Source organism: Nestor notabilis, unplaced genomic scaffold (assembly GCF_000696875.1).
Source record: "Nestor notabilis isolate BGI_N333 unplaced genomic scaffold, ASM69687v1 scaffold6907, whole genome shotgun sequence".
NCBI classification, from domain to species: domain Eukaryota; kingdom Metazoa; phylum Chordata; class Aves; order Psittaciformes; family Psittacidae; genus Nestor; species Nestor notabilis.
This window is the reverse complement of record NW_009936836.1, coordinates 9454-81542: the sequence shown is the minus strand read 5'-3', so window position 1 is coordinate 81542 and position 72089 is coordinate 9454. Positions and strand designations below refer to the sequence as shown.

Sequence of the window (72089 nt, the reverse complement as noted above, 5' to 3'; positions counted from 1 at the left end):
CTAGTAGAGCCAATAGTGCTGTATGATAAGTGTTCTACAGAGGCAGGGTGAACATCTTCGACCCAACTGTCTGTCTGGCTATGTAAATAGCTGTGTTTGGATTACTGATCTTCATAGCAGGAAATGGTGTTTTCTTAAATTCAAGCCACAGATTATACTGGGACGTATGTCACCTTGTTATATTGCAGACTTGCCTTCATCTTGTTTTGTTAGAACTCTGCTCTATAACTACTTTAGCTTAAAGACACTGTGATTACTTTGCTCTGTACTACAGAATAGGAATAAATCACTCTTCGGTGTTTCATATCTAAATGGCAATCATTTAGCTGGCGCAGTGGTATAGGTTGGTACCTATGTTGTGGAATGATCTGATACAAATATTTACAAGAGATAAGTCTCAGTAGTAACTTGAAATATATGAAGTCAAACCACTGGAAATGTAGAGAGCTGTGATGCTGCTTTAAATGGTAAGATTTGTTCAACAAATCAAGTTACTATTTACTAGAAAAAAATTGCCTTTTTAATGATTGAGAAGTAAATACGGTTAGTTGTGCTGCAAGAACAGATTATGTACATACCTTTAAGAAAAGAATCATCTCCTTGCAACACTGGTGGTGCAAGTAAAGCATTTACATACTGTGTTTTGCAATAGCACATGCCTTTCTTTTAGAATTACTAGAAGGAAAATAAGTTGGATCTCAACCACAGAGAAGCCACTGACAGGAGCCACTAATGGCAGCCACTTAGAATCGTGTTTTGGTAATTTTATAGCTGGTTTTCAGGGACAGTTTGTTCTTTCCTCTTTCTCCGAATCATTTAAGAACTAACAAGTGGCCATGGTCACAGATAGGGGAATATATAGGTGGCTAAATTGAGCCAGGATGGCAAAACCTGTAACCACAACATGTGGCTGCCTGCCATGCCCACATGCTGTATTCTATTTACACAGAAATTGTTTTATTGAACTGTTATATACTGTGTTTTCACTCAGCAGTTTCTGAGAGAAAACCATGCCTTGTCTTTATAGAACCAACAATGTTTTCTTATAAACAAAAGGAGTGGGAGCAGAATGAAAATGATCCCTTGAGTCTTGTTGATCAAGTTGAAACTGGATTGAGTGCTTATTGATTGCATTTGGAATACATTTGAGGTGGAAGATGTGAAGCGAGATTTCACATGTCACAATTTACAGTGGAGCTGTTTGCTTATGGTATCTTGTTCCCAGGCTCACACAAGACTTGGGTTACTTGGTCTGTACTCTGTGGGTCAGCAGATAATCTGATTTACAAAATCAAACCAGACAAAAACTATGTACTCAATCACATGTGGGAAAACGCTCCATCCCTCGTGCTCCATCCTCAGCTGAGGGTTGTGGATTGCAGCATGCTGTCAGCTCTGTGCAGCAAACTAGCCTTCTCATTCTGTATCTCGATGAGGATTGTTCTGTCTGTCTGTAAGCAGTGAGGAATTAAGGCATGATTAAAGGTCACATTCCCTCCAACATGTGTACATGAGTAATTGCCAAAACCAGAGCTGATACCTTTGTTTTGGATAGTATTATTCCAGTAAAATCTCTATGGTTGGATCCTGCAGAACTTCTTCATAAACTTCTTGATGGAAATTTGTCTGTATATGACAATAGTGGTGGGAATATCACTTTGAAACCAGAATTTTGTTTAACAGTATTCTCCCTCTTTTCAGTTTTCTCCCTTACTGCAGCTGGCTATGTCATTCATGTTTCTGCAGCAGGCAAGTAAATTCACATGATTTTTATATCACGTCTCTTTTTACATGGGAATACAGAACCATAATGATACAAGACAGTATATACAAGAATACACTATAAACATCTCAATACATACGAACGTTTCCCCAGTAGTTTTCAAGATGTGAACTTTGCAACTTCCAGCTTTTAGTTATCAAAAGCACTATAGCTACTTTTGCATTGTTTCATCTATAGAAATTACAATCTTAAGGGCTTGACAGGGGTGGTTTTGTGGGTTTCTTTCTTCTCTTTAAGAAACCTGAATGAGTTTATGTTTCTGACACTATGTCAGGCAGTAGGATGGCAATCTCCATAAATACAACTGCTACAGGAGGAGTAGTATCCCATTTTTATGTAACTGATAGAATAAAGGATTTTTTTCCTTACAAAAGTTAAAGAAGAGGTATCAGATGTGTAAGAATGAAAGCAAGCAGGATAGGAGTACAGGGAGGGCTTCTTTATGATGGTCTTCAACTTTTTTTTAGAATTATTTTGCATGGAAAAAGTAGTTTCAGAAGACCTGAAAAACGCTCATTAATTGAGTGCATAGTTTTTGTCTGGTCTGATTTTGTGAATGAGATTATGTGCTGACCACAGTGAAGTATTTAGCTTTGAACTGAGTTGCATTAAACAATACAGTCATTATATAGCGCTGTGGTGAGCCAAAGAAGTCGCGTGTGGTGCCTATCACCTTTCCCAGTATATATTGACTCCTCACTCCTTGCAGTATATTCTCACAGTTTCATTTATTTTAATGAAAGTAACACAAAAGGCTCACTATGGTAAGTTTATAGGATAAATGATGGCTTTAAACTCTGCACGTATTAACTTCATGAGTTAAAAGAACCTAGGATAAGATATAAACAGCTCAATAAACTATGGCTTTTGACTGTCTTTTTTCTTTCTGTATTACATTCATGATTTCAAGTTTTTCTTCAGAAGGCCTAGAATTCTTTCTCTTCCTTTGTAAACATACCAAAATGTTCAGTTTAGCTACATGATTAGGTGAAGATTGCTGAACATTATATTATTTCTAATAAAAGGTAGAAAATCTAGCATAACCTGATACTTACAACTTCTTTTACAAATTCTTTCACTATCTTTTGAACTTTTGTCCTGCTTGCTCTTAGGAGTCATGTTATGATAACACCTATATGTCCTATTGGAAATAAAGTCTGTACTGTATTAAGGCTTTGTAATCTAAGAGAATGCTCTCTAAAACTGTATATAGTGCTGCCAATTTCAGTGTACTTTTATCCTGACAGTTTTCATCTTTCTCCCTCCCAGCTGCCACAAAGAGCTAAGAATTTATGTACTGTTTGCTTATCTTTGGTGAAACCTGTCTTCCACTTCAACCAAGTGTCTATTCACTTCTCAGCCTGAGGCTTCAAATCAGCAAGGGTCACTTCCAGAAAGAATACCTGAGATGGATTTTTATGGTCTGTGAAGGCTCTTGTTCCTTCTTAGGGAAGTCGTCAGGTGGAAGGCCTCAGAAGTTTGGGCCAGAGCTCAAGACTTGCACATACGTAGAATGTGGAGGGAAAAGAAAAAAGTAAAGAAAAAGTTATGTTCAAGTTTATAGTGTGGAATAATAAAGGCAACATACAAGGTCAGTTCATCAGACACAGATTTACTAGTAAGGAAGTATTTACTGTGAGGGTGGTAAAGCACTGGCACAGATTGCCCAGCAACACTGTGGCTGCCCCATCCCTGGCAGTGTTTAAGGCAAGGCTGAACAGGGCTTGGAGCAACCTCGTCTAGAGGAAGGTGTCCCTGCCTGTGGCAGGGGGGTGAAACTGGGTGAGCTTTAAGGTCCCTTCCAACCCAAACCAGTCTGTGAATCTGTAATTCACTGCTTTCACTGCATGAGAGCCATGTGTCCTGGAAGACATATGACCACAGACCCACTGTGGAAGCACAGCTTGGGTAAGTAGTACACCTCTACAGGGCACGCTGCATTACAGTTCCCTTCAGGCATGTATAGGTTGATGTGGCACAGTGTCCCAGGTTCAGCAACATCAGCCATTTTTCTCTTTCTTAGTAGCTGGTGCAGGGCTGTGGTTTTGACTTTCAGCCTGGGAACAACGCTGATAACACCGATGTTTTTAGTTGTTGCTCAGTAATGTTTACTCTGACCAAGGACTTTCTCAGTCTCATGCTCTGCCAGGGAGGAGGGGAAGGTGGGAGGAAGCAGAGGCAGGACACCTGACCCAAACTGGCCAAAGGGGTATTCCATACCACAGCACGTCATGCCCAGGATAGAAACTGGGGGGAGTTACCTGTGAGGCCCAGATCACTGCTCGGGTCGGGCTGGGTGTCAGTCGGTGGGTGGTGAGCGGTTGTGTCCTCTCCCCTTGTTATTTCCCTTACTATTATTATTATTATTGGTAGCAGTAGTGGTTTTGTATTGTACCTTAGTTACTGGACTGCTCTTATCTGTATCCATGGGATTTACATTCTTTTGATTCTCATCTGCATCCCTTTGGGAGCGGGGGGAGGAAAAAGTTGGGGAGAGTGAGCAATCGACTGCATGGTTCCAAGTTACCGTCTGGGCTTAAACCATGACAAACAGGCTTCAGACGAAGTGGGTTTTGGTTGGTACATCACACTCAGTTGACTCAATGCAAAGTGCTAACAGCTTTTTTTAAAATTTGATTTCATGTTTCTAGGTAAGTCTTAATATGATAAAATGTTAGAATTTACTGTAGGGTAGAAAGTAGTTTTTTTGCTATGTTACTACCCCCTACACCTCCCTTGCCCAACTCTGCTGTAAATCAAAACAGAAGATGTAAACAGTATTTTTCATCTTACTAGAAATATTCTTTAAAAAGAAAATTGACTTAAGGAATATTTTGTCAGCTGCTGCAGAAAAAAAAGTGCTCTCAGTAAGAACGTGAGCAAGACTTTCAACTGACCTGACAGCTGTAGTTGATTTCCTACTGTATTTTGACATTACGGATTGTTTGCCAGTTAATGAAGAAAATGATATTCTTTTATAGCTTCCTTAGTACAGAGAATGTCTCTTTTTTTGTTATCAGTGGCAAAACTGGATAACGTTTCAATTGTTACACATTGTTTCTATGCCTTCGAAAAGGGTAATATTCATGTGGGCTACAAAACTACAAATATGAGTGAATTGTGAGAAGAGAAGTTGAATTTCTGGCATAGTCTTCCCACAATACATTCCAGTGAGTTAAGAACAAAAACCCAATAGAAAATGTTTGTATTTAGATGCAGCTATTGATGATAAACTGCTTCTCGGATGTTTTGGTTGAAACCGATGGCTGAAAGGTGTGATGGTGTTTATCTGTGTTTATCTTTGGTTAAAATTGTGGTAAGATTTAAAAGAAAGTAAGGCATTTTATATTTTGTTTGAGAGGAAAGAGATTTTCAGTAAAAATAAGACATGTATATGCAAATGGGGAAAAAATGTAAAGCAAATTGAATTTCAGCATTTGCTGTGTGGATTCTTGTTTGATTATTTGGGCTTTACAATTACATTACATAAAATGTGTGAATCATGAATATAACTTTGAGAAATGCCAGTAGAATAGCAGAGATCTTAACTTGTAAGACTTGATATTGGCAGCACTAAAAGAAAGTGCAATAAATAACATCCTTTGAGATTATTCTGTATTCAGTCTGAAGCTGATTTGGTTGCTCTGCTTTATTGCCATCCTAGATTTTCCAGCAATTTGTTATGAGAAGCGTTTGTTAGGAGAAAGTTTGTTAGGAGAAACAGAGAGAGAAGCAGAGTTTTACTTAAAGGTAAAGATTTTTTGTTTTTATGGCAAGTTCAAGACCTGAGAAACTGCGCATTTCTGTCAAATGGGCAAGAATTCAACAACCTTTGGCCGTTGGCCTGCTGCAACGTAAAGATCAGGATGCTGTTTTGCAGTTGTCAAGTCAGGCTTCATAGGGTTTATTGTGGAACAACTGCACCGTCGTGGGAAGGTTTTCCTGTACAAAGACGATCTCTCTCAGGAGCTCAGAATCTCTTTGTTTATTCAGGTTAGCTTGTGAAAGGTATTGCTGCTGGGGATGCTTCTTGACATAGGAAGCAAAATTTGAGGCTGCATAAGAAGGAGGAACATAAAATACTCTCTTTGTGGAAAATGAACAGAAAATTCCATTGTTCTGCGTACAAATTATGCTTTTCTGGGAGAGTGAAAGTGATGCCTGTACTTTTCTGCCCCCTCTTCCTCAACCATTTTGTGACTCTGTCTTCTCCAAAATGATGATGCCAGCTTAGAGTTGCTGTCGCTTCTCACTGACACCTGCTCCTTGTGTATGCTTTGAAATTCTCAAAGCGTACATCTGTGGACAGCAGAGTCAGGCTTTACTCATCACACACCCAGAGTGTGGGCAGGACAGCCTGATAGCAAAGTGCCTGGATTGGGGTGACATGGTTGTGGTCACTGAGCCTAAGCAGCACCTGTGACTGAAAGAGTTCTGCTTTGCCCTTTGCAGCTTAAACCACGACAACTGGCAGTTGCTGACTTGCTTCAGAAAGTATTTCAGAAAATAGTATTAATTTAAATGTATGTAATACAAAATGCCCTAGCAAACTGCATTGTTTAGAGAATGAAATTGCACTGCACGGGCCTTAAAGATTCACAGGATCATTAGGGTTGGAAGGGATGCTTGGAGATCATCCAGTCCAACCGCCCTGCCAAGGAAGGATCACCTAGAGCAGGTTACATAGGAATGTGTCCAGGCAGGTTTTGAATGTTTCCAGAGAGGGACACTCTACAGCCTCCCCAGGCAGCCTGTTCCAGTGCTCTGCCACCCTCAATGTAAAGAAGTTCCAATTCATGTTGAGGTGAAGCTTGTGTTCTAGTTTATGGCCATTGCTCCTCATCCTGTCGCTGGGCACCACTGAAAAGAGTCTGGCCTCATCCTCCTGACACCTGCCTTTGAGATACTTATATGCATTAATGACATCCCCCCTCAGTCTTCCTTTCTCTAGACTAAACAGGCCCAGGTCCTGCAACCTCTTCTCGTAAGAGAGAGACTCCAGACCCCTGATCATGCTTGTGGCCCTCCACTGGACCCTCTCCACTAGCTCCTTGTCTATCTTTACCCTGAGTAACAAAACAGAGTATTATCTCAGAAGAGCTAGTGGTGACACTGCTAAAATGCTCATGAGATCCAGGAGTTGTGGAACATCTGGGAAGGTCTTAATTATCAGAAAGGTGCTTCCAAAGGTCAGTGTTAACCAATGCAGTGCCTGAATGCTCTCATCAGATGTAAAGAAAACTCATGCCTAGAGTGAATAAAAAGATTCTTCAACTTTTCTATCATATATCCTTTGGTAAACACACTGTGCAAAAAAAGCATCACAGCTATTTTCTTGGCATCCAGAACTGTCATCACTCCAGGGGAAAAAGAGTTGATACATGGGTATTATCAGTAGATAGATTTCTGACAGTAGTTCTGTAGCTCCTTTTGATGTATTTGCGTTAAGCTCATTTCACCTCTCACACTCAGAGGTTCAATTAAGGTGTTCTTGGTTTTGAGTGGGTAGGATGTTAACAGTAGTCCAGCAAACTCTGTGGCCATGTATAACTAGAAATGTGGGTTCCCCACCTGCCAATACAGTTTGAAGAGTAAGAAATAGATTGTGGTTACTACCTAAGTAATTTCACATTGCTCTCCTGTACAAACCTTGTTGTCAATGAATAGTGGTGGAATGACACGTGTAATTTAAACCCGAGTATTCACAACCAGTTTTTAGGGGAACCAAAATCCAGGCTTTCTCTAAAAGATGTGGAATGTTTCTATCGTATTATCAGAGAATATGAGTAATTGTTGAATTACTTCAGAAGGAAACTTCAACATGTCTGTAGCTGTATGCATGACACTCATTTGGGTGATGAATCGAGTATTATGTTTGAGTGTTTAAAGTACTTCATGTTGCATAAACTGAGAAACCTTTGTTACTAACAAGCTATTGAATGTATCACAGCTAACATGATTTGAGAGATATTAGGAAAAACCTGAAAAGAAAACATGTAAAATAGTTGCAGTTGGGTAAATTGGTGAAAACTGAATATATGCTTAAGTAGGTCTGTGACAGTAAATATTGTAAAATGTGGATTCTCTAAAGCTATTGGTTTTAAAACCTGAAAATTATTTTATGCAAACTGTGAATACATTTCAGCAGTCTCCAGGCAAATTTTGACAACCAATTTTAGGCTCACCACTTCTGTAGTACAATTCACTTCTCACCCTTCATAGAAAATGTTAGGGGATGCGACACTCTTGTCAGTGTGAGGTTTTCATTTGTATATGCAAGGTGGGTTAGCTGATTGAGTTATTTTTGGTTTAGTGTCTAAACAGATTCAAAAGTTAAGGAAATTTCAGGGAATCCTTGTATAAAACCAGGGGCTGACAATGGATAGTTGGAAGTTGAAATAATGTTCCTCATGATAAGGGAAGGATTGTCTTACAGACCAAATCATCTTAATTGTTGCTTGGCCAAGGTGAGGTGCATTGGATTTTTTTCTTTTTTTTTCTTTTTCTCATTGATGAAAATTTGGAGAACTTAAAGGATAGCTATTACAAGAATGCATATAGAAATGTCACAGAAATTTGATGCAAACCTTTCTTAGAGGGTAGGAGATGACTGGGCACAATACACTGGATGTTTGCGTATCTGACTGTACCTCATATACTCAGGTGATTTTGAGACAGAGCAGTCCAGACAGTTGCCTGGTGGTCTTGAATGTCCTAATAGGCTTAGTTATAGTCCCCTCCAAATGGGAGAACACTACTTTTATACTTACAGTCTTCAGGAACAAGTTTGGGAAATGCAAGTTTAATGAAGAACTTGTTTCTGTGTGAGTCATGGTTAGAGAAGCATTGTTTTTAGCTCTGTGGGCATCACGGAGTTCTTGAATGCCATTCCTTGGCCTGCTGAATTTGGTGCAGGTGGCTTTCCTTTTGATAAAATATGAGTATATAGAAGGTGGAAGTCCAGGCGGGAGAACATGATTCTGGTGTTAGAATAACCTTCTCTTGCTTAAAACTAGATTATGTTCACTTTTCTTCCCAAGTTTTTCACAAGATTATGTCCAGGATCCAACCTCTAGGGCTAGGGAGCCACAGAGAAAGGTTGTTAGTGAGCATAGTGGCACCAAAGAGACATTTTTCCTTGTCATGGGATCATTCAGGTTTGATAGGCAGTTTTGGAAACACTGTATGTGTTTTTTTTCAGCAGTCTTTTATTTTACATCAGAATCCTGTAATCTGTGGTGCTGGTGGATGACTGTAGAAGTCTTGTCCTCATCTCACAGAATACTGCAGTTGCTTGAAATTTTGAATGTGTTTTTTTGTTTTGTTGTGGTTTTGTTTGTTTTGGGTTTTTTTGTTGGTTTTTTTTCCTGAAACTGTTTATAGGTAGAAATTACTATATATAACAGAAATGTAACAAGGTCTAGGATGTGCTGACTTCTTATTCTTGCTTCTCTGTCATACGTTGGCTCACTTCAGGGAGAGAAGCTCTGTTTATAGCACTCTTGAGTTGAACTCATTTACAGCAGATCTATATTTGGGTATCTTCACACATATCCTTGTGTCTAAAATGGGCACCATAATTGTTACCTTGTAGAGGAGTTTGAAGATTAGCTGCTGTCTGTAAAGAGCTTTAAAAATGACAAACCCTTTGCCTATTTTCAGAATACAATAAGGAAGCCACCCAATTAATCTGCTTCTTAGAAGTTACTTCAAAATTACTTGCTGTGTAAAAATTGTTTATTGGGCATGATTTGGGGTAGGTATACCTTTTCTTTTTTTTTTTTTTTTTTTAATATGTGTGGTGTTTACTGAGAAACCCAGCTCTGCTTTTGCAGTGCACAGTCTATGCATGCAGTCTTCGAAACAAGCTCATTATATAATTTCATTATTTACCCATTTACTTGTTATTTAAACTGAAGCTGCACATTTTTAGTAGTGAGGGTAATTTAATACCCAGACCAATTAAACATGGGCTCAGGTGGGTTTTTCGTGACTTTTGATGTTCGGATTGATTAGGGAGGGTTTCTGTCTCATCTTCATCCTGTATGTTTGATGCATGAGCTGTCTAGTGAGATTTTTTCTATATTATGTAGGTCATCAGGCTAGAAGGTTATAAATATCCCTTTTGGCCTTTAAAGTCTGATGTTTTAATTAAAATGCAGGGATTTCTTTTCAGGGCAAAACAAATACTCAGATAGTTCCTAGCTGAATTCGTATGGAGGATCTCTGCATCATTTTCAGATTTCAGGCAAGAAAATTGGATATAAGATGCTCCAGCTGTTACTTGGGCAAGGAGGTAAAGGCTGTCAGTACATGGAGAAAGGTTAAGGTTGCTTAAGAATGGTGAAGGAATGAGACAGAGTAATAGAAGGGCAAAACACAAAATGTCTTAGTTCCTGAAAAATATGTAAACCTGCCAGTGATTACACTATTCCCTGTTGTCTCTTTCTATCTATTTTCCCTATCTGTCCTTTCTTTGTCACTTTGAACAGCACAGTTTTTTACTTATGTGGCTGTATTATGCTCAGTTATGTGGTAGGGCTGTAATCTTGATTCTCTTTATCTGTGCCATGCTTGAAGAGGGACCAGAACTTGGTTTAACTTGCCTGGTTTTTCCCACCTCTTTAGCCCCAGTAGAAAGGCAGCTAATGACGCACAGGAGAAGCGGAGGTACAGTCAAGAAGTGAGGAGCTGTGCCCCCATTCTCCATGCCAGAATAGGTCATCTGTAAGAATAATGAGATTTCCGTGCTCCTTTTTCATTGTTTGCACTGCAGACATGGCACTACAGGAGATCATGGTCCCAACATGTACCTGACCAATTGCTGAACATTCCACATAACAGGTTGAATGTGTTGAAAATATCTCAAACTATGATTAAACTTACCTCTTTCAAAGGAAGTGATTTTTCCCTTTGCGGGCATAAGGAATATATCATAAAAAACCTGAACACTTGAAGAGATATGAAGCAACAAGTGGTAGAATAAATTTACAGGTTTTATTGATAAGTTGGATCTGCAGACCAGAGTGCCATGTCCTTTTTCTAGTACTTGGGAAGGTGAGAGTCCTAGGAATGAGATTGAGTACGTACAGTGTTGAGCAGAAGGATACTTACGCCATTATATATTGGGAGCAATTGTCTGTCTCTTGGTTTAGTCAGGTTTGATTTGGTTGTGGTTTATAGAAAATACTTTTCATTTCATAGAAATTTGGTATAGAAAAAGCATCTTCAGGGCACAGCATCAGTCATCTAAGGAAGTTAGATGTAGACATATGTCAGTGTCAAGACCAGAAGAACTTACAAGTGGGATGGGAGGCTAAAGATAAGCAGGAAGGCAGCAGTTCTGAGAACGCTGTGAATGTTTTCTAGTGACTATACTGGCATTGGGATGCAGCCTTTCAGGGTCCTGAAAAGTTAAATGAGAGGCTTCATGGAGTGCTCTGCCAGACTCAAGCATGGTGGTGCAGTGGAAGTCCCAGGTTGGCTTTCATCTGAAGGCCAAAAAGCCTTTAGATCTGTCCTGTATGCAGAATTCCCAGCAAAATGAAACAGTTAAACTAACTGTCCTGAGTTCCAGTCCTGTACTTGCACTATAGCTCTTATTTCTGGAAGGCAGGTGCAGGGACTGTGAGAATGAAGACCTTAGGCCCGCTGTAGGAGAGGATCAGATTTGAGATCATCCTGAGAACTTGAATGTTCAAAAGTCCGTGGGACCTGATGAAATCCATCCGTGGGTCCTGAAGGAGCTGGTGAATGAAGTTGCTAAGCCACTGTCCATCATATCTGAAAAATCCTGGCAGTCAGGTAAAGTTCCTGATGACTGGAAGAAGGGAAATATAACCCCCATTTTCAAGAAGGGGAAAATGGAAGACCCAGGAAATACAGACCAGTCAGTCTCACCTCTGTGCCTGGCAAAATCTTGGAGCAGATTCTCCTGGAAAGCATGATAAGGCACATGAAAGACAAGGAGGTGGTTGGTGACAGCCAACGTGGCTTCACTAAGAGGAAATGCTGTCTGACTAATATGGTGGCCTTCTATGACAGCGCTGCGGAACTGATGGACAGGGGCAGAGCAGCTGACATCTTCTACCTGGACTTGTGCAAAGTGTTTGATAATGTCCCACGTGACATCCTTGTCTCTAAACTGGAGCGACATAAATTTGATGGATGGACCACTTAGTGGATAAAGAGTTGGCTGGATGGCCAAACACTGAGGCTTGTGGTCAACAGCTCAGTGTCCAACTGGAGACAGGCAACAAGTGGTGTCCCTCAGGGGTTGGTGTTGGAACCTGTCTTGTTCACATCTTTGTTGGTGACATGGACAGTGGGATTGATGCACCCTCAGCAAGTTTGCTGATGACACCAAGCTGTGTGGTTCGGTTGATGCGCTGGAGGGAAGAGGTGCCATCCAGAGGGACCTGGACACGCTTGTGAGGTGGGCTGATGCCAACCTCATGAAGTTTAACCAAGCCAAGTGCAAGATCCTGCACCTGGGTTGGGGCAATCCCAGGCACAGCTACAGATTGGGTGAAGTGATTCAGAGCAGCCCTGTGGAGAAGGACTTGAGGGTGTTGGTCGATGAGAAACTGAACATGAGCCGGCTTCAGTGTGCACTTACAGCCCAGAAACCAACCATGTGCTGGGCTGCATCAAAAGAAGCGTGACCAGCAGGTCGAAGGAAGTGATCCTGCCCCTCTACTCTGCTCTCATAAGACCCCACTTGCAGTACTGTGTGCAGTTCTGGTGTCCCCAACATAAAAAGGACATGGAGCTGTTGGAGCAAGTCCAGAGGAGGCCATGAGGATGATCAGGGGGCTGGAGCACCTCCCATATGAAGACAGGCTGAGAAAGTTGGGGTCGTTCATGGAGAAGAGAAGGCTGCGTGGAGACCTCATAGCAGCCTTCCAGTATCTGAAGGGCGCCTAAAAGGGTGCCGGAGAGGGACTCAGAGATTGTAGTTATAGGACTGGGGGTGATGGGTTCAGGTTAGCTATAAGGAAGAAGTTCTTTACTGTGAGGGTGGTGAGGTGCTGGAACAGGTTGCCGAAAGAAGTGGTGCATGCTTCATTCCTGGCGGTGTTCAAGGCCAGGTTGGACGGAGTTGTGGTCAATATGGTCTAGCATGAGGCATCCCTGCCCCTGGGCGGGGGGGGGGGGCTGCCCATGGCAGGGGGTTGGAACTAGATGATCTTAAGGCCTTTCCAACCCTAGCTATTCTGTGATTCTGTTCAATGCAAGGCACTGGCAACAGTGGTAGTAATGAATGCTGTGAGAAGGAAAATGTCCTGCAGCTAGGTAATGTACAGTTTTCTACGCAAGCAGCTTGTGGTTTATGGCAGGAAATTCCCACTGGATAGTGTCGAATACATTTTGAGATGATGGTAACCCATGCTCACTTTATTATTAGTGAATAATTCAGCTGTGTTTACTGTGTTGTATCAGTTCCTGTAGGCTTTACTTTATGAAATTTCCTTTTGTGTGACAGAATTTTTCCCTCTTGATAAACTACTGCTGAAGTACAAATGGTCTGCATTGAAAATATAGCATATGGGGCTGTATTTGCCTCATTTTCTCATCTACAAAAACAAACGCTATGACCATTGTAATTTGGCATAATATTTTTGATGCAAGTCAGCAGAACTGCAGGAGAATTAAGGTCTGCAGTGACCTTTGTGTATTCCTCAATTGCTGTTTTACATGCAAGATGGGTATGGTGGTTTTTATTGATATAGTAAGAGCTTATAAAACAGCATATACTTATTTATAATCTTTCTAACTCCAAACGGCTGATTGCATATTTAAATATAATGACCTCAGAATGCTGTTGTTCTTGGCCCAGACAATACTTGTGGAATGGCTCAGGAAGGTGATTCATTGTCAGATGCCAGAATAGATTTTATGCAGCAGGTTGCATCTTGATTAATCCAATATTGGTTACAGAGAGAAGATATCAAGCCATCCCATCTCTGCAATACCATATAGGGTGTATATATCTATACATATATATGTGTAAAAAAAATAAATACAGTATATGGTTGCCCAGTATTAAACCAAACCCGAATACTACAGCCCATCTCTGACTCCCTTTGATGTGGGAGATGGAGATCTGAAACAATGTCTTCTAATGTGTTTTTGATCAAGTGGCTTGGCAGATTAAAGCCCTATTCTCATTTAAGTCTAGAAGTTTTTTCTCTGTAGTACTGTTCAATACCAGATTTCTGTCTACCACAGGTGGTAAAATAACATTAATAACACGATAAAAAGAACCCCTTAATCCCTAGGTGCCACCACAGGGAAACAGAAAAGGTGAAATACTGCAGTGGATCTCTACCAGTTTATTTTTTTAAAGTATCAAAATCAAAACCAGAATGTGCAAGAAAAAAACCCAGACAATTAGTAAGAGCCAGGAGTTTATTAAAATGCCAGTGTATCTTGTTTATAGAAAAATGTGAAGCTTTTGAAGGATTTAAAAGTGAAGTTTTAATTAGCTCCTGTAAGGCTATGAGAAAGGGTTTATTTGAGTGGACCAAAGGACCAACTAGTCTAATATCTTATCTCATATGGAGGACATGCTGGGGAAGGCATCTGCTGAGGTACATATTTTACTTTTCCTTCCTCTCTTCTCTTAGACAACATTAAGCTTCTAGTTATTTTCAGCTTCGGACTGTTTGAATTCCGAATATGTGAATTCCGTGTGTTAAGTAGCCCATGATTTCTGTACAGTGAACTCTATAGTCTCCCTGCAACCCACTGACACTGCGTTTCCTGCAGGAGGGGCACAGTTTACTACCAATTGCATGAAGAACCACTTTCTTCTGTGTGTTGTGAAGCTGATTTTTATGACATTCAGAGAACAGATTGGAAGAGAAATAGAGCATTGGATTCCTATCCATCCATTTCATATCTCTCATGATTTTGTAGACTCATGTTTTATGCTGAAACTTGTCTCTTTCTTTGTCCTAAAGAGTCTCAGCTTAAATTTTTACTTATATAGGTATGTGATTTGGACATACACAAGTCTTTGTTACCACTTTTATCTTTTTCTGAACCTGTCCCATTTCATGTTGCTTTTTTTGTGATGGGAGGTCCAAAACTACTCAGTATTCAAGATGTGTTGTACTTTAACAGCCTTGTCGACTTTGTTTGTTTCCCAGTTGTCCCTGTGTGAACTGTGGTTTTCTTTTTTTGGCAGCTACTGAGCATTGTCTAGTGTTTTCATGAAACTTACTCCAGGATCTTACTCCTGAGTGGTGCTACTAAGCACTGAGCTTATCTTTTCACATGTGAAGCTTGAAATGTTTTTCCTCACGTATGTCACTTCACATTTGCGGTCAGTGAATTTCAAGTGCCATTTTACTGTCCAGTAACTCAGGCTTGTTGAGTCTGCAGATCTTCATAATAGGTTGTCATCATTACTATCTTGAATAATTAACAAATTTTGTTATTCATTGTAATGTCCATCTCAGTCCTCAACTCAGTTCCCTGAGGAAGTCCTTTGATGATCTTGTTCCATAGTAAGAACAGAGAGATAGCCAAATATTCCAGCTCTGTTTCCTAGCTTGTGATCAGATTTTTTTTTTCTTTTTTATCCAGAGAGGGACGTTTCTTTTGTAAGTCCCAGACAGTTATGTGTTTCCCTAAAAATCTGTCAAAATTATTTGAAAACCATATTGTTGTAATCCAAATGTTTGTTGACCCCTTCAGAGAATGCCGCTGGGTTCAGAGGAGATGACATCCTTTTACAAAAGCCATTCTGTCTCTTCCCAAGTACATCATATTAATTCTGATGTTCACTAATTGTGTACTCATTATTGCTTCTACTAATTGGTGTGATACAACACAAAGCGTATTGGCTTTGTAGATCTCCCTGGAAACTTTTAAAAGCATTGTCACGGTTTTCACCCTCCTATCATTATTCCATTCTCATGTTAATTTATCAGCAACGGGCTATAAATTTCCTGCCAATGCTAGTGACACAGCAAGTCTCAGGACATGGCAAAACCTAACCCTGGCATTTGCCTTCCCTTGACTCAAGGCACAATACTCTCTTCCCGCTAATAGGCTGCTGATCTAGTGATGGGGAGGGGTTATTGTCTTCTCCTCCAAACATTTCCCTCACCTCCATACACTCATCCTCTTGCACTTGTTCCCTTTTAGGGATGCTGTCTGCTTTCAAGAGTGTTCCCTTCTTTTCCTTCCCTTTCCCCAGGATGTAAGAAATACAGAATACACATAATGTTTTGTATTTGAGCAGCTGGGAAAAATACTGTCGGTAGAACACATCTGAAAACTTAATGACTTAGCATGCGCTTGAATAGTACAAGCTGCTTTGATTTAGACTGCAGTTTGCTGCTTTTCCTTCAAGGATTATTGAGGAGTTTTTAGTCGCTGCAGTGATTGTCCTCTGCTGCCTGATAATTTCCTAGTGTTTGAGATTGCATAGAGGTTTCCAGCTTTTGAAATGAAAATGTCTTTAGAAGTCAAGAATAAGAAATACTTTTAGCTTGTCATTTTAAATTCTCTTCCACATTTTTTAGCCTCAAAGGTTTTTTAACATGCCCTTATAAACATCAGGTAGTGAATGTAAGCCTTAGAGGTACAGCAAACGATTAAGCTTTCTCCTGCCTTGCATTGAAGACAGACTTTGTTAAGGCTTTTCATTTTTAGGAGCAATCTTAGTACAGACAAACTTTTTACAGTTGTTTTGCATTTATAGTCCCCATTCTTATCAATATTAATGACTGGAATTTTCTTTTTAAGTTACTGTTAAGGTCCTGGCTTGAATGATTAAACTGAGACTATGCAATAAGTTACTAAAAGTCAGGAAATAACATCTAATAAGGTTACGGCACATTTAAGCTTTAAAAATCGTATTTTTATAGGCTATTATGAAAATAATTAAACTTGTTCTGTTTAGTAAGAAAAGTTTAGGGAAAAGCAATTCGTAAGAAAGTAGCTATTACCCCATGATAGTAATTTACCAGCCCCCAATACAACAAAATGTGCTAGTCTTCTTGGAGTCCTTTGAAACATAATTTAAATGGTTATATGCCGTGCTCATGGAAGGACAAGATAACAAAACCACTGTTGACACATGCATCATTTCTCCAGTATCAGTTTTTCTATTTGGGCATTCAAAGCTGACCAAATTTATGAGGAGCTGAAGGCAGGAACCTGCAGTAGGAGTTGTCAAGCAGCATTATTATCTAGGATGGCATCTTTTCTGCCTGTGACAGGTAGCAGCACCAGTGTGGGAAGATAGGTGCTGATTCTTGGTCCTTCCATGGTTCAGTAACTGAATTGTTGCAAGCATCATCCCTAATTTACAAATGGAAAAGGCATGTCGGGTTACTAGAGCTACTGGGGGATGAAAAGGAGTAACTGATGAAGCAGACACAGTAATATGTTATCAGGGCATAGGGCATCAGAGATGGGACAGGAGATGTCCTTTGTAGTTTCTGTGTGAGGTAGAGAGAAGATAATGAGATGTGGGACCATGCCATTGTGTTGGACGGTGCGATGTCTGTGTTGGTGCTGCTCTCACTTCATAAACAGCACATGTCCTTGTTAGTCACAAAGAGAATGGCATTCTGCTGCTGGGAAGCCTAGTCTTAGGGTATCTGTGTTGGTGAAAGCTTTACCTCACTATGCCTTAAAAACAGTGTTTCTGTTACAGGGCATATATCAGTTTTGCTTCCTCCCCGCCTTTGAAAGCATGTCAGCTTCAGACCTTTTGATGTCTTATTTTGAATACAGGCATTATTCAGGCAGTTTTATCAGGACAAAGTTATGGTGTCAGCTACTGTTGGTGGGGAACCCAGCATAATCCGTGTACTCTGGTACAGGATTTCTTTCACTCAGGGTCTTAACGTTGTTCCAGTTTTGTTTCTGAGGCAGAGGTGCCTGTCAGCTCATTCCTTAGACTTTCCTTTTCACTACAGGAAGAAAATCTGATTAGCACTAGATACAAATCAGAGAAGTGATACACAACAATATTCTTCATGCACCTTGATCCCATTGTTCTTTCCCTGACTGTCAGTCTACATAGTGCTTTCATACCTGTGCAAGGTGTATGAAGATTTCCCTTCTTTTATTCCCAAACTTTACTTGAAGAACTCCCTGCCAAAGATGTTTTTATTAAAATTAAGACTTACCATTTTGCTTGGACATACCTGAATATTAAAAAGACACTTTCGAATTAAATTAATGGTTTTTTTTAATATCAAAATACAGAAGTTTCATTTTATCTTCTTTGAGTATGATGATGTTCAGAACAAACAATAATAAAAAAAAATCCAACTGGACTACAGGCTTAAATTGAAACATGTGTAGTCCAACAGAAATACTGAATAATGATGAGGGTAGTTGGTGTAATATGTCCTGTAGTTCTTAAATATTTAGTGTCATCTCTTAAAGAAACTAATAGTGTGTATACAGAAAAGTGGTTTTTACCTGTACTGTACTGCAGTGATATGGGAGCTAAGCTGTTTAGCAAACTGAATGGCAGTACTAAAATTATGTGTGTCTATATATAAATATATATGCATATAGGCCCACTCACATCATCAACTTGAAAATCTAATAATGGATCACAGATACATGTCTTATTTTCTGGTAGTAGATTAGTTTTGTAAATGAGTAACATTTATTTTAAAAAGAGAATTCAAGGATGACTTAGAGATTCTTTTTAGAGGCATGTTATGATATGATATTTTCTTTGCACTTCACTTACTCTAGAATTGACTGCTTCTGTGTAAATGATGTGATAGCTGACACTGATGCTTGAGTGCAGTATGCATCTTTGAGTGGGGTGGATGTTGTAGCTGATTTTTAAAGCAGCTTCTGAAAACAAATTCTTTGTAAAATTTTGTTGTTCCCCCTCCCTCCCCCCCGCCATTGGGTCCAGTCCTACTGTAGTAGCCCTCTAAGTCTGTTTAAATTTGTGCATTTTCTTGGCCTAGCTAAGTGTTTAGATCATGCTTACCACCAAAGTAACTGCAGACCTCGAAGTCTTGCTCAACAGACATCCAAGTTACTTCATATTAAAAGTAGGGAGGACTATAATATGGTCTCTAACTTGAATCCCTACACAACGGGATTAAATCCAGTGCTTGTTTACACTTGTGTCTTTAATCTAGTTTTATATGTAGCAGCTTTATGAAACAGAAATAACTTGTTACATAAAATGCAGCTCTGAACAGTGTGATTTATCTTTAAATATACTTTTTAAAATAGACTATTGCAGCTGATAAACAGAGTGCATTTGTGTGTAATGTTGATGCACTTCTTACTCTCCTGTAGGTTGTTTTCAGCTGCACTGTATTATTATAGAAATTTTTATCTACCAATGCTATGGAGATTCCTATGGACCTGATTAACTATTTCTTTCTATTCATGGCATTGAGTTTTAAGTGATATGCAGCACTGGGGGGGGGAAAAAACCCAAAAAACCAAAAACCCACAAGGGGTTTTTTTTGTTTGTTTGTTTGTTTGTTTTTTAATCCTTTTAATGGTTTATTGATCTTTGTCTCTGCTCCAAAGTGGTTTTGTGTCTGTAACTTAGTGGATCTGAGCTTATTTGTATACCTGGTTAAATGTGAATGGCGTGTCTTCTTGTCCCTTGTTTCTGTTTTGTTGGTCTGTGGCTAATCCTGCAGTGCTTGTGGTCTTTTGTAAGAAAAGGGCTTTGTATACATGTAACAATGTTTAGCAAATCAATACAATGCTCAAATGGATAGCTTTCTCTTTATGGAATATGAGGAATGTCCTCATATTACCCGAAAAGAAACCAAACGTATGAATGTACTCAAATGCACAGAGGCAGATGGGTTTTGCAAATGTGAGGTCCCAAGGCACAAACCTCAATGCAAATGCAGGTGCACAGACAGTGCTAGAGCCAGTGTGGTGAATCCAGTGCATTTGGGGTGTATTGAACTTGCACTGTGCACATTGTGCAGCCAACTTGTGTGTTGTATGTGCACAGCAGGCTGCCAGATGTTTCAGAAGGGGCCACTAAATGGCTGGAATAATCTTTTTATGTGGACGAAATTCATTGTCAGTGTTGACAATATCTGCAGCCAATTCTCTGTAGGTAAAATTTCATCCCTTCTGTTTCTGTTTATGCTTGTGTTCCTCCTGCCTTGGAAATGGCTTTTAATTCTGAGGTGCTATTTGCTTCATCTCCAGCATGGTGTTTCCCTCAGAGAGGCGTTTTCAGCTGAGCCATGGGTTTGACAAGCAAAGCGGAATGTTTGTTGACATCACTTCAGATTTCTTACCGCTGTGCACAATGGTTAATGGCATGGGAGAATGCAAATTATATACTTCACCTGCTGACTATAACAAGTTTGGAGTTTGCTGTTAGACCCCAGAAAGTAATTGCTGCCACATGTGGTTATACTCGGTTATACCCAGTTAACATCCGTGTTAACTGGGATGAAAGTGAAAGAGGGTTTGAGAAGCTCTAGGTAATGAAGAAAACTGAGTGATCTGGTGCAGAGGTGTTTAGCTGTTAAGAGCTCCTGAATCACATTGGACCTAATAACCAGACGGTTTTATGTATGAGCAGGTTCCTCTGCCTGTGAAACAGCTGGCTTACTAATGGCTGCATTTAATGGAAATTACAGGTGTGCATTTAGGTTCTCACCTATTTTCATCTAAATTGGAAGAATTCTGTTTCCTACCTGGCTCTAAGTTAATAGGTAAGCTATGCAAAGTAAGGTTTTTAATGACTAATTTTGTGAAATGGGTTTTAAGGGGTTTACGCTCCCCACTAGGCATTACTATTATTACTACATTCTGAAAGTAGCAAAATCTTTCTTGAAATTCTGTGTTCTATGGAAATCTGTGAGAAACATCCTTCAGGTAAGAAATGCCATGAAAGAATGTGACACTTGTGTGAACAGCATTTTCAAAGATGTTGCAATGACAATTATGGGTGAGACTTCTTGAAAGAAGGGCAAAAATTTTTCCTGACTGTGATGAATGAGAAGGGACACTTTCCTAGTTCTTTTGGAAAGATGAGAAAATAAGCTAGAGCTAGCTTATTGATCATTTTACATTTTTGTGACGAAATGGTGGCATTTCCAGGTTTGGTATTGTGTGCTGGCATTGTTCTAGAGAAAAATTTTAGGTGAAAAATGAAAGGGAAAAAAAACCTACAGACACCCCACTACAGTCACACTATTGTAGTCAACTGTAGAAGCTGCTTAGGAAATTATATCCTGTTGTCTTCTATATGGGAGCTTAAGAATAGTAAATTATGACAAGTACCGTGAAAGCTATTACCTTGATGCACAGAGAAATATGTTAAGGATATAGTTTCAAGTTCAATCCATGTTTCAGGACTAAGAGCTTAAAACACATCTTCCTAGGCTGGCAATGCTTTGGGCTATGTTTATAAGGTTAGATTTTTTTTAGTTAGTTTTATGTATCTATTTTATTTAAATGTGTTTCTGAACCTTTTTTTTTTTTTTGTCCCCTTGTTCTAATTTGCAGCATTACTTTACTGTTCTTTTTGGCCATGAAGGGCAGAAGCCACTGGAGCTGCGTTGTGATGATGAAGCTGATGGAGATGAATGGGTAGAAGCTATTCACCAAGCTAGGTATGAAACCTAATTTTTAATCCTCAGCTCTATTTCATGGGAAATAAATTGATAATAATTTAAAAATCTAAATTCAATCTCTAGACAGCAATAAATGTTACAGTGCATTAGATGTGTATTGTGATTAATGGGTATGTTATAGAAAAAATCCTCTTATCATTCATGCTTATATCAATGTATATTTAAGACCAGGTTGGACAGGGCTTGGAGCAACGTGGTCTAGTGGAAGGTGCCCCTGCCCATGGCAGGGGGCTGGAACTGAATGAGTTTTAAGGTCCCGTCCAACCCCAAACAAACCATTCTACGATTCTACAATTCTATGATTTTGTCATTCATGAGTGGTTGTGTTCCAGTTGAAATTAGTAAAAGATGATGACTCTTACTGAAAAAAACCCCTAGGACTAGTCCTCTGTTAGAGGCAATGTTAATTGTAAGAATGAAGAAATGATGATATGCCAGGTGAATAAATGAGTGTTTCTTAAAAAACTCGTATATGGAAATAAATGTAAGAAAGAGGAGGTGGTGTGATTTAAGCCCAGCTGGCAGCTAAGCACCACACAGCCACTTGCTGTATGGAATACCCCTTTGGCTAGTTCGGGTCAGGTGTCCTGTCTGTGCTCCCTCGCAGCTTCCTGTGCCCCTCCTCACTGTCAGAGCATGAGGGACTGAACAGTCCTTCATTAGGGCAAGTGCTACTGAGCAACAACTAAACCACTGGTGTGTTATCAGCATTGTTCTCAGAATGAAGCCAAACCACAGCGCTGTGACAGCTACTAGGAAGAAAATTAACTCTATCCCAGCGAACACCAGGCCATGAGGTCAAAATATTATGATGATAAAGTGCAACAAACACAATTTTGACTTCAAAACAGAAGTCCTGACCAGCAGTGCAGGTCTGCATGGAGAATGGGCAAGGTTTACAGTGTAATCTAAATGCAGATCATCTAACTGAGGGTTTGTGAAATGGTTTGCGAAGGCAAATATCTCCGCTGAAATGCACTTTCTCTATCCTCCTCTGATAGACAGCTAATCTACAGTGCCATGGTAACACAGAAGGAACTAGGCAGTTTCTGAGTTGCTTAGGACATGAGCCATGTAAACAGAAGAGATTTTGCTTTATAACTAAAAATGAACACCACCAGCTAGTAGTTTATAATTTAGAATTTGTGAAATGAAGCTAAAACTGCAGGGGCTGTGTCACCCTGGCATCCAGTCTTTGGTTCTGCATTCTCTTCTTAGCATTGGTATCTAACTGAATGCAGTCTTGTCCTTTCTTGGAAAGCTGGGTAGTGGTATTAGGTGAACCACATTTTGCATGGTAGCCTGGTGGGTGACCACTTTATTTCAGATCTTGAGAAGCTATGAGGTTTTGAACTCTCAGCCCATCCAGGAGCATGTCCACCAGTGGGCAGTCCCATATTGCTGCAGGAGGAGGAGAAGAGGGAGATCTTCACTTTGCCTCTGGATATAGGTCCATTTCTTTTGTGAAGTTCAACTGAAAGCAAGTGAAGAAAGAAGCATGACTTTTTGCTTGTGGTAAGGGCAGTCAGGGGAAGCAGGATCCTACAGTTCCCTGTTCTCAGGATAATTTTCTCTTGTCCATTGCCTTGTGAAAAAGGCATGCAAGCAAGTCATAATACTCAGTTAAAACTTTTCTCTGTCTAGTTCAGTCCATGAATGTATCACACATGAATTTTCAAGGCAGAACTTAAGAGGAATTTGAGCTGGAGTTAAACAAAACATAGTTGAAAATACTGAGAACTTAACCTGTGAAGAAGTTAGTTGTGAGGTTCAAGGTCAGGGTGGCTGAATTTCTACTCCACTAGGAAGTTATTACTGAAGGCGTCAGAAGACAACTGGGTCTCTGATGTAAGCAAAATCAGTCTTTTTACCTCCATCTCTTTTGTTATTTAAGTTTTTTCCCTTTGTTCGTGCCTATCTATCTGAAATGACAGTCTGACTAATATCAAAGTAGGGACACTGCTGTGAGGGATAATCTCGTTTGGGGAATTTTCTTCATCTACTTTTCTGCATAGGTCTAAATTTCTTGGGGAGATTTTCAAGGGACTTGAACATGGCTTCTCTTGTTCTAGTTTCTTTTCTAGAAGAAAATATCAGCAAGTGGCAAAACAGTCTGAAATTTAGTTGCTAAACATAAAGTGTTGTATGCTACTGTGGTTACCTCATTGTTCTGATGCTTTTCTACTTAACTGAAAGCTGATTTTGTTTGCTTTACGTTGTGTCTAGCAAATCAACTTGGAGTTGCATAATTAGTTACTTAACCATTGTGTCTTTTATCAAAGATACGGAATCACAGAATCACAGATTTGTTTGGGTTGGAAGAGGCTTTAAAGCTTATCCAGTTCTAACCACCTGCTATGGGCAGGGACACCTTCCACTAGACCAGGTTGCTCCAAGACCTGTCCAACCTGGCCTTATCAATGACTGTCTTAGTATTCCCAGGCTCATTTCATAGCACTCCATCCCCTCCTCTGCTGGAGGCTGGGAGCTCTAAGCAAGAGCAGCACCCAGCAGCAGCAGAACAAATGCAGCAGACTCCTCTATTACACATCCCACCCATCTAAGAGTCACAGCAGGTGCATCTGTGGGACTATCAGCAATGCCCTGGCAAAGGGCAGAGCACTTCTTCCCTCCAAAGTGGAGAGCAACACAAAACTTATTTGACAATCATTACGACCGTCACAATATGGAAGGCAATGAAATACAGCTTTGCAAGCTGAACTGTCACGTCGGCAAATCCACTGGTTGAGAAAGAAACAAACTGGTGCATGTGTGCCTATGACAAGTGGAGACAAGAGCATCCAAGGCCTAGTTACCAGTCAGACTGAGTTTGTGAGGCAGTTACAGAAGAGATCCATAGACTTTGGGGGTCTACATGTGTTCATGTGTGCGGGCTTGGGGACACCTGTCCATCAGTTAATGGGGGATCCACAGTGAATGTGCGTGCATGGTGTGGGTGTGTGAGGGAACTGTAAGTACATGGGTCCTGGGCCACTTACTAGGGTATACTAGGTGTCTTAGACCAATTACTGGGGGATCCACAGTGTGCTGGGAAGAAGGGGATGCATGCATATCTGTGAGTGATGGAGACTGAGTACCAGCAACTAGGGAGGGTTTGTGGACACTGGAGTACATTCAGGACCAGCTCCTGGACCAGCGGACAGGCTGCATGGATACGATATTTTCTGCGGCCACTTATACTGTATATACGTATTGTATCTGTTTTTCCACCAACATACCTTCATTCCCCTCTCTGATCAGTCTGAGGGGAAAACAGGACGAGGCTGCTGGTGTTGTCTGTGCCCAGCTGAGCATGGAATGTTTCTGTCTGTGCCGATCCCCTCATGCAGCTGTGTTTGTATGAACATGTGTGTTCATTTGTATTGGAATTACATGCCCAGGCTCACTTTTGGTTCAACCTAGGTATAAGGAGCAGTGGCAGCCTTACCTCTATCAAGCTACCAGCTCTGGTGACCCCTACCACTTTGTTCTGTGGATCTAGCTAGATGTTATTTGGAAGGCAGATATGAGATTGCTTTGCCCATGTTTTGAGCACTACTAAAATTCTCTCTCCCCATTCCCAGTCAACTGGAAACTACAAAACTGTGGTTTCATTATAGCACCAAGCCTCAGGTAATACAGTTTCTCCAAGAGCAAGATGTTAGTAGTACAGCATTTACTCCAAGCTTCCAGGCATCTCTGAGCTACTATACTAAGCTTGCTACTGCCTGTAAAATACTATGTAAAATACACCCTGTATTAGCAAGTAGAGCATGCCAACAGATCTGAAAGTAAGACTTTTTTTGTTGTTTTTCTTTTTTCAATTACCCGTTGGAAGGCAGTAGTTCCTTATATACTTTGAACACTGACCTAGCTGAAAGAAGCACCCCCACAACATAACACTCATGCTCTTTCACGTTCCACCTATCCATTTCCCTCTCCCTTGTGCAGTGAACACAGGTGTGTTGCATGGACGTGCAATGAGCTGACCCAGAAGAATTGAGATAGATTAATACTAAGCAGGCAAAAAATAAACAAAACATAATTCCCTTTAGTGCACACCAGTTTCCCAATTAAGTTTACACTTGTGCCTGCATCACAGAAAGGTTGGTAAAGGTGCAGGAATGAATAGTTGACTTACGAGAAGGACAGCTGCTTCCTTCAGCAGTAACGTGGGATTATGCAGGACTAAAGTGCACATGAAACTACATCCAGAGGCACATAATTTAAGACTTCCCAATAAGCTAAAGTAGAAATGAGTGAGAAATTTGCTGATCACTGCATCCATATTAAAACAAAAAAGCATAGAAGATTTTGAGTTAAATGCAAAAAAACTCATAAGCCCATAGAAGAATTTGTAGGAGAAGGTGAAAAGTCTACCCCAGTGTATTGAGGGTGAAACAGATCTTTTCATAAAAGGTCAAATTCTGGAACAAAGCCCAAAACAGGACTTCCACATGCAGTCACTGGCAGGTGAATTAGGTTTTGCCAGGAATAAGTCCTCCAGCCTAGAAACATAACTTAGAAGAAGCAAACCTTACTCTGCCACCCTGGACATTACTGAGAACTTGAAACACTGAGAATTCAAATAAAATATAAAGAGATGAAAAGTAGGAATGGATGTGGCACTCACAATAAAATAATATTAAAATATACTGCACTTTCCATTGCAAGCTCACAAGCCAAACAATCTCTCCCAAATGAGGATAGAGCATGCAGAAAGGAACATAAGCAATGTAGCATGTAGCTGCAGCATGCAAAAGCATGTCAGCTCTCACACCGTGTGCATGATACCTGGCAAAATGACAAGCAGTAGCATCCCACCCGCAGTGAAATCTTCCAGGAAACAATGGACAATGCCACAGCAGGAAATCTTTTAAGTACCAGTTTGCATCCAAATAAAATGCCTATTTATCTAGAGTGGGACATGGGGCGCAGTGATATTGTGTTATTTTTTCAACAGTCTGTTCATGACTTGGAAAATAAATAAAACATGGAAGAGATTTTGATGGCTGCAAACATGTACTTGGCAAAAAAGTAATGAAAAACAGTCCAAAATTATATTTTGTATATGTCGATCTAAAAAAAGGGGGATGGGAGGAAGGAAAAAGAAAAAAGGCTCAACATCTTTGTCTCAGCTAAAATGTGGATTACCATGGCTACTCATGAGGATAAGACCCTCCAGAATGCAGTTAAATAATTCTATCTCACAGATGCCAACACATTCACAAAGAACAGGAGGTTTACAGTCCTGTTTTCAATTTTAGAGTAGGGAGAATGTTCCCAGTATCTCCTAGAATTTCTACCTGAGACACCTGAGATACTGCAAAAAAAAAAAAAGGTATCATCTTCAAAAGGCTACACAAAACATCAAACAGCAGTTTAAAACAAAACCTGACAGAATGGTCAGAAATGTCTTGGGCTAGCATCAAATGAATAGTGACACTGAAAAAGTTGCCAAAGCTTATCCCATTTGTCAAAAATAAGGACAAACTCAAGGAAAAATTCTAAATGATGATGCAGGCAAAATTTAATCCCTGAGGCAAATCTGTTCTATTTTGTTTGATTAAGTTGGGAAGAAAAATCTAATGAAATAGTCTAAAACTATTATTTTAACTTCTTTGTTCAGTATAGGTGGTAACTATACTGGATGTTCTTGTTTCCACTTGTCATAGGCACAAACACAAGTGCGCAAATGAGTTCCTCAGTCAACCACCCAACCTCATGGTCTTCCCAGTAGCTGGGTTGGATCTCCTGTGTCCTTCAGTCACCAAATCACAGAGTCTCTGGTGGTCTAACCTAAACTTAATGCACCTTCCAACACCAGCCTTCCCAGCAACTGATCCTACTCTCCAGCTAGCCAGGCACGACAGAGGCTGGTGATCACACACTGATAGATGCACACAGAATATATGCACACACTCCCACCTCTCCTGTGAGTTACTGGCAGTGCAGAAACAGCGGGACATATGGCCCCTCAGTCCCAATTCCAGTAGCTGGGACTTTTAGGTCCATGGATGTGTATATGGAGTCTGCTCACCAAGGAAAGGAGTTAGAAGTGAAGTTTAATGAGAAGACAGACTGGGCTGTGCTGATCGAGTGCAGAGCATGGTCAGGCAAGTGTTCTGGTCAACCTGGTTACATGTGACCCTTTATCCACATTTATCCCCTTACGTCTGTGTTTCTCCAAGCTTCCTCCTCCTCAAACCTTCTTGATCCCTCCCTTTTCCTGCCTTTGATTCCTTCCTTCAACATCCCGTAACAAGCCTTGCACAATCCCAAAATGCTTTTCCCTGTATCCCATAGTATGTTTCACACCCCTATAGTTGGTAACCCTTCTCAGCCTTAAAGATGAGCCTTCCCACTAACTCATCTTGATGGGTTTGACCGTACCTCCTGCACTCCTTGTACTGCACATCATAGAAATCTGTTTTTTCCCCTAGAAGGGCTTTGTTCTGGAGCAGACATCTCAGTGCTGCTGCAGAGGGCTCCTTAAGCCCCTCAGTGGGGCTTGTAGGTCTTGGTAGACAGCTTTGGATAACGTGGACACAAAACTTCAAAGGGAATGATTATACTGGCAACTACAGCTGTCCAGAAGGTTGGTGTGGTAGCTGTTTTCTAAGGGAACATCTGAAATCCTACCAATCACACTTTCTGGAGATAGTAGCTACAAGTTCATATCAGCTCTGTGAAGCCTCGGCTTGCCCCGCAGGGAGTGTCCTTTCCATTGTATTTAGTGTGGATTTCATGGCTGCTGTTGAACTCTGCCTCAGTTTTGTGTAATGGGGAAAGATGCCTTTCAGCTCCAGTTTGTTTGTAGATTAATTCCTGTAGTCATATTTTCTTTGATAAAAGAGTCCAGGACAATTGGAACAACTGGTTTTAGTGTGAGTTATGAGTCCGACGAGTAACACATTGGCTGATGAGATGTGTTCTCATGATTGTCTCATTCTTGTACAAGAGGGTAGCATTCCCCTCTCCACACACTCATGCTCCTAGAGTAAGCCATTACCTAACTGGCATGGTTTGGGTACATGAAACCTCCTATGGCTGTTGGGCCACCCTTTCAAAATGTTCTTTATTCCAGTTTATACTTCCCTGTCTCAACTAAAAGGATATTGTAGTAAAAATCATTTGGGGTATATACTTCTCATGCTTCCCCATGCATCACGCAGTCCTATACCCACCTACCCACCCTCTAAATTCTGGTTGCTGTCGTTCACCAGTCCAAGTGCCATTTCCCACCAGTTTAACTGGAGATCAGCAGAAAACCTCTTTTACAGCCTTTCTAAACAGTTGTCCATGGATGTCTGAAAACCTATCTTAATTCTGTATTTTCTGATAAGTCTCATCTCTGTAACCCTCACAGACATAGGTGTCCTTTGATTTCCCGTATAGTACAGGAGTTCATTAAAGTTAATAGTGCTTGTGTATAGGTAGTCCCCCAGGTCACCTTGGTTAGAGTCACAGGGTAAGTTTTATTGCTACTTTCACTGTTTCCATACCTAGTGTGGCTGTTCATATGCCATTAGACTTTAAAACCTCCTTTGTTAAGGAGTCCTATAGCTGCCTGAATATGATTAGTATGGGCAGATGTAGGCCATTTCTTTTGCCTTCCAGATCCCCACAGCCGTATTACATGGCTTTCATAAAGAGTTGATTAGGTTGTCCATTTTGCGTTTCAAAAGGATGATTTGATATGACCAATGCCTGGTTCTTGCAGCTGCCTTCAGTAGATTTAGCACAGAGTGATCCAATGAACCATAACTGTGGCCTGAATTTGGTACAAAAATCAATTATATTTGCTGATAGCACTACTGGAGCCTTTGTCCTGGTCTGCTACCACAACAAGGCGATCCTAATAATGAGGCATTGGTTAAACTTTCACATGTTTTTCTGTATTTTCTGAACACGTTGGCTCTCACAGGGCACAAATGATGCATCATTTTTCTCAGGACTTTCTTCAGTTCTTCCTGTTTCTAGGCAGTGGTAGGTAGTGGTCAAACAGAGCTTAAGGTTCTTGAAATACCTGGTCCAGGACTCCTTTGAGTCCTGTCTCTGCAGATGACAGTATGAAACAAGTATAGCCTCAGCTTTCAGGATGCTCTTTCTTTTATTCTACTATAGATTTATAGCACTGCTTCTCTCAATGAAATGTTAATACCTTTCATAGAAAGCTGTGGCTCACAGAAGTTGCTTCTTTCTATTAAATGATATCCAAGCCAGAGAACTAGATCTACATTGGCTGCTTACAAGTTGTTTTATGAATTTTTCATCTTCCTTTGACATTTGAACACTTCAGTACATTTTTCTTTAAGAAAGGAATTTGTATACATGTGTAATCGAGTCAGTATTGCAACCAGTCACTCTTGAAAGGCTCCTTCTGGGTATCCAGGTTAGCACTTTGGGTGTGATGATCCTTAGCTCATACATACAGAGGCATGGTTGAAAAGGGCCATTGGAAGCATGTGTAGTTTATTCCAAAATCTTAGGATTTTGCTTTCCCAGAACAAGTAGCACTTTAGAGAAGGAAAATGAATAGCCTATTCTAAGGTAGTGTAGGTGTACACAGGCTTTTCTAATTAACTCCTCTTCATACTGCTCATTATGGCAGTGAAGGAAATGTTTGGTTTCCAGGCAGAGATTGACATTTTAGACAGCCGAAGCCACTGACTAGGCAGGATACTCTGCATACATCTCAAAAGTACAAAACCTTTTCAATCTTCCATAGCAAAGTTCATTTTCCCCAGTAAAGCAAGACTGCGGAAATCTGGCTTAATGCATTTAAAGAAACTGAAAAATCTAGATGAAGTTTCTTCCCCTAAAGGAGGAAAATAAAAATAAAAAAGTGAAAGAAAACCATCATATATAATAGTACCTCGAGTCTTAGGTCAGCTCTGACTGCAGCTGCTGTTCACCCTTTGTGATTCTGTGCCCTACTATTCCTCAGTCTTGAATAAAAGCAAAGCGAAACCTGTCAAATTCTGTATTGGAAACATTTGGTAGCAAAAGTTTAAAAAAATTTTGGAAAGAACACACAAGAAAAGGTGGTCACCTATCTGCATCTGGATAAGACTACTCTTTATATTCAGTGTAAATCTAGATGATGCTGCAGGCAGTAAGGAATGCATTTTCTTACATATGTTACATGTATTTTTATCTTCATAACATCTCTCATTGTAAAGCAACCAGTGTTGTGTACCTAACCCAGACGCTTTTTATCATGTACAAATACTCCTTAGGGTAGAAAGAGATTAAGTACTATGGTTTCTGGAAGAAACAGAATTCTTGAAAAACAAAAAAGATTATTATCGAACAATTTTAAAGAACTAAATCTCACACTTTATTACTGTTTATTGTACAGTTAAGATACATGGATTACTTAATGACAGATTTTTTTATGTGTTGTTTAACTTGTTGAAAGAGGTGCTGTGAGCTTTTGTTTTGTCATTTATTGTTTACTGTTGCAGCAGTCAAAATATAACAAAAATTGTAATAGAATTAAATTCACTTCTTATTCTTTTTATAATCTATCCAAGGAGGAAAAGCCTTTGCTTTATGACAGCTGTGGGAAATCATTCTATTTTAAAAAAATCTAAGCTTGTTTTCCAGGTTAGTTGATGAATTTAACAGCTGTACTCAATATTGGCCCCCTCCAGTATATAATTGCACTAATACTGATTGAAGTGGAAGTAAGTATATATATGAAAAATGATTAACTGTGGAGGATGCTCATCATTACATTTTTAACAGCCTCCCAGTATTTAATAGCAAATGTTAATTTTTTCATGAGTGCTCTAAGAAGTAGAAAGAAATTTAAGAGAAAAAGATGTGCAATCCAGAAATTCCTTCTGTCAAATCCTTTGCTAATCGAACAGTGGAAGAAGATACGATAGTCAGCATTTTTAATGATAGATCGTAAAATAGTAAGAGATCCCTTATCAAAGATTTAGGGCTTTTTTTTCTATTGTGTTTTGTGCAGTTTGGTCTTTATCTTGTAAAATATTTAACTCTCAGGGGAACAAGCTTCCTGAAACCCCTGTAAAGAAGCAGTCTGTGTCTGTAGATCTTGCTGAATGAAGGCCAGCAAACAAGCACATAGTTTCTGCACATTTAAATTATCTATATGAGAGGGACTGAATCACATGAAAGAACAGTCTGATGAAGAGGTTGCATAGGAAGAGACTGATTCCTCCCTTACCTGTAGATGTGAACAGTACCTCCAGTATGATGCTTATCACCGCTCTGATTGTGACATCTAATTGCTTTAGGGATACCATCCCTTTTCAGGAAAATACAGCTCAATGGCAGTTGGCTGCCCAAGAGCTAAAAGAAACACCTGATACCATAGCTCCTGTTACTGATTAGAATAAATGCATTTATTTGAGTAATCTCAAGCTGGGCTAAACAATACAATAGGTGTTAGCAAACTTAATAACAGTTATTCAGACTGAATGTGGTTGTTTCTGAGCAAACTCATCTAGATGAAGGTGTCCCTGCTCAGTGTAGGAGGGTTGAACTAGGTGATCTTTGAAAGTCACTTCTAGCCCAAACTATTCTATGATTCTATGGTGGGAATTCTTCCATAAAGAGATATGACAGGTGGAGAGAATTAGAAATAGTTCTGATGAATCGCCTCCCAGAAAGATGGGGGCAAAGGAGAAGCAGCCCTTAACGTAAAATAAATTGAATTAATAGAATTCTTGGGCTTAGCCTGAGGATTAGAAGCTTATAAAAAGGTTCGGTTAAATTATCTTGCTTTCAGTAACTGGGTACTGTGAAAATGGGTACTGCTAGCATCTGTGTCTAGAAAGGATATTGAACACTGTAAGTTTGGAGGATTTATGATCAAGCTCCTAATTTTATATTAAGCCAAAGAAACACAGTTTTGCAGTTGTCACTGGTTCAGTGTTTATCCTGACAATATCTCATAAGGGGATATGGAAGACAATAATTGCCTATTTTTTACTAATGTAAATGTTTTCCCTTTTAGTTATTCAGATATTCTGATTGAAAGGGAGGTGTTAATGCAGAAGTACATTCATCTTGTCCAGATTGTCGAGACCGAAAAGATTGCGGCTAATCAGCTTCGACATCAGCTTGAAGATCAAGACACAGAAATTGAAAGACTTAAATCTGAGGTATGTGCCACAGCCATCAAGCAGTCTCTGAGAAGCTGTGGCTGCCCCATCCCTGGCAGTGTTCAAGACCAGGTTGGACCCAGGGGCTTGGAGCAACCTGGTGTAGTGGAGGGTGCCCCAGCCTGTGGCAGTGGGTTGGAACTGGATGAGCTTTAAGGTGCCTTCCAACCCAAACCAGTCTGGGATTCTGTGAATTACATTTTGCTCCGCACATTGCAATAGTATTCAATGTTTCTGTAATATTTGTGAAAATAACGCAACCCAATAAGGTTAATATGTGGTAGTCTCCCTGTGAACCCTTGGCTAAATGCTTTTTTCAACATTTTTTGATACTTATTTTTTCAATAGTTTTAAAATATTTTTTTCTGTTTGTTCTGTAACTAAGAATCTCATTAGCTTGAGAAAGCATTTAATGAATCATTGTTTTTGTCAGATTGTAGCTCTCAACAAAACAAAAGAAAGAATGCGACCTTATCAAGGCAACCAGGAAGATGAGAACCCAGATATTAAAAAAATTAAAAAGGTAATGTTCCTAAGAGGAGAGGGGTGGGATGGGGGTGTACTTCTGTATTTTAGTCTGCTCAGTTTTGTGTTCATTTATTTTTCATTGAGTACAGTCAAATAGCAAGTTTCCTTTTGCCCTGCCCTTATTTAAACCTCAAATTAAATCAGCTTCCTATGTTTCAGTGCCACATTTAACCCATGGTGTATTTGTTACTTATGTATTCATTTTTACTTGCAGTTTCTTAAAGAAACTTGCACATAGCACTCAACTGCTTGTTAAGGCTGAAAATAAGTCATGGGCTGTGTCCTCTGGGAATCAAGTGTATAGTGACTTTATACTCTTTTCTTATGAAAAGGGTTATAAAGATGTAAGAGAATGACCTTTGTTCTGCCACTGAAGCTGGAGTACAAGTATTAGAAATGCAGAGTCTGGTTTAGGTTGTCTCCTGCTCTGTTTGTTGGTGATTGTTCCAGGATACTATGGCCAGTTTTCTTCATACCCAGGACAGAATTGTTGCACTCTGTCTGGCATTTACATGTGCAGCTTTTGGCCGTATTGCTTAAGGCTTAGATATAACCAGCCTCCAGAACTTTGCCCATTGCTGACTCCTTCAATTTCTAGTGCAGAAGCATGAATGGAATTCATCACATCTTCAAGCATGAATGGACTCCATGCTAGAAGATGTGGTTCCATATGTGTTACCCTTACTTCCACAGTGTTCAGTCTCTTGAATTGCATAATATCCTTTATGTGATATGGTCTTAGTTTCTGACTTTTTCTGGCTCATGTGGTCTTCAGTCAGGGTTAGCACTGAGCTTGTGTGAATTTTCATTTTCATGTGGATTAAACATTCTAAGAGAAGCTAGAAACATGTCTTTTAGTAGAAAGAGAGCTCTGATTTTTTATATAATTCACTGCATTCTACATCTTGATTGTTTTGACAATTGGACCCTTTTTAAAAAGTTATTTATTCAAAGTAAACTGCTACCAGTGAGATTCTGCCTTTCTTTTTCAATATGAATGGTCTCCACACCAAGATCAAGACAAAGGCATACCAAAATTTTCTGTGACCATATATAGACTTTTTCTGTAATCTTTAATCTACTTGCAACTTCAGTGGGTATTATGCTTAAGCAGATTTTTCCATGACACAGAGGTGCTTTTTAAGAATGCCAAAAATCTGTTTTTTCTGGATAGTAGTATTGTTGGCCTAGGTGCTTGGTACTAAGTGGTATATTGATACATAGCTTTAAAAACACATCTTAAATGGTTTCTATTCAAAACTGAAAACATCTATTTTAGTATTATGTCAACAATGATCTCTGTCTTGAAATGAGTTACCTGGAAGCACTGCACAATACCTTTGGGGGTGTAAGAGAAATGTGTAAAGGGAGGTAAAAGGAGATAAAAAACCTGCACAGTGTGTAGCATGGTTGTGCATGATGGGAAAAGTATGTACAGTGTTCAAGCTTGCAGTAAAAGATACTTTGATATGGATGGGATATCATCTCAGTTTGTTTCCTGGCAACAAGTATGACCAAATGATTGCAAGAATTTTATTAACAAACAAAAATTAAAAAAAAATAATTAATTCTGGAACAATTATAGATCAATAAGAGCAACAGACTTGTTTGTTTTTTAAACAGAGGTATTTCATTTAGAGTCTTAGTTCTACAAGGAAGAGCTTATGGTAAGTTATGTGATGTTTTTTCTGATTCTTGTTTTCTGCTTGGTTCATTTTTAGGTCCAGAGCTTTATGCGGGGGTGGTTATGTAGAAGAAAATGGAAGACTATTGTCCAAGATTATATTTGTTCTCCCCATGCAGAAAGCATGAGAAAAAGGAATCAGATAGTTTTTAACATGGTGGAGGCTGAATCTGAATATGTACATCAACTTTATGTTCTTGTGAACTGTTTTCTGCGGCCCTTAAGAATGGCTGCAAGTTCAAAGAAGCCACCTATCAGTCATGATGATGTTAGTAGCATTTTCCTCAACAGGTATGGGGATTTTTGTTTGCTTTCTGGGGGTTTCTCTGACTAGTGCTTCCCATTCTGCTTCAGTTTACAGTAGTGAGGTCTGGCACTTGTTTTGTTTTTTGCTCTGATGGAAGCAATGTCACTGAGGAAGACAAGTGTTTCCAGGGTAAAAGGCAAGGTGCTGTTGGTGATGCTGTTTGAAACCAGCTAGACCTCTTTGCCTCCTTACATTCTATTTCTTCCTCTGCTAGAGGAAAAAAAGGACAAATGACAAATCGTGCCTCTTGGGGCAGTTCTTATAATTTTCTGTCACCTTTCCTGTTTTCTTTTCTCTTAAGAGAGCAAAATTGGACTTACTGGCCTCATATGATCCAGATAAGACCCTGGGGAGAGTACATCAAATCTTCTATTTGTCCTGCCTGAGGAGCCTCCTTCCCTCTCACTTGTCTTTTCATATCCTACAAAAAAAGAATTGCTCTTTGCAATAAGCATCCAAGTACTACTGTAATGAGTATGTACAAATAAGCCAGCGGGCATCTAACCCTCATAGAGGGTTGGTATTGCATCCAAGTCTGCCCCAAACTTCTAATAAATAGAACGTGTTCCTTTAGTTATGAGACAGGTTTCCCTTTCATAGCTCATTCATGATCACTATACTCTATGGTTTTTCTTACAACTGTGATGTCCCCTACTTCTGTTGACCTCATAAGCTAAAATACAGTATTAAGGTTCATGTTACAGAAAAGTTGTAAGCTTCAGATCTTAAACAGCAGCAAGCAAGAATGTAGATGGCTACCATGGCTTGAGGTTTCTGCATCTTACTGGTCCTCTTAAGGGACTGAATGCATTGCCAAGGATATTCTTAGAAAACCTATTAATGAAACTGCATGGAATGTTATTTAATAGATGATTTTATTTAAAAGATCTAAACAGTTAGAATATGCTTTATACACAGAATACTATATATTTTTAGACATACTAGACTCAAAATTTTGATCAGTGCAACAAAAGTAAGCACTTACTTCCATAATAATAACTATCTTCTGATGCAAAACACACTACTAACCAGGAAGAGATGTTTTTCTGTGAGTTATTAATCAGAAAATCTGAATCATCTTTTTATTTGTTTAATCCAGTGAAACTATCATGTTTCTTCATGAGATATTTCACCAAGGCTTAAAAGCAAGAATAGCTAACTGGCCTACATTAATCCTAGGTAAGTTACTATATTTTATCTAGAGGCACAATTTTCATATTTAGTTTAGAAATTACAGTAAGGTTTGGGGTTTTTTGTTTGTGGTTTTTTTTTTTTTTCCCTTTTAAGAGAGGACTTTCTAAAGTCCTCTTTGAATGAAACACTTTTCCAGAACTAACACCACAAGATCTGGTATAGTGGGAGTCCCACATGATCAGTAATACCTGTGTTCCAGTCGATATATGAGAATGCCTCTGACCTAAGCATTGATTAGACACGGCCCCCAGAACTTTCTGTGGTATTGTCTGGTTATTAGCTAATCAGAAGAACCATGTTTTGGCAGGTAAAAGAGCCAAGTTTAATATTTCTGAAATAACAGTTTATTTGAAACAGAACTGATTATAGTAATTCACTTCCATAGAACATAGTAGTTTCTTTAAAAATATCTTTCAAGAGATGGGTAGCTGGGAAAAAAAAAGCATTTCTTGACTTTTTCTAGCTGATCTATTTGACATTCTACTGCCAATGCTGAACATATATCAAGAATTTGTTCGGAATCATCAATATAGTCTACAAGTACTGGCAAACTGTAAGCAAAACAGAGATTTTGACAAACTCTTGAAGCAATATGAAGCCAACCCAGCATGTGAGGGGCGAATGCTGGAAACTTTCCTTACTTACCCCATGTTTCAGGTAGTCTCTGTATATTTTCCGTGACTATTTGTTTTTAATGCTTGGTTGATTCATTTTGTGTTGCTGACATTACGATTGATTGAAGATTCTTCTTACTTAACTAAAAACACTTTCATGTAAATTGATCTGGTTTTAGTTTATTTTGTTAATATGCTGAACCTCTGCCTGTAGAGATCTTTTCTCCAACTATACTGCTTCGTGTCTATTGAGAATCTTATGTATGTTGAAAGAGAATGTGGGATGAAGACTAAAAGGAAAAAAGCTGAGAAACAATCAGTCTACTTCTGCCTGCCACAGGATTATGAAGCAGGCCAGAGGGCAATAGTATACCTACTATAGCAAGTTAGAGTGGCCACAAACATTTTAATAGGAATACATTTTGAAACTTTCCTGCCACTTTGTTGTCCAGTGACTTGATCTTTAGAAAATGAAAAATATATTGCAGAAGTTTTAAGAACTTTATTTATCCTAACATTTTGTCCTGATCTGCCTGGATTAATAACTTGCAGCTGTTTTAAGAGGTCTGTGAAACACTGGTCTGATGGTTTTATGCCTTTTACATTTAACCTAGTATTTTACTCATCGAGAGAATAGTGAACCCCCTCAGTGTCAGTGATACTTGTGTTAGTGCTAGTTATTAATATTAGCCTCAAAGGCCATTAGCACCTGTAACATTTTTATTTTTTTTAGTGTAGAGCTTATGTATTGTACAGTTTGGGTTTTTTTTGGTTAAGATAAAACAAGGTCATGGGATCTTAGAAGGGAGAGAGAGGATTCTATTCATATGTGATGGAGGATGTCATTGCTGATGACTTAATTTCGCCATAATAAGTCACACCTCCTTCTCCCAAATAACTTTTATTCTGCAAAGACAAGTTATACTGCAGTATCACTTGTTTCTGGTTAAAAGCCCTGAAACTGCTTGAAGTAGTAATAAATGGATCAGGGTCCTTGGGTTACCCTGTGGTCTTTAATAGCCAAATGCTGAATATTCTTCAGGGTCCACTAGTGCAGTGTGAGTTTTATCTAAATGCAAACAGGTTAGCTGGTGTTTTCAAAGTCACAAGAAATGTAGATGCACACTAATATCCTGTTAGAATAGAGGGAAGGCTTGTGTGGATCTCCCAGGGAGTTTTGAAAGTTTTCTCTATTGGCAGTGGGATAGCAGCATGAAACAATGAAATTTAATGTCATAGTTGTGGCTGCCTCTGATCTGAACTTTTCCTTAAAATGTATTAAATGGGTATTGTGCTTCCTCAAACTGAAAACATACACATTCGTATGCAGTCGCTGTCACCTAAAAGTTCAGTAATTTTGCTGGTAGTTACATTTAGTATGTATGTATAATCATGTAGCTGTGCATATTCATTTAAAAAAATACTATGTTTGCAAAACTTTTCTGATAAAGGTAATGGCTAATATTTAGCAAAAAGCTCTATTGGAGTTATTCCTTTATGAACTTACTTACTTCATACTTAATTTGTTTTAAGATTCCTAGATATATTATATCACTTCACGAACTACTGGCTCACACACCACATGAACATGTTGAGCGAAAAAGCCTTGAATTTGCTAAATCTAAACTAGAAGAACTTTCAAGGTAAGATTTTTCTAGTTCCTACTTTTCTAATGTCTGATAAGCTTGTATCAAAGGTTTTGAAATGAAAAAATCTATTTTCTTTATTTTGGTTTGGTTTTGTTCTTTTTTAAAAAAAAATCTTCTGAAGAACAGGATCAAAACCAAAACAAAATAAGGTAATGAAAAATAAAACCCAAATATCCCATCCTACTACTTTGTCTCTTCTGTTTTTTGTTTGGCTAACGTAAATCTACAAGTGTGTCCTGGTATTTTGGGTAGGGGAGAATCTGAGTTGCTATAGGAACCACCTACTTCTGGGTTTTGAGCAAAGCAATTTTCTTTATATAGAGAAATACATATATATATATTTATTTTTTTCACAGTTTAAAGAAAGGCATTTTTGATACTCTGTGACAGTGGGTCTGGAAAAGTACTGAGTTCTCAATCTGTGTTATAGTTTATGTGCATTAATAAAATAACTGATTTTCACATATACTTCAAATAATGCCAGATAAACAGGAATTAAAGATACCTTTTGAGAACTGGTGCTCCCTGTAGAAGCCTGTAAAATTAAGCTCTTCCCTAAACTCTCAGACCATTCTTACATGTTCCCCTGTATCAGCCCAGTAAGAGATTTGGTTGTTTTCTCTGGGAGACACAGATTGCTGCTGTGAACAAAGAAATGCTGCATTAACTCCAGGATATAAATCTTGGGTATCTGGAGTATTTACCAAGAATGTACTTTGAGAATATTTAGTTGTAAAATAGGTATCGCTTTATAGCTTTTGCTAATTGCATGCTCTTGACTGCTCAGCTTTCTTTACTCTATTAGACAAAGTTGCTACCTTGTGCTAACCACTTGTTAATTTAGAGCTTATTGTATTTTCGTCTTTGGTCCTGCTCTGTCTTTAACAGAGGCAGCTATTTGAGTCAGGTCATGTTGTGCCACCTCTTCAAGCTCTGACTTCCTGAAGAGCTGGGTAGGGAATCTCTTTTACAGAAATGCCTGAGTTTGATTCGTGCAGCGTTGAGTAAGTTCTGCCCTGTTCCAAGGCCATCTGAAGCAGAAAGAAGTAATGACCCCTTTCCATTCAAGCAAGCAAAGAGTTTCTCTGGTCAGAGTTTTGTACATAAGGAGATCAATCAGCTTGGACTTGAATTCAACTTGGAAGTCAGAGTTCGTTGCTGAGCCAACTAACTCATCACTGAATGTTCAGAATTGGAGGCTGAGACTGATTGATTGATTTTTCTCTGCTTATAAGGCAGGCAGTATAGACCATAAGTATGAAACTTTGTGACTCATTTCCATCTTTTTAATGTAGTTCTGAGGGAGGAGGAGCTTTCAGATAGTGCAGTCCAGTCCCAGTTTAGGAAAATATTATACATCAGTAGTGCAATCCAGTCCCAGTTTGGGAAAATACTATACATCACAGCACCATATAAACTTCTGGGTTGGTTTTAACCTTGAAAAACATCTATATTTCTCTGTGAAGGGGAGGTTGCTTGTGAAAATAACTGGAATAAAGTAAGTGGTGAGCCATCAGCAACATTTATGTGCTTGTTGTAAGAATCAAGGTGGAAGTGAATGGTACATTGAGATGCAAACTGAAGCAGAGCAGAGTGGGAACTTTAAGTCATGGGCAGGGTCTCTACAATGTGTTATATTGCTAATACAAAATGCTAGGAAACACTTCCAGGTTCTTAGCAACCGAGTCTATTAAGGATCAAGAAGTACTGTTCTACCAAGTCTGAAGGGTTTTTAGCTTGGCATCTTCCAGATGGGCTTAGGAATAATCTAAAAATAAATCTGACAAAATGGTTTCCACTGCTGAAAAAATTAAATTATTGCAAAAATTATCTGAAAGGGAGGGAAAGAACAGGTAAGAAGCTTGGTATAGAGTGATTATGTACTGCATGGATATAAAGCTGGCTGTGTAAGTGCAAGTGAAAACACATGCAAGAGGTACAAGATACATTACAGAATTTAAAGTGCATTTTGTATTGTGTCTAACAGGGTGATGCATGATGAAGTGAGTGACACAGAAAACATCAGGAAGAATCTAGCCATAGAAAGAACGATAGTAGAAGGCTGTGATATATTACTAGATACCAGTCAAACCTTTATACGCCAAGGTAAGACATGCTTTTTTAAAGCTTTCTATATGTAATAATGAGAAAATTGTACTAAACCCAGAAGAGTTTGTCAGGTCACTGCATTGGGCACAGCTAACATCCTGAGACTACTGGTGTTCTGTGGAGGGTACATAAGTCACAGAATTCCCTGATGGCAGCTGATTCTGGGCTGTAGTGGAACCTCACATCTCTGCTCTTTTCTTTACGAACCGTGGAAAACAGCAGCACATGAATAGAAAAGCACCCATGGGACAGTAATGTACATTTTTCCTGGACTGTGATCTTCAAAGGGATAGAAATTGCCTACACCTCAAGAGGCCAGGGCTGCTTAGCCAGTTAACATGGCAGTCCCAGCTAATACCAACATTTGGGCAAAAATGCAGAGAAACTTCAAGCTTTGCCAGCAGTAAAGTGATTGCTAGGAAACAAAAGAGCTGTCAGTTGTTCCCATTTTTCTTGGTGCTTTGAAAACATGTCAATGGCAGTGCAACCATGGATGTTGTAGCTGAACATACTCATTTTGTCACTTGAAATGTGCATTTTTTGGCTTTTGTAGAAGTTCAGGATAGATACAAAAAGCACTTATACAAAAAGAATTCATGAAGAAAAGTCATCCTGCTCTGCCGGGAATGTAGGACTAATACAATAGTTAGCAAAACAAGAGGGTAAGAGCCATACTGTATTCATTTTTGTCTATTCTTGGTGGGTTTCGAAACTCTTTTTATTGAAATTTAGTTGTAGCAGAGGAATTTGATGTTAAGTTCCTCAAAATTATGGTAAAATAACTCTTTCATTTAAAATAAATGTCACTTTTTACTGGGAACTGCAATCTGATTGCAGTTATTTGGTGATATTTACAGGGTTTTTTTTCCTCCCATATATATTATTTCCTTCTGGATCTTTTAAAAACAAGTTAGTAGGTTTGTATACAGTGACTACAGACCTCTATGTAGGGTTTTGACTGGGAAAAGCTTCTTTGTGTCTGAAAAGCATTAAATGTATTTAGGAAAGGTTAGGAATGTAATTTAGGTGCATCCTTTCATGAGACCTTTTCTAGATAGCCTCAGCAGAACATTTGGTATTTAATAGAGCCATATACACAGCTGGTAATAGACTTTGTATACATTTTGAAATCTATTCTATGTTGTTTCCATAGTCATGTGGTCAAACTATGAAACTTCCTGTAATAACTTCTAGGATTGTTTGTATGACTGTGACTATTAAATTACTTGAGTCTTCATTAAATATGTGTATTTGTTGTAACTGAGGTATTTAAAGAGTTCTGAATATGGATGTTGAGGATGTTGGGGAGTGACTCTTCATTAGGGACTGTAGTGGTAGGACAAGGGGTAATGGGTTTAAACTTAAACAGGGGAAGTTTAGATTAGGTATAAAGAAAAAGTTCTTTACAGTGAGGGTGGTGAGGCACTGGAATGGGTTGCCGAAGGAAGTTGTGAATGCTCCAGCCCTAGTGGTGTTCAAGGCCAGGTTGGACAGAGCCTTGGGCAACATAGTTTAGTGTGTGATGTCCCTGCTCATGGCGGGGGGGTTGGAACTAGATGATCTTAAGGTCCTTTCCAACCCAAGCCATTCTATGATTCTATGATTTTATGATAATATAGCTTTAAGAAAAGTATAGAGCTGTTGTATTGTATCCGCAGCCAAAAAATGATAGGGCTATGATTATCCTAGATTGACTTTAACCATGAAATTTAATTTCATACTTATATTTGTTGGGGCTTTCCTTCTTGAGATTGGCTGGTATTATTTTGTCTGTGTACCCAATGTTTCATCAGTAAAATCTTACTATTTTTAATGTGGGAATCAATCTGAGAAAGATTACTGTTGAAGGGTTAGACCCAGGTCAAAAGCATAGTTTAAGTAAATTAAATTCAGATTTCCTTCTGGGCATACAGTCAAAGGACAGTGGTCAAGCATGTATGTTACAGGGGCTTCACAGGAGGCTTTTGGAACATCCACTGCATATGATTTTGTGTGAGTGCAAAAATCTCAATAGAGCTAGTGAAATAACACAGAGCCCCTTTTCCTTGCACATACGACAGTAGGGTCACTTTGACTGTGATGTGCACCTCCTCTGCTTTCGATTAGGCTCCTGTTGTTTGTGTTGATCAGTGTCAATTGGTACAGGAAACCACTTTTCAGCTTAAAAAAGGAGGTGCTTTACCTTTTTTCCAGGCTTTTTCTGTGAAGGTGGATTACAATTTTGCTATGCTTTATATACTTTATTTTTCTAAGAAGAGATTGGTTCTGTTGAGCTATACAAGTTGAGACCATAGGAACTATCTCTGGCAGTGCTTTGCAATGTAGATTGTGGGTTCCCCTTCAGATTTCTTTAGGTCTGCTTTCCTCTGTCTCTTGCTTAGATACAGCCTTCATTGCCAGGCACACTCTAAGTCTTGGCAGACAATTAAGGAACATTTTCTTTTAGAGTCTAAAGGAAACATAAGGAGTCTCAATCTGCAATCCAACATTGGCTGACACCCAGACAAGAGGGCATCTCAAGGCCCTTTAGATGCCTCTAAACGCTCTGTCTGATATTCCTGCCATTGGCTGCTCTGAATTTAGCTTTACTGATAAATACATCACAATTACAAAATCATGGAGTAGTTGAAGTTTGAAGAGACTGCTGGAAATTATTCAGTCTAATCTTGCCTGCTCAAAGCAGCATCAGCTGGAACAGGTTGCTCTGTACCATGTCTTGTCAGGTTTTGGTTGTTTTGAAGGATAGAGACTCCACAGCCTTTTGGAATGAGCAACCTGTTCCAGTGTTTGACAATCTTTACAGTAACATTAAAAGACCTCCAAAATGGAGAAAGCCAAACTTTGAATTTGTAAATCAGGCAGTTAAAAATGTAGGCTTTTTTTTTTTAGTTTTTTTATTTTTTTAATACAACCTTTTGTATTTCTGGGATTGAACAAAGGCTAATGGAGTGACTATTTGGGTGGTATAGGAGTACTGAAAGTGCTTAGGTTTGTAGCTGGATAAAAGTTCCTGAGATTACACTGAGCGTCCAAACTGTACTATTAAGGAATGTTCTAAAGTTAAGCTCACTTGCTCACTGCAACTGTACATTGGCCAATTGTGACCACTTTTTTCCTTAAGAGGAAATCTGTGGTAGAATGCGTAGTAGGCAAATACCCAGTTTCATTAATCACAAAAAGTTGATGGGAATGCATGAGGTCCTTGCTTGATGTCAGCTATGCAGTGCGTATGTGTTTCCCTCTATAAATATTGAATATCAAAGAGAGATAATGCAGTCACTCTTTTCTGCATTTAAAAAAAATCTAGTTTATTTTGATTTACCTTGTTAAATGATAACATTTTGGTTTAATACAAGAACACTTTCAGCCCATTTTAGCAGAACAGAATATGATATTCCTAAAGAATTCTAATGAAAATTAAAAAAAAAAAAAAAGCTACCTGTATCTGTGTACCTGTAAAGCTTAATCTATAAGCATATCATACTTATAGATACTGTTATTCTAAGAAGCAAAGCAGAAATAAAACGTACAGGTTGAATATTGTTACCCTGTATGTCTAGAGGGAACTCTATAATGACGCTGAGAATTTTGTGATGAGAATTTGCTTGGGAATTGTTTTTTACACAATATTTCGCCTTGCAATGTGACCTAGGGGGGAGTCAGTATAACATGAAAAAGACACTGTTCCAACACATGGGAATGATCTCCTTCCTGTCTTTCAAAGTTGAGGCAGGTAGGCTGTTTTGTCTGGGGAAAATGTACAACAACCAGTAAGTATCTATGGGGTTTGGTCAGAATTTAAGTGAATGTAAAACATATTCCAGACCTTTGCAAATTTCTGGAGTACTACTTCACTCTACTGTTTTGTTGCAGTGACACAAATCACTTTGTACTCCTTTAGTTTAAATGTGAATTTGCTGTCGAAGAACAGTGTTCAGTTACAGATTTACTGGTTTATATCTTGCTATGACAGACAGTGTAAGTTTCAAATATATTAATAACTTAAAGCTAATTAAATATATGGAGGGAGCTAAGTATAAAAAATGTAGATAAACAGTAACTTTCTCAGTTACTTTAATTTCTTTGCTTAAGATTCTGCATGTGAACTTTGAACAAGATAATTTATTTGACAATGTAGAGTAAGAATTAATAATCTAATATTTCATGGGTGATATTTTCAGGCTTGCCACTAGTTCAAGCTTTGATACAGCTACACTAGCCCAATATCTTGTTGCCTCTGGAAGAGGCCAATATCCATCCCCTCATGCTTGTTCTGCTGCTGTTAATTTCCTTTGCATCACTGGTGCTTTTTTAACCTTTGATTGAGGGATATCAGGGAGTTAAGTCAGCTACTTCTTTGTAGCATTAGTTGCCTGCTGGTTTAGCACTATTAGGTAGCTAATGCTGGAATGAGAGCCATTGTAAGGGTGATAGGAAGGATAGATGTGTGGGAATGAGATTAGGAGGTCTTTTGGCTGCCCTGTCTGGTAACAGCCAGTTGTATCATAAAATCTTTCCCTTTGATATATAGAGGAATTGCACTTCACCACCAAATTTAACTCCAGATCCAAATTCAGAAGTGATACACGTGGTGATACCAATCTGGAAAAGTTGGTCAGAGACTAGTTTTGAGGTATGAAATGTCAGAGCAGCAAAACTGTCCCCAGTCTGGAGTTCTGCATAGCACAAATTCAGACTTACATAAGCAAGTTCAATTCAGTTCAGAAGTATTTTACTGGTAACACATTTTAGATGAGCTGTGGAGCACTGAAAATTATGCAGTAGAATATAAGAAGAAGAAATGGGCTTCATTTCCATCTCTCTTGCACACAGGCACACACACACAAACTCTTTTGCTTCAAAACCTGTTCTTTTCATCCTCTGCCTCTTTGGCTTATAGGTAGTTTATCTTTTGCATGTCTAGCAGCTGTCAAAAGTGCAGTTAGCTATTCAGCTTCATTTTCTGATCGATGTGTTAGTAGTGTGTTCAAATTGCATAAGAATTTGCCCAAGATCTAATCCTGCTATGTATTTGTCTAGATGTACTTGCTTGAGTCTATTTATCATTTAAAAAAAAAGTGAACTTGTATGAAAAAAGGGGATTGACTTGTCCTTAAAACAGATGCTGATGTATATTGATACATACTATAATGAAAAGCTGCATTAAATAAAAATACGATATTCACTGCACTAACACTTTAAACACTGAATATTACTATGGTACAGTAAATTTTGAATCTTATTATCAGGTTCCCTTATTCAAGTTCCTTCAGTTGAAAGGGGAAAACTTAGTAAAGTTCGTCTGGGATCATTATCTTTGAAGAAAGAAGGAGAAAGGCAGTGCTTCTTATTTACAAAACATTTTTTAATTTGTACAAGAAGTTCAGGAGGAAAACTGCATCTGCTCAAGGTACAGACTTTATGTTCTGACTCAATATACAGTATGAAAACACAGCTTTAATATTTCATTATTTTATGGCTTTAACTTGAGATTTGCATATATTGTAGTAGCAAGGTGATGCGCAGTAGTTAACTGCTTTTCCTTCTCATTACAAAGCTGGGGGTTAGAAACAAGGCAATAGCATGTCTATTCGTATAAGCTAGCACTGAATATCAGTTTTCAGTGCATAAACCAGCCAGTACAATGCCTTGGAATTACCAAGGAGTATTTTCCAGAGCTCTAAGAAAATAATTTTTAAAAGTCAAGCAGCACATTCTCTTAAGATGAAAGCTCTTCTAAGAGCACTTCAGTCATATTTGTGAAGAATCAAGCTTTCATAGTGTTGGCTTGTGAATAAAGAAATGTTGGTAGTTTACAGTAGGGATTATGTTGAATAGAATTTTAATTTGACAAAGACGTTCCTGAGAGGTTTTTAAGACTTTTTGCATGCTTTCTCACTTTGCATTCCATAAATAGTTCAAATGTTTTGCAAAGTAAATAGAGTATAACAAAACCTTTAAAAAAATCTTGCATGTATTTTATTTAAATTCAGGAGAAGATGAAATTCTAGTTACTTTTTTTGATATTTTTGAACAAGACTGTATGTGAGATAAATTATAGTGTGGTAAAAATGAAAAAAAAAGTACATAGGAGTATATTGTTGATTTGTTGGATTAAGAAAAAAAGTATATTTAATCTGTCTGGGTGCAGTTCTTGAGTAAAAATATGCATCATTACATTGATGTATCTTCCTAAGAACTGTGAGTAATGTAAAATCCTAGAGTAAGGTATATCAACTTTAAAAATAACTATAATGAGAAATGGAAACAAATGTCAAAATCTGTAAAAAATGTGCTTTGTTTTCATAGACAGGAGGTGTTCTGTCTTTAATAGAGTGCACACTGATCGAGGAGACAGAAGCAAGTGATGATGATTGTAAGTTAAGTTCAGCTGTTTGTAGTAATTGCAGTTTCTAGTTTCTTTAAATTGGTACCCTTTGTTTATTCTTCACAGGAGCAAATTGGTATGTTCTCCCCTTTCATAAAACCTGAGGAATATGGCATTAAAGTGCTTCCGTAGAGTAGATGTTTTAGTAAAGGACATGCTGACATAGATAAGAGGCTTTTGTTGCTATGTTTGTTCTTGCTGTTGACATCCCACATAGGATTTTCAAGTAGACTGACTGAAGGAATGTGACAAATTATTTGCTGAGTTTTATATTACAGCTTCACCCAGAGAATGTTGGAAAGAAAAAAGTATGCCTTAAAAAACTAGTAGATAATTGGGTTTCTTATATACATGGAGGTTGATTACATTGGCAGAATTAGTGGAAGGTTTTTGTTTTGGAGTCCATGCAAATCTTAACTGCAAGCATGCAGAAGTGAAATAAAACACAGTCTAAGGCTGATTTTAGTGTTACTAATTTTGGCTTCCATCCTGCAGTTTTAGGCAAGTTTTGCACTTGAATTCTGAAATTAGTTTCTTTAATTTCACTGATACTTCTAGTATATTGGGGGTATATCAGCATAGCAGTGTAGAAGGACTTTAGCCTTACTTGGTATCTTTAAAAGTAGCATACAGCAACTCCCACTACTGCATGTTTGCAACTTCATGTTTTTATTTGGTGTATGAATTTTGGATTCCCAATTGGGTTTGCTCTTTGTCAGTGAGATGTTTTAAAGTAACTCCAATTTTAAATGAAACAATTATTTTCTTTGTCTTACAGTATGAAGTCTCACAGTTTGACTTTTTTTTTTTTTCCCCTCTCCTTTGGCTGTAAAGCAAAAGGTTCTGGACAAGTGTTTGGACACCTTGATTTCAAGCTTGTAGTTGAACCTACAGATGCTCCTTCTTTTACTGTTGTCCTTTTAGCCCCATCACGACAGGAGAAAGCTGCATGGACAAGTGATATAAGTCAGGTAGTTTAAAGCATTCTTTATCTTGTTTGTATTGAAATCTTAGTTTATTTTGTATTTCTGAAAACTAATCCAAGGGAGAGATGTTGATTTCTTGAGGGCTGATTTGCTGTAATATATATAAAAAACCCTTAGTGTTTCCTTGTTTTCCTTAAAATTCTGTAATTGCATTTGAGTCATCAGTGAAATCTGTTTCTCGCTGAGAGAGATGGGATGTAAAATACAAAATTGTCAGCTGACAAATATAATAGTAAGGGTAGTAATTTTTATGTCTAAGGAGAGCCCATCCAGATATGTATTTTGATTTACTTGTTTGTTCGTAACTTTCACACAGATCAGAAAACATCTGAGAGTCCCGAGAGTGAAAATGATACCATATCACATCAATAATCATCTCCCATGCAGTGAGAAAATGAGATAAACTCTGTTTTCCACCAAAAAGAATACTAACAAACCATTATTAATAATTACTGAGCATTCTAGCAGTGTGCAGTTGTCTTTATTGTGAATGAAGAAAAATGGTTTAGAATACTTTAATATGAGGGATTAAAAAAAAAAAAGCTTTTGGCTAAAAACAGCAGAAAAACTTCTACGGGAATCTGTTTGGGTAAAGAAATTGAATGCACTGTGAAATATCTGAACTTTCAGCCAACCAGATACGAATTAAGGCATTGCTGTTTTGTTTATAGAGTTACAGAAGCATAGAATGGTTTGGGTTGGAAGGGACCTTAAAGCTCATCTAGATCCAACCCCCTGCCATGGGCAGAGACATAGTACATAGATCTTTCATAGTTCTGAATTTGAGTCCTGTTCTCTATCAATTTCAAGATAAATAGTTGATTAAACAAATATCAGCGTGGAATTTGATGGATTCCTAAAGATGGTACCATTGCTGGCAACATGTCCAGATGAATTGGGGTCATAATTAGTAGAAATAGCTTAAAAATAAGTATTTTGAGTTACTTTCTTCTGGACTATTTTAAAGGAACAAAACTAAAAAGATAGAAATCTCAAAATACAGCACTGAGTACCTCAGTGCATACAGGTCTTACAGACTGACCGGCTTGCAGATTTTTTTACAAAATGGATTTTCAGTGTGCATGCTGTTCCATTTGCATGTAAAAGTATTGGAATTATTTGCTCAGTAGTAAAGACTGCCTAAGAACTGGCCTGGAACATGGGACGCACAGGAATAAATCCATTCTTAGCCTAAATAATAATAAATTTAAAGGAGAAAGTCAACTGAAATCCATATAGACTAGAGATCAGAGTTGGGTCTGCCTCCAAAGGCCAGCTTTTCTCCTCCAAACCACTCCAGCTCCAAACAACCCTACTGTGGTGATAGGGGAAGAGCTGGTAAGCTCCGCAGCTGACTTGAGAGCTGCATGTGTAGAAAGCTAGAGAGTGTTTTAGCAAGGCAGAGGTAAACATGACTTCTCCAGGAAGGGAAGCAAGAGATGCTGAGGGGATAGGAAGTGGCTGAAAAGAGAAAAAGGAGTAAGAAGGGGCACAAGATGCTGTGTATACTCCATGTGGAGAGCAAAAAATAAGAAAATATTGCAAGAAACATGCCACTTGTCTTCTGCTGGACGAAGAAAATTAAGGGTGAAACAACAGGTAACGCATGAGAATTTCTAAATGAGTGAGACCACTGGTCTCCTGAAGACCATGATCATCAGGGGGCTGGAGCACGTCCCATATGAAGACAGGCTGAGAAAGTTGGGGCTTTTCAGCCTGGAGAAGAGAAGGCTGCGTGGAGACCTCAGAGCAGCCTTCCAGTATCTGAAGGGGACCTACAGGGATTCTGGAGGGGTACTCTTCATCAGGGATTATAGTTACAGGACATGGGGCAATGAGTTCAAACTTAAACAGGGAAGATTTAAGTTGGGTGTTAAGAAGAAGGTCTTTCCTGTGAGGGTGCTGAGGCCCTGGCACAGGTTGCCCAGAGAAGCTGTGGCTGCCCCATCCCTGGCAGTGCTCAAGGCCAGGTTGGACAGGGCTTGGAGCAACCTGGTCTTATGGAAGGTATCCCTGTCCATGGCAGGGGGCTGGAACTGGATGAGCTTTAAGGTCCTTTCCAACCAAACCATTCTGGTTCTATGATTGAGCCCTGGCTGCAACCCTCAAGGAGAACACAGGAGTTATGCTCACAAAAAGGGCATCTAAAAAGATTTTGTAGTAAATACATGTTTTCCTGTGTTTCCAAGTAAAAAAAGTATATATGTAGTTGCTGTTCACTCACAGCATTAGTCGTCTTGTTCAGAATTCAGCTTCTTATTAAATTATATATGAAGAACTTTTAGTCATATTTGTTTCCATGTTCCTAGTGAATTTATATTCCTTTTAAGCAAACCATGCACTTTTTATGAAAAATGCATGGGTTTTGTTGATGCTGAAGAAGCCTCCCTTCTTGTTGGAGCTTGTCCTTCAGCCCTGGATCCCCATTACACTCATTCCTTGGCTGGTTCTGTCAGGGAGGTGATAAATGCTAGGTCAGTGCAGACTGAGCATAAGTGTGCTGAATTACCTCAGGCAGTTTTATGATTGGTGCTAAGGGCTTCTCTGTGAATTTAAAATTCATATGGGGGAAATTACGTATTTTTGTTTGATGTGTTTTTCTCAGTACTTTTAGGTAACAATTTGATAAAATCATAATGTGAATTGTTAAAACTGCACTTTTCAAATAATCTTAAATACCTAGATTTAAAAACACATCTAGCTACACAGGTAGCATTTGAAATGCATAGCTATGTAGATATATGTTAAAACTAAGAGGCCTCTGATTATCTTATTTGACCAATCTAACATCAGTCATTATTTTGCTATGAGATGTTCTAGAGCCAGCAGACTATTTTTATTTTTGAAGTCAAGGTAAATATATATGGTAATTTAGGAAACTCCTTTTTTTTGACAGAAAGAAATAGTATTTTAGTATTTATATATGTACACATATATAAAAAAGATACTCAACAAATAAAACTAGAAAGTAGTATAAAGTCAGAGTCCTACAGTATTAAGTAGGAAGTACTTGTTGCAGAATGTGTAAACCTGATCCTCTGGCAGACTTCATGCTGACTTCCAAGAGCAAGGCTTATGGTGCTGGGTTGTCTTAACTACATAAAAGTACAAACCAGAAAATGATGGTATACAAATGGCTTTGAGCTACCCCTTTGTGCCACCAGCACCGAGCTGTTCTGAGGCCTGAAGAACAATTTACACCCCCCTAGACTGTACACTTCTACTGGCCACAGGGCTGCCTGCAATTTCTAAAGCATCATGTGCTTAGACCATGCCCCACAAGTGTCTTTCCAGCTTCTAATGCCTAGCCTGAAACATCTATACAAGACTTTGCAAGGAACTACTTGGGCAGCATCCTCATAGCTGTGTGTCACAATAACAGCACCACTTGAATTTGCTTTTACAAGTGTGTTTCTAGAAACTGTTTATATTTCTCTTTGGTCTTTTTTGCACAAGTAAAGGTTAAGTGTCAGTGTATCTGATCGTGTATAAAGGAGTCTTTACTTCCCTGCAGTACTGATTTTTTAAGCTTAACACTCATTCACAAATTGTTAGAGATATTTATATTTCTTCAGTTTCAAAGGAACTTCAAAGGAAATTTCACTTCCAACTCTAAATACTTCTTCCTGTGAAAAAAAGGATGTTGAGCTGAATACCCTGAGTGTGCTGGTAAATACGTGTGGACTTGCAGATGTGCAAATCAAAGACAGAACACTAGAGAAGCCTGTCTGCTATAAATCTTGATTCACTGACTTGCATGTATGAAAATACCTTGTACCAGTCAGTCCATACCTGTAAAAAATATGTTTAAGCTTACAGTGGTACAGAATGTGTGGAAGTCCCCTTACCCTGTGTATTGATTTTAACTGATTTCAATGTTTATTTTCCAGTGCATTGATAATATAAGGTGCAATGGTTTAATGACCATAGTGTTTGAAGAAAACTCTAAAGTCACAGTGCCACATATGATAAAGTAAGTGCAGCATTTCTTCCCCAGTGTACTAAATATCTTGTTGTTTTGTTGGGGTTTTTTAAATAAAACTTTTGCCAAAGTAAAATGTGTATTTGGAAGAGACAATCTTTTAATATTTTTTGCCCAATTTTTTGTTGAATGGATTTAATGCTACATCCCAAAATGTAGCTTTTAAAATTTCTTACTGGAAATGATAAGAGTGACTCAAAAAGGTAAACTGTCAATTGATAGTATTGGACTGTATAGGATTACAGCCCAGGTTTTTCTATTATTTGTGAAGTAGCCTTCAGTTATGCATCAGATGAATAATTTTATTTTCTCTTAGCTTTTCTGGGTCATACCACTCATAATTGTATTGAATGTACTTTAAAATGTCTTCAAAATTTAGTTGACTGTAGACAAGTATAATTTTCCAAGGTATTTTGTTATATTAGCCTAATTTTTATTTCCATTTCTCTTATTTCTGAGAAAAAAAATTATTTTCTCTCATAATTTTAACTGATCATATGAAGTTAACATCATTATTCATAAACCTGCTTCTTTCACTCTTGAATTCTTTCATTTATTTTAATAAGCATTTTTTAATTATAGAGAGGAATTGTAGCAAATACATATTTCCAATTTCTAACACAATTTTACCTCTTGAAACCTCTACAGATCTGTATTTACATGAGTTTTACCTACTATTATCCAGGAATATTACCTACTATTATCAAGGAATAGAACTTAGAAGTAGATGTATAACTATTTCTTTTCTTACTGTTATCTGTCACTAGGCCATTTCTCTCTCTTGGATGTACTTTGTGCATGAAGGTTTCTCAAGTGCCTCTTGTAATTGTTGCCTCTCCTCTCTTTGTATATGAAATGAAAAAGAGATAATATGTGAATACAGTGATAGAGCACATACCTTTGATCCCCAGAAAGAAGGCCTTTTATTGTCTTTAGTTTTATTCCAGGAACTCTCCAGTGTGTAAACACTTCTGTTATCTGCTGAATGTTAAAAATACATTAATCTGTTTTCAAATTGTGGAGTACAGCAAGGTCTTACTCCCAATGTCAAGAAAAAGAAATTTTAATTCTATAAAACCATACAGGATCTTAACAACAGACACAGATTTGGTGTTCTCCTCCGGAGAAGGAGATCATCTGATTTTCAGTACACATTGACTTTGAGAGTCACATGTCTTTGGATGAAATAAAAACCAAAACCAAAACCAAAGCTACTTTCCTGAGGACTCAGCTTAAGAAAGAATAATTTTTTTGTTGCTTCTTATATTTAGTGCAATGTATAAGTGTGTGGAATATCTTCATGATGTAGCCTAAGAAAATCCAATCATTTTTAATGAAAAGATAAGGCAGTATAGAAAGATGCTTTACTTAGTATCCATACTTTTTTTTTTTTTTTTTTTTTACACACTAAGCCTTCAAGCCTTCAACTAGATAAAATTAAGCAAAACTAAATTGGAAAAATGGCATTGTGAGTAGGATTATGTAAATGGCTGATTTTTGTTACATGTCCAAACAAAAATTAGTATTTTTGGTTTTTTTCACTGAAACAAAGCCTTGCCATGGTTTCTGCTTTGAAATTTCAGATGTTTCATGCTGTTCCACTTTTCTTTTTAAAAACTAAAAGTAATTCTTGGAGCCTGATGGCAGGTGTTACCTTGCAGGTGAGCCTTAAGATTAGCTGACAGGTTAATTTGCTGTCTTTCGCTAGCGTCCATTGGTTTAGTTTAGATAAAGCCAGATCCCATAAGGAAAAAATGCAGTCTCTACACTATTATTCTATATTGAGCTTTTAATAATATTGGTCTACAAGCCACAACAGCCTGAAAGAGACCAGAGGGGGCGATTCTGCCTCGTGTTCCATTTCAGAAATTTAATTATTAATGGTTTCTTAGACTTTGAAATGTAAATTAATTATTTGCCAGAAATAAAATTTAAGTTCCCTTAGTTATGGCATAAATTATAACTGAATGGAAGCAGGTGTCATGAGAGATTAACAGTTTTCTGGTGTTGTTGAAATACAAGAATGCATGTATATTCGATGCTTTTATGTTGACAGGAGCAGCTATGATGCCACTACTGTACCATAATCATAGAATCATAGAATCAACTAGGTTGGATAAGACCTTCAAGATCATCGAGTTTTTGGTGAAATGTTCTAAATTTAATTTTTGTGTAGATCTGATGCTCGTCTTCATAGAGATGACATTGATATCTGCTTCAGCAAAACACTGAATTCCTGCAAAGTACCCCAAATCCGTTATGCAAGTGTTGAGCGCCTTTTGGAGCGGCTGACAGATCTGCGATTTCTAAGTATTGATTTTCTGAATACTTTCTTGCATACTTACCGCATATTTACTACTGCAGCTGTGGTGTTGGAAAAACTTTCAGACATATACAGACGGCCCTTTACTTCTATTCCTGTCAGGTGAGCTTTGGGGATTTTCCCTTTTAATCATACGTTTCTTATGGAATTATAATTTGTTGGGTTTTGTTTTTTTTGATTTTTGTTTGTTTGTTTGGGTTTTTTTGCCATCATTTTCTATTATATAAATTAACTAAGAATAAGGGGTTTTCTTTGTAAATAAGATGTAAGTTTTCAGGTAAGTCCGTCTCAAACTTCTTCCTAGGCTTTGAGGGCTAAGTGTCAGACACATTTTGCAGTGCCATACATATTTGCCCAAAACTTGTCTGCAGGTGTTTTCACTCTTAAATCTATTTGGCGTTTGTTATCATCTTTTGCTTTTTTTGTTTCTTACTCTTAGGTCTCTGGAGTTGTTCTTTGTTACTAGTCAAAACAATAGAGGAGAGTACCTGGCTGATGGGAAGTCACCACATCTCTGTCGCAAGTTTTCTTCTCCTCCTCCCTTGTCACTCTCCAGAACGTCCTCACCCGTCAGAGCCCGAAAACTGTCATTGACCTCACCACTGAATTCAAGGATTGGTGCCCTTGACCTCTCTGCTTCATCTGTGGCAAGCAGTCCTACCTCAACCTACAGCCCAGCCACTTCCCCACCACCATCGGGTAGCAAAGTACCACTGGACCTTAGCAAAGGGCCCTCGTCACCTGAGCAAAGCCCTGGCTCCATAGAGGACAGCTTGGAGAACCCTAGGGTTGACCTCTGTAACAAGTTGAGGAGAAGCATTCGAAGAGGTATTATATACCCACAAAATATTGAATTCTATTTTTGATAAATGGGGCTGTCTCTAAGGTAGGCTTGTCATATATCAGATCACTGCTGAATTGTTTCTCACGTCTTTTTTTCAACTGTGATCGCTTCAAGTTGTGTTATGAAACCAAATACTTTGCTCTCTGATTCTTCTCTAGTAGAGGTTGTGATGAGTTGTTTGTTTCCTTTCTTTGTAGGAAAAGCAGTATGGCAGAATGGACATGTCTGTTTTCACTTCAGCAGAATGTTAAGGAGAATGGCAGAAGGAAATAGTTGATGCCAGTTGTGTTTCCTGAAGTGAAAGATTTTGGGGTTGTACAGTTACTACAGGAAGTAAAACATTAAGTTAAAAAGAAATAGGGATGTAAAGACAGAACAGCTTTAACATGTTTACATAACAGGGCTAGTTTTCCAGAAACTAACCCAAATAAATAATTTATGTTATGCAGTTGGTACACCAGTGACATTCATACCACTCTGATACCATCCAGAAGATAGATGTCTAAAATAGATTAATTGCTCCTGTGTAGAAGCCTGTTTTCCTCTATGGACTGTGTAAGGCACCTTGGAATAGGTACTGCTTCCAGAGGGCTGAAGTTAGCTGATAGAAATCTCAACGTGGGCATCTAGAAGGGGATCATTGTATTCATAGATGGCAAAGCTCTAATCTCACAGGAGGCATACATTCCCATAGAGAAAGTAGCTCTAATCTCACAGGATGCGTAAGTGTATGCTTATTTCTCATCGCTCTTTGAGGGTGGAGGGATGGAGGGAATTAGAACTATATAGTAATTTTTTCTATTTTTCTTGCATTAAACAGAAAATAAGGAAAAAAATTTAAAAAAAAATTATTTTGTTCCTAAAATTCGTGTTTAGAAATGATCTTACATGGCCTGACTTACAGTCTGAGGAATTTGAACCTTGAATCTGAGCAAAATTTAGCTCGTCTTTACTTGCAAGTACTTGTAACAATGAAAATTGATAGAGGGGAAAGAAGAAAAAGATTACCAAACTTAAATTGAGAAAAGCATTATGGCTGCTTTTTACTCATGAATTGAAATAAGTGCCCTGGTAAGAAATCTGATGTTGTACTATGCAGAGGGATTGCTTTTACAGAATGCAGTCTATTGTTTAACAAAAGAACACTTTCAACAGGCAATTTAGCCACCTTAGAATTATAGGAGTCTATACTTGCCCATGCTTTATGCTTTCATAAAATGCTGGTTGGCTGTTACACTTAATCCATATATTTCTGTACACTGGATGTTATTAAATGAATAGCGTAACAAACTATTTACATATGTAAAATATAGTATTTACTATGCAGAGTTGTGCAAATGCTTCTTGTGCACTAATGTAACCACATTCAAATCACTATGGTAGCACAACGTGCCCCAAAATATAGGCCATGCATTAAAATTAATTGTAATACACAGGCAACTGCAGTCTTAGATGTTATGTTTTTCACTACACATTGTAAAGGAGACTAGTAAAGGATAGATTATGCTGGCCTAATGTTAGCAGTAGGCATGGTTGCAGAGGTATTCAGATTTTGTATTCCATTCTGTCAGAGCTGGAAGTATCATCTGGGCAGTGTGAGGAACATTTGGAAATGGCAAGAGCCTCAAATAAATGCTAAATTACCCTCTGTGCTGTGTTTCCAGTCCCTTTTGGGGAGCTGTTTGCACTCAGTTTGGAGTTTGCAGTGAGGTAGCTTAGTTCTGCAGGGGAAGGTCTTTTTATCACCCAGCTGCATGTAGCATGTTGGGGAAGAAAAGTGAGTTTAGAAAAAAAAATCTCACAAGGAAAATGGAAGTGGGTAGTAGTAGAACTACAAAAAGCTAATCCGCATGTTTCTTATTGTGCTTTTTCACTTCCAAAGTTTCCTGGGTAAGGAGGCCAGTTCTACTTAATCAGGAGCTGCCAACCCATTACAGTTAGTACTGTTGCTCTGATAGTGCCAGATGTCCAAGAGAACAACTGTGGCTTGATCTAAATCGAATATAACCATATAGATTCTGTTCTCCAGGACATATTATTATGGTGGTTGTCATTCTTCAGTGTTGTGCATTTCTATCCTGGAGTTTCCACCTACTTCACCTACTTCCAAAGCTGTTGTTCGTTTTGAAAGTTTTTGTTTTGCAAAGTTTTTGTTTTTATATATATATTATATGTACAATGTTTTGTCCTGCAGTCACAGTTGTCATTCATACCAAATGTATGATATATTTTATCAGCGTCTTTTCCCTCATTTCAGAAGTTGTATTTCTGCCATTCTCTTTTTATTCTTCTGATAGAAGAACTTCTCCATAGAGTAATATGCCTTCCAGTGCTGTTTGGCTGTTCTATTGGGCAGGTTTTCTAACAGGGAAAACTTTTCCTAGCTCATACAAAACCTGTGACTGCAAGTATTCGTATTACATATGTGTTTCACTGCAAATTCTGCTGTCTTATCCAAGCTATTTTGAAAACTGACAACTTGCTGTTTTTCACCAAGTTCCTTATTTATGAGCTTTTGTGTGGCTATGTCATTGGTACAAAACTTTCCCAGCCCTTTAACTCCATCCAAAGGACAATTATTACTGAGTCTTCCTTATGCAAAAATTCCAGAAGCAGTACCTTTTAATGCAGCTATATACCAGATATTAAATATAAATAACTTTTTGTTAGATGGGATTTAATGGTACTAGGCTGATACCGAAACACAGGTATTAAGTGCTTCTAATTAATTAAATTTAATTTTTTAAAGAAATTAAGTCCCCGTTGATGTACATATTCTTTTTTATCAATGCGGTACAGCTCAGGTTGTTCAGAGTTGATCATTTGCAGACTTTCTGTCTTTAAGTGTTTGCAAACATCCACATACTCTAAAATCTTTGCAGAGGGCACTCAATATCTGTAAGACAAACTAATCTGACTGTGCTCTTGTTCTTTAAAAAAGCATATCTCAAAGCCCCGTACTGTAGTTGCCTATGGCTTCTTAATATTTTCAAACAATATTTGTACTTTATAAATACATTAATATAATATAATTAATATAACACAGTATAATACAATATATCTGATACATTAATTAACATAAGTTGTTACATATTTTTATATAATATATAATTGCATTAATGTACAATAATATAAAAGTGTAAAATCATACTCTCAACTAGGTTGGAAAAGACCTTTAAGATCATCAAGTCCTACATACATTTATACACATGAAAGAGTTGTAAATTATTAATAAGCATCCCAGTATTAACATTGATTCTCTTTTAAAGCAGCAGTTCTAGAGTCTATGTCAGTGGACCGGACAATTCCTGAAAGCACCTCAGCAGTGGACACCACAGAGCTTTCCCCATGTAGATCCCCTTCGACACCACGTCACCTCCGCTATCGTCAGCCAGGAGGTGAGAGCCCAGTGTTTCTTTCCTCTATCAGTCACTTTAAAGAGTTTAAATACTGTAGCTGTAATCTTTGTAGGGTGTTAGAAAAGAATGATGTTTGATTAATGTGTTCTGTTTGTATTTTCCTTATTCCTCAGGTATTGGGGAAAAAAAAAAAAAAGCTGTTAGAATGTGAATTACACTGGTTAGTTTGTATAGTAATGTATGGAAGCATACTGGGACTTCGCTGTGATGTAATGTTCTTAAATAGCTCTAGCAGGATATGCCAGAGTTCAAGACTGATATTGAATCAGTCCTATTCTCACAAAAATCTCAAAACCATGACAGGTTTCTCCCAGCTCCTAAAGGGACATATATTGGGCACCATATGTAATCATGAAATACACAACACCCATTATTGTCAATGGGGAGTGACTGTGACTTGTTTCTTTGTATAACACTGAACATTTACAGATGGTGTCACATTATTCATTCCAAAATTTGAATAAACTGCTCAATTGAAAAGGAAAACCAAGAGCTGAAGCTCCTTGAATAGCTCTCACGTGGCTCTCTGTAATCATTAGCAGAGCTGTGAGCTATGTCCATGAACGCTTAAAACTCTGCCATCTCATGCAAGCCAGATTTCTAGGCAGCTATTTCATGCTTGGGATTAAAACAACAAAACCAGAGCAGAGTCTTATCAATTATTAGTAAGTTGCTGAGACATTTAATTTCAAACCAATAGTAATCATCTGTTACTGGGCACTTTTTAAGGTGAGATGGCAAGATTTGGGAGTTGGAAGCTCTCTAGAACAGTGCCACTTATCTGAGTTGTAGTCAGAAGCAATGTTCGTAGCATTCACTATAGAGAAAGCCTGATAAATTTTGCAAAACTGTACTCATCCTAGGAAGTGAACTGGGAAAATATGTGAACCTAGCTACCAGAAGTTGGTTTATGTGCTTGGTTCTCTAACATAATTTTTTTATTTAGGTTTCTTTTCTACACCATTGTTTTTGTCTCTCTCCCTCTCCCCCGTTTTTTATTCTCCCCCCTTTTGCTATTTGATTACTGCTTATTCCTCACCTTGGCAGTGTCTTCGATATCTTTTCCATAGCAGCATTCATTATAATGGAATGGAAATAAAACTTAAATCACAAATATTATTACGATATTTTTATTTCCCCTAACATAAAGTCTTCTGGCAATGAAAACATAAAATGTTCACAAAGAATAAACATTAGTGAAGATTTACTATCTTATTGTTGCTTAACTTGAAAAATACAAAAGGTATGTAGAAGTTGCTGACATTTCCCTGTCTGTTCCCTTCACAGTCCAAACTGCTGACAACACCCACTGTTCAGTCTCTCCTGCATCTGCTTTTGCCATTGCTACAGCTGCAGCAGGGCACGGGAGTCCACCAGGTGAGAAATATGCTGGGAAAAGGAGATAACAATAAGATACATAGGTCTTAAAAGGTGTATTAAATATTTCTTAAGAACATACTTACCTGAATCATAAATAGCCTCCAATTTGTTACTTTAATCTGCTGGTGGTTTGAGTCTGGAAACCTGGCCTTTGTGTGGACATTGCAGTACAGCATTCACAGATAATTGGCATCTTGACTTACAGTTATGTGGACATTATGACAATACTTGTAATGCATTTAATTTGGAAGTGAAATTGACCCATAAGAATGACTAAAACAACTTAGGACATGCTGATCAGATACATCCACCACATGCATACCTGCTGTGACAGTCTGGAAACTTTGACAGATGAAGCAATTTATGTCACCAAAGAGTAAAATCATCTTTTAGGCTGTTTATATACCACCCTGTCCTGGGGACTTGCCAGGAACCACCACCACATATACTTGAAGGAGGGAAAGGATGAGAATTTATTCAGAAATATATTTAGAACAAAACATGAAACCTAGCAAGTGTGGACTGCATGCTATACCACATACCTTCAAGAAACTTGGGTGAGCTTCTGTGCCTTTGTTTTGTAGAATCTAAGGAGACTGCCAAACCAGTGAGGTTTTGAACAATCATGGTGTAAACCAATGATAGCTTTTCTTGTTAACTTAAATCAGAATTATATTTATCACTCCATATCTTTAGTTCATCATCTATGAATTGAATTCCTGTATTCAACTATTTCCTTGATATTTCTAGTTCAGCCTATTACTCAAAGATTAATATTTTACATATATGCAATCTGCTAAACATCTTGATCATACCTTTCTTTTTTTTATTTTTGAGTATTCACTTACCGTTTAAGATTTTGTTTTGAAAATTAGCTTTTTTGTGTCCAAGTTTGACATACGTAAGAGCAGTTGTTCTTCAGTAAATTATGACACGTATGAACTGTATATTCTTTGGAAACCAGCTATGTTGTCTGCTGACTGGAGGTATTTAGTGCAACTTGAAATACTTGATTGAAGTTTTGAATTTGCTTGCTGTCTTGCTGTGTACCCTTTGACATATTAATATCTTCCACTGAGGACTGTCGTAGATTATGTTACAAATAGAACCCAACTCTTTTAAAGTCCGCACAGTCACTTTCACTTTGCATTGACACGCTGAAGCCCACGGTTCATTTTGATTTTGTAGGAAAAAAACATACTCCAACTGTAAATTAACATCTGCCTTTTTTCCATTATAATTGTTGGAACGTCAAGAAACTGCTTTGAAGACTGTTGTCTCAAAATCACTCATGAAATACTGTGCAAGTCAGTAAATTGTCACCTGATTACAGTTGTTTTTGTATTCAGTGTGTCTAAAGTTGTGGTCATTCACTTGATGGGTGAGAAGGCATCATGAGAAAATAATTTCTGGATAAACATGGATCAGTGCTTCTATTACTCTTGTGTATTTCCTTTGATCTTTAGAGGATCACAAGAGAGTAATGTTAGTTCTAGCAACTTTATGAACCTGTCAGAAACATGGATTTAGTAAAATTTTTGTTTGAAATTATGAATGATCTCTGCCTTTGGAATTAGACACTGCCAAGGAATCATTTTGTGGTATGAATTAATTCCAGTATGTTGACATACTGTTCAAAAAATGCAGTAAGGGTAAAATACACTCTTTTTTCCTACTAGGATTGATTTAATTAAGAACCACCTCTTTTGTATTGTTAAAAGCACAGCCTTTCAATATTTGTAGCATTGAAGCATGATAGAAATAAAACCTACAAGTATGTAATCAATTGAAGGAATATCAAAGCATGGGAATGTTATAAAAAGAAAAAACATCATCCCTAATATTCATAAGTACTTTTTTGGTATGTTGCTGTTTAAGGTAGTTCTGCATAAAAGGTCATTATTCTGGGTGACTTAAAGAACAGTAAGCAGGTTCTGCAGCAAATCTTACAGGAAAAGCATGTGCTGGGGAATCTCAGAGGCTTAGCTGGATCAAGGCTATCCACTTGTAATCAATACAAAAATAAAAGGCTACAAACCACAGCTCAGACAGCTTAATCACCTGATTCATAACTTGATGCAATTAGAATCATAGAATCAGCTAGGTTGGAAAAGACCATTAAGACCATTAGGTCCAACTGTTACCCCAGGACTGCTAAGTCCACCACTAAACCATGTCACTAATTGATCATAGTAGAGATGGTATTAATATTGCAGAGTCATGCAGTTCAAATTTGCGTGATTAAAGTAATTGTATTTCTTTCCCACGTATGTGGATGCTCCAACCGTGGAGGTGTTCAAGGCCAGGCTGGACAGAGCCTTGGGCAACATAGTTTAGTGTGTGGTGTCCCTGCTCATGGCAGGGGGGTTAGAACTAGATGATCTTAAGGTTCTTTCCAACCCTAACTATTCTATGATTCTATGATTCTATGTATTATTGTAATTATCTGAGGGTTTATTAAATAATGCCTTTTTTCCCAGTGGGCTTCTGTCTCATTCACTGCATAGGATGGACATGATCTCTCAGTGAATCTGGTCTGGGTAGTGTATGAGATTTATGGCTTTTTTTCTTTTTCAGTTATCATTGGCCCCACTGCTGCACACATTGTGACGTGTGCCATTTAATATACTCCTACGTGGAACATGGTAGGATGGCTAGTGAAATTCAATGTTGATAGGTACTACATGATACACGAGGTGAAACAGGCAGAGCTCCATACCTGAAAGAATGGGCTCTGTGCTGGACATTATAGAATCATAGAATAGTTAGGGTTGGAAAGGACCTTAAGATCATCTAGTTCCAACCCCCTGCCATGAGCAGGGACACCACACACTAAACTATGTCGCCCAAGGCTCTGTCCAACCTGGCCTTGAACACCACCAGGGCTGGAGCATTCACAGCTTCCTTGGGCAACCTATTCCAGTGCCTCACCACCCTCACTGTAAAGAACTTCTTCCTTACATCTAATCTAAACTTCCCCTGTTTAAGTTTAAACCCATTACCCCTTGTCCTACCACTACAGTCGTTACTGGTCTCCAACTGGACATTGAGCTGTTGACCACAACTGTTTGCGTGTGGCCATCCAGCCAGTTCTTTATCCACTGAGTGGTCCATCTATCAAATTGGTGTCTCCCCAATTTAGAGACAAGGATGTTGTGTGGGGCAGTGTTGAACGCTTTGCACAAGTCCAGGTAGATGACGTCAACTGGTCTTCTGCTGTCCATCAGTTCTGTAGCCCCACCGTAGAAGGCCACCAAATTGGTCAGGCAGGATTTCCCCTTAGTGAAGCCATGTTGGCTGTCACCAACCACCTCGCTGTTTTTCATGTGCCTCAGCATTCTTTCCAGGAGAATCTGCTCCAAGATTTTGCCAGGCACAGAGGTGAGACTGACTGGTCTGTCTTCCCCTTCTTGAAAATGGGGGTTATATTTCCCTTCTTCCAGTCATCAGGAACTTCACCTGACTGCCATGATTTTTCAAATATGATGGATAGTGGCTTAGCAACTTCATTCGCCAGCTCCTTCAGGACCCGCGGATGGATTTCATCAGGTCCCATGGACTTGTGCATGTTCAGGTTCTTAAGGTGGTCTCGAACCTGATCCTCTCCTACAGTGGGCCTAAGGTCTTCATTCTCACAGTCCCTGCGTTTGCTCAGTCAGGACTGAGATCTAGGATTACAATAGATAGTTCCCTTAAATTACATTAGTGCTCAGCAGGAGCAAGAAAGAAAAAGGAAACATGAGAAATTATTAGGAAAGGGACAAAGATGAAAGCAGAGAAGATCTTCAGGCTACCACAGTATAAATCCAGTATTTGCACGTGTATTGAACTCAATGTACAGTTGTGGTATGTCCTGTTTGAGATGAAGGAATGAAAACTAGAGAAGGTTGCGAGTTTGCAATCAAGGATAAGTGGAAGTATGAAACGGCTCCTGTGCATTTGAAGTTTAGGGAAGATATGACTTGTAGGGTTGATGAGAAAGTTCTGCAAAGTCATGGATGTCATAAGGAGAGTTAGGAGGCATTTGTTGCTTTTTCTGATGCAGGAGGTAGAAGGCATCAGATGACTTGCATGAGGCCATGGTTCAAAACAACATAGGTTTGTGGTTCTTTGTGCAATGAATAGAAAGCCTTTGAGATTCTGCTGAGGGACATTGTGAAGGGGGGAGACTTACCCAGGTTCAAAAAGTGGGCAGATACCTGCAAGCAGTTACTAGAGTAGCAACCTAGAACAGGTTCAGGAGCTGAAATCAGTTGTGGGTTCCTGAGCTTGTGGGAAGGTATTTGGAGCCAAGAATCATTTGTGTGTCTTCTGTTCTCACTGTTTCCTGAAGGCTTCTGGCTTCTGGCCACTTTTGTTTTGTGTATTTTGTTTTGTTCTGTTTTGGTTTGTTTTGTTCTGCTGTTGTTTCCCAAGGTATGAGTTCTTAGCTCAACTTTCTATCTTCCTGTTCTGATTGTTCAGCAATTAATTGAGGCAAGCAGGTTAACAGACTCATAGGAAAGCTCTATAGTCACACATTTTACCAGAGCCAGACAGAAAGAATATTTAATCATCTCCTGTGGAGGATGCTGTCCATAACATTTTACAATGCTGTCACCATGCAATGATAAGTTTAAATACTTGTAAGTATGCAAAGCTCTGATCAGATCTCCCAGGGCATATGATGGCTTAGCATACAGTTAAATGAGCACCTAGAGGAACACTGCCTGTGTTGATCCTGTCTGCAGGCTGCATGACACGATGGGAAACCAAGGTTGAAAGACTTTTGAGTACTTGGGTCTGCTCTAGGTATTGGTCCACTTCTCCCTTCAGACGCAAGTTGAGTGCAGTACATGTTGGCAATGCCCTTGGACTTCTTCATCCTCAGTGTGTGTGTATCAGTGCTGTGCCTGAGGACCTTGGTAGTGTTTTCAGCCATCCTCATCTGTTGAGTTAGTTTGCTGTCTATCTATCTATCTGGGTGCATGAGGTATACATGTACCCCTAGTAGGGCCCTAGGAATAGTTCATGCTTGAGTTGCCCAACCACACTGGGTGCCTCATGGCTTGCTCTGCTTGAATTGGTGCTAGCTTCCAAAGCAACACAGAAGTTATCTAGCAGCTGTGCTCCAATGTCTGTCTTATAATATGGAGAAGTTCCTACAAAAATTTTAGTGCTAATGGTCTCATCCTAGCAAATACCCTGCTAATCTCTTCTTTTAGCTTTGCCGTGAGACTTGGGTGGTCTTTAAGTGGAACTCCAGTGAACCCCAGTTCTTCAGGAGCGATTTCCTTCTCCTCTCTAATTAGAGTCTGTCACACAGTCAGTCAAGAGGAGTGAGACTGGTGATGTGGGAGAGGAACCTCCTGCCAAAATACTCACCGATCGTTTGTAGTTTTGCTGCAAAAATCCTGCAGATGTTACAGGAATTAAGTAAGAACAGTATAACGTATAAAGCACCCACACGAAACCTAGCACTAGATAAAACCAATTTATATGGAAAAGTATTTATTTCATCCATGACTTGTAGAACTTGAAAATTTCCCTGGTTTGTCTTTGTACAATTCTTTCAAATGTGTTGTGGCTGATTTTTTCTCCTTGAATTTGTCTTTATGTCTGTTGTGCACAGAATCAGAGCACTGTGTCAGGATCAGTAAGATATCATGCATTTTTAAAGAATAAACATCTTTTGGTGCTCATTTACTGAAACTATTTGCTCTGCATGCAGGCCCTTATATTTGCTAATTCTCATAAACTATGAAGATGCTCTGTGTGATCAGGAGAGATTCAAATTTCACTTAAAATCTCTGAATAGTTCTATGAATGAAGCCAAATTAGTGAAATAATGCTGGGCTGGTTTTGTAAATAATGAATAAAGTAAAAAGTACTTACATAAGCTTAGTAAAAGCACAGATTTCTTCTCTGCTAAGAATGCCTAAGACAAATTGAAGAAAATAAATTGATAATTTTATATTTAAATTATTCTACTGAACATGAGCTTCAAGGAGATTGTTTTGCCAAAAACTTAAATTCAAAGTCTAAACTCTACATTTTGTATTTTCTATAATTGCAACAGATAGATAGACTGAAAAAACTTCATGAAGATTTTTTCTCCCTTAACTCAATCAAAAAATCCCCCAACATAGAAAATAAATGTTAGACAAGAAGCAAATACTTAAACCCAAACAAAAGGCTTGTTCCCTAATGAACATTGCAGCTTTATTTCAACAATTCCATCATCTGATTTTGAGCTGGGCACGTCAGTATTTCCAGTGTGCTGCATGCTTCAAAGCTGCCTCCCTCCTCCTACAGCATACCGATCCATGCTGTAGAGAATGTACCATTTTTCACAAGAACAAGGTGACATTATGGGAGAGGATGGGAGTGGGATGGAAGCTTGTGGTTGGCAGGAGGGCCCGGCTTCTTTAGTATAAGCATTTGTTTTTTAAAACACATGTGAAAGGGAGAGGGGAGTGTGAGAAAGAAGTAGGGAAAAAAGAGCCTTTGGGGGAGTATCTCTGACAAATATGATTTGCACGTAGGAAAATCTGCTCCATGCAAGCAAGGAGGAAAGATGGGCTTATTCCCTCTGATTTTAGTGATTTAAAGGAGCAATTAAATAACAGCTTGATGCTTTGAAGCATCTACATAAAAATGAATTGCTTGTATACTATCCATTTCAATTAATTGCCTGCACATATCTCAGGGGCTAAATTACCTTTGACTTGAGTTATTTACCTGAGTATTGTTCAGGAGAGAGAATGTTTCCTAAAGCTCCTGTATTTTACAGTTCATACCCTATCAGAGAACATTTCAAAATATGTCTCAAACTGTCAGTCTGCAGATCCTTTCTTATGCAGAGAAAGTACAGCCAGCTCCTTCTCTTTTCACAAATCCATTGTGGTGGTTCAGAGAAGCAATATCAATCTATATTGCCCTTGGTTTTAGGCTAGCAAAACTCATCCAGCCTTTTTACCAGAATATTTTCTGATATCATCTGCTTTTCCATAGTTTTTAACAATCTGCCTGCAGAAGTGATCAGTCTTTTGCAGCTGCAGTAGACTGTCAACAAAGCAAGCACAAAAATCTGCTAGCTGCAGGTGCTAAATGCAAGCAAAGCAATTCAGTATGCCTTGGCATACAGAAGTACGTCCTCATGCTACTGCCATACACTGCCACCAAGTATTTTCCACTGTTGACAATGCATCTGTAAGTTCTGCATGGATGGTCCTGCAATCACATCACTGACTAGGGAGGGGTCAAATTCCTTTCTTAATCTTGAACTCTGTATATAAAGGTAGTTGTATTTTAATTTCCACTCATAATCAGTTATACATTTGTGCATTAATTATATGCATAAGTTATGCATTAGTGAAGGAAAAGATGAACAGAGGGAAGTGTGTAACCCTTTTACAGTATTAATGTCTGATTTATTTTGATTTGGCCATTTTTGTATTTTTGATCGCTGCCTGTGATAAAACACTGTAGGGCCTTTCTGTGTGTTGTTTGACCACTTCTGGTGTAAAGCCGCCAAACCTCAGTTTTAGAGCAACTGAATGCAGTTGAGGATAAACAGTGTGGAAATACTTGTGCCAGTGGTTGATGTGACAGTGTCAACTTCAAGAGCCAATGAAATGAATATAGAAAGTCCTCATCTCCTCAGAAGTGCTGTAGGAGTTTGTCTGCCATAACAGAGAATCACAGAATGGTTTGGGTTGGAAAGGACCTTAAGATCATGTAGTTACAACTCCCCTACCATGGGTAGGGACACCTCACCCTACACCATGTAGCCCAAGGCTCTGTCCAGCCTGGCCTTGAACACTGCAAGGGATGGAGCATTCATCACTTCCTTGGGCAACCTGTTCCAGTGCCTCACCACCCTCACTGTGAAGAATTTCTTTCTTATATCTAACCTGAGCATCCGCTGTTTAAGTTTAAACCCATTACCCCTTGTCCTATCATCACAGTCCCTGATGAAGAGTCCATCTCCAGCATCCTTGTAGTCCCCCTTCAGATATTGGACATATATAATATACCTCAACTGTAAAAGCAATAACAAATATAAGCGGACTTTCGTAAATTACTGCTATGATTTCCAGAATGACATATCTCTTGAAAGCCACATAAGCACTGAAGTTGAGCCAGATGAGTCCTGTGAGCTCTCAGTCTGACACGCTTTACCCCTGCTTGATTACTGTCACTATATTAGATGAATAAAAATTATCTTCTAGTAACAATTCATGTTTCATAGAAATCCACATTACACAGTTGGTCATGTGTAGTCCTTTCCCTTCTGATAAATCAGTCACAGATTGATTTAAGCTGACTGATAATTTTAAAAGGCCAAAAATAGCATGAGAAAGTTTCACAAAAGATTTTAGCAAGAGCTGCTTAGCTTATTTTAGCTTGTGACCAGTGGTGCTATTCTGCAGTCATTCAAACTACTTGCCAGCTCCGAGTGTGATAATATTTTTGTTTTGTTTGTTCTGGCATAAGACCTAATTGGAGTAATGGAATGACACAGCTTATGCCAAATGATGCAAGGGAGATCAGACCCTGTGTGCATGTATATGTGTCTGTGTGTAGTTATATGTATGACTGTGCCAAGAGGAGGCACTGTGGCTGTACATACTGTGGCTATTCAGCACTTAAGCTGAATAATATGACTTGGCGATGTACTGTGCAAAATAAGGAAGGCGTACACTCCCAGTGAGATCCCACTGAAATGGAAAAACATGTAGAAACATACATTATGCTTCTAACAGATACAGTATTACCTTGGTCTTGCACACAGATTGATGTGAGCATGTAGTTCCACATTCAAGGCTATTAGCTGTACTGTTCAGGGAGTATTTCCCTAATTCTGAACAGAAGCATAATAAAATAGCATTACACCATTATGTTTCCTGGGAGTAGGCAGCTGAGTTAGTGTGGAATTTGGTAAAGATGGGGATAAATCGACGTTTGTAACAGAAATTATTACATTTTTATCCATTGTGAGAGGGCAGGCAAAGATTTCATCGCTATGATGAATGTTATGTGAAAGGTGAGCAGTATCTGATAGTGATGTCAAGATGGATCCTACATTATGTGGATAGCTGGGTAATGCACTTCTGTGTTGTGCTGTTCTAAATGCTTCAAATTACGTCAGTTGTTATAAGCTAACTTTTGGAAAGGTATAGATTTCTTTCTGGCTTTGTACATAAGTATCCATGTCTAAATCAAGACCAGAAATGTGTGTCTTTTTCTAGTTGATGTTCTAGTTATGATGCCATAAACATTGGTATTAGTAGTAGTTACAGTAATTTTGCACTCTAGTAGTTTTCTGGGTTATAACATCTCATTTCTTGTACTGGAAAAGCTTTGTGGAACCTTCTCCTTATAAATCCAGACCCAAATTTAAAAAAGAACAAACCAAAAACCCATGATGGTGATAACCCAATCAACAGTCAAGGTGCGAAGCATTTAATTCTTTTGAATCTGTAGCTTATCCCAGGACAGCTACTCTTCATATGAGTAAATTGGCATGACTGGGTCACAAGTAGAAACAGTCTGTTTCTAAATACTAGGAAACACACCTTAATTTTAACGGTACTTCTTCAGGTAATGGAACTTCAAGACTGAATTTGAGGGCATCTAGGCTCCTGTCAGAGATACGAGATGCTATCAGTTCACAACTGAAATCATTGTTTCAGGCTGTCAAGGTCTGACTGGATAAAACCCAGTGTCAGAAATTCTGTTTGTTATTCCCAGAGCAAAATTAACATGCAAATGAGGTCAAGTACCACAATCAGTCAGTTTGTTTATTATAAAAAGATAAGATTATTATTATAGTGATAAGACAGATCAGAAAAAAGGATAGAAATTAAGGAAGCGTTTGAAGTGCAGAGAGAGGGTCACCACTGTGGATCTAGTGGTGTACGTAGTCATCTTTGGTGGCGCGTGTCCCCCAATAGCAATTACCTTTTTCCCCCTCTATAATGCGTTAGGGGGAAGTACCTCTGTTCTTAATGTCACTTACTGCACATTCCTGGTGGATCATGTGCATCCAGTTTTGCTGGTCTTATAGCCAGTTCTTCAACTGTGCATGTCTGTGAGCAATCATAGAATCATAGAATCAGCTAGGTTGGAAAAGACCTTTATGATCATCAAGTCCAACCATTACCCCAGCACTACCAAGGCCACCACTAACCCATGTCACTGAGGGCCTCATCTGCACTGTTTTTGAGCACTTGCACGGACGGTGACACCCTTGAGATAACGGGCAGCAGTTCCTCACACCAATCCTTGAGATAACGAATGGTGGAGTCTTACCTCAGCTCCTCACACCCATCTTCAAGATAAGGGACCTCAGCTCCTCACACCAATCTTTGAGACAATGAACAGTGGAGTCTGATTTCAGTTCAGTCTCTTACAGGGGCATGCTTACGCCTTCTGCTTGTGTTGTGACCCCCTCTTTGTATCAGGAATCTAAGATGATTAGTTCCAAGAAAGAAAAGAGTTGATGCTGGTAGGATCTGTTATGCTCACCTGATCTCTTAAGGAGGACAACCATTTTTACTTGTTGTTTTTGTTTGACTAATGGCTCTAGGCAGGAACTAGGAAAGTAAGTAATAGTTCCCTGTTGGGAACATGTTTTAATGATGTTTCCAGACCAATTTATGCAGATTCAGGGTGGTTTGAGAACCACTGAGATCTGAAAATCAGACTTCCTTGGAGTTCTCCATTCCCCAGAACTACAGGTGGGAAATATTCAATGACTTCCTCTACAGCTGACACTGTTGTCTGTTAAAAATGGTTGTGTGACAAATAACCACTGACATAGACCAAACCAGCTTTCCTTCCTAGTGGCTGGAGGGTTGTCAGGAGTTGCCCAGATGTTGTTACCAAAGTAGAGGTGGCCAGCACACATTGTGACCAACCCACCAGTTGGTCAGTCAAAAGGGACTGATGACGATCCTTAAGCAGAGAGGAACACTTACTGTCTGTTCCACTTTTAACACTTCACCAGGCTTCTTTTATGAGACATCTGTGTGTGTTTTCTCTTGCCAGAGGATATTTTACTGGGAAATTCTTAGAAAAATGGAAATAGAGATTAAAACTAATTTTCTTGGAATCTGCCTTCTAATTCAATAACCCTGAATGTTATTCCTTTCCTCTGAATATTCACCTCGTCTATAGTGCATTTTAATAGACTTCTATTTTTGTTCCTGAATTAGGACCCCTTTGAATTTCACAAAATTGTTGCTTAGCAATTTTAGAAAACTGGCTAAACATTCATGTTCCAATTGAGTTGAATCTTCCCTTAAAGTTTTATTAGAGCAAGAACTTTGATTTAAAATAATGACTTAAAAATTAAAGTTAGTTTTGTCTCAAGTGGTGCCTGCCCTTGGGAGTTAAGAGCCAGAGGAAAATGATGATTTTTCTTCACTTTAGCAGAAATTCAAGATACCTCTTCTTTTATGTGTTTCTCCTGAATAAATTTTTTATTCTAGTTCATTAAAGGAGCTGACTATGCAGGAAAAAAGTACTTGCACTGGACATTTCCTGAGTTACGACACTGTGAACCATGTGTTTTCTGACCCTAAGTCCTGAGCAGCTGAAAGGAAAACTCTCTGCATCATAGACATGTGCAAGGAATCTGGCACTGAGAGAAAAATTCCTTCTTCATCTAAGAAAGGAGACTTAAATACAGTCTCTATTCCTGCCTCCCCAAAATAGGTCACCCCAATCCTACTGCAGTAGATTGGATGGGATATGTTTAGTATGTATTTTCCAGTGGTTTAGATGAGCTTCTCTGGCAAGCTTTTAGGTGGTATTTCCCTCTGCTCTTCTGAACTGGGGAGGAGAGCAGCTGGAATGAAGCCGTGACCACTGCACGCAGGAAACCAGCCCTAGTATGCTGACGTTGCAAGCAGGGAGTTCAACCGAAAGGTCTGGGTTCATAATGAGGGCAGGTTTGTTTAGATTCCCTAATATCTTCCTTACATTTGGTGCACCCATTAATGTTTGTAGGGTGGGAAGAGAAATTCTGGGAGGATTTTTATGTGAGTTTTTTTTACTTCCTTCCGTTCCCTCACTCCCTCATTGAGCCTCAGTGCATAGTTAATTGCATAATTAATATTTGTAATGCTTCTATTGAGTTGCTTTA

The 72089-nt window shown here is 38.6% G+C and overlaps 1 protein-coding gene across 1 annotated transcript; it reads left to right on the top strand.

Annotated features, from left to right (window-relative positions):
- Positions 1–20856: 20856 nt before the first annotated feature.
- RASGRF2 (Ras protein-specific guanine nucleotide-releasing factor 2) lies at positions 20857–59953 on the top strand (the record flags this gene model as incomplete). Its single annotated transcript, XM_010018545.1, has 17 exons — positions 20857–20877; positions 21281–21387; positions 32402–32549; positions 32983–33072; positions 34799–35052; positions 36168–36247; positions 36726–36919; positions 38410–38519; positions 40513–40631; positions 45884–46044; positions 46944–47010; positions 47857–47993; positions 51899–51981; positions 54167–54415; positions 54753–55141; positions 58427–58555; positions 59864–59953. Coding segments are annotated over exons 1-17 (2428 nt in total), but the record flags the coding sequence as incomplete, so codon positions are not given.
- Positions 59954–72089: the final 12136 nt, after the last annotated feature.